The sequence below is a fragment of the Pseudophryne corroboree genome (assembly GCF_028390025.1).
Source record: "Pseudophryne corroboree isolate aPseCor3 chromosome 3 unlocalized genomic scaffold, aPseCor3.hap2 SUPER_3_unloc_8, whole genome shotgun sequence".
Classification (NCBI taxonomy): domain Eukaryota; kingdom Metazoa; phylum Chordata; class Amphibia; order Anura; family Myobatrachidae; genus Pseudophryne; species Pseudophryne corroboree.
Genome location: NW_026967574.1, coordinates 340,606 through 412,694, shown reverse-complemented (window position 1 = coordinate 412,694; position 72,089 = coordinate 340,606). Strand labels below are relative to the sequence as shown.

At 46.6% G+C, this 72,089-nt stretch overlaps 1 protein-coding gene and 1 non-coding gene across 5 annotated transcripts; both read right to left on the bottom strand.

The window, feature by feature from the left end:
* Positions 1-13,387: 13,387 nt before the first annotated feature.
* On the bottom strand, positions 13,388-67,605 carry LOC134984768 (zinc finger protein ZFP2-like). 4 transcript variants are annotated; one of them, XM_063950259.1, is made up of 7 exons: positions 67,525-67,605; positions 57,260-57,340; positions 39,186-39,377; positions 38,682-38,799; positions 38,505-38,602; positions 37,870-38,407; positions 13,388-15,369 (listed from the first exon to the last, which is right to left on the bottom strand). In XM_063950259.1, exons 1-7 carry the CDS (start codon positions 67,579-67,581, stop codon positions 14,288-14,290), a joined length of 2,166 nt encoding a protein of 721 aa, XP_063806329.1. In that variant the 5' UTR covers positions 67,582-67,605; the 3' UTR covers positions 13,388-14,287. The 4 variants fall into 4 exon arrangements, with proteins under 4 accessions (XP_063806329.1, XP_063806330.1, XP_063806331.1 ...); XM_063950260.1 differs by having other exon boundaries at positions 13,388-15,366; XM_063950261.1 differs by lacking the exon at positions 67,525-67,605 and adding an exon at positions 67,324-67,485.
* Positions 45,822-45,932, bottom strand: LOC134984788 (U5 spliceosomal RNA). Its single transcript, XR_010191778.1, has one exon. It is a non-coding gene; the product is annotated as a U5 spliceosomal RNA (small nuclear RNA).
* Positions 67,606-72,089: the final 4,484 nt, after the last annotated feature.

Sequence of the window (72,089 nt, the reverse complement as noted above, 5' to 3'; positions counted from 1 at the left end):
AAAAAATACACAATGAGTATATTCTGTGAAACACCTATATTAACCAATAACCCTGACGCACTTATCCCCCTCAGGACACAGAATATAGGGATAGCAGTATGAGTGAGATACACAGAGTAGATATCACACAGCAGCTATATGCACACACACAGTCATATGTACAATGCAGAATTTATGACATGCAATAAAACTGCACTGGACTAGCAATACAAAGTAACACTAAGTACAGCTATACAATCAAAATATATATCAATGCACAGTAAATACTGGATGTATATCACATGGTACTTGTACTAAATAACCCCGACTAACTGTTTCTTAACTAACACTGTCAGCAGACATGTAGAATACCTAAGTGTCCTGTAAAATGCACAGCACTGACATGCAGGCGGCTTTACAGAGGAGGATTTGCCCAAACAGTCCCAGGATCAGCTCAGCATGTGGAAATGGCGCCCAGACGCTGACAGGGGGTGAGGGAGAGAGAGATGCAGCTCCAGGGTGGGAACATTTAATCTAAATGGTGCCCTTGGGCTGGGGGAGGGGCTACAGGTCAAAGTCTTATCCCCCTTGCTGGACTTCCCCACCGGGTACTGCAGGCCATGTATCAAATGTTTTTTTGTAAAACCGACCTGTGCCCCTGCCCTGGTGCTCTAGTGGGGTCCCTGTACTACCACAGTGTCCACGCCAGCTCATGTGGCCCACTTCCCACCGGCCGCGCCAGATCGCGGTTTCCAGTGGGTCCCGCCTGGGGGACCCTCTTACCTCCTCCCAAAGTGCGGTCATGCGATCCTGGAGAGCTGCGGTGGGGTGTGTGACTGAAGCAAACCAGAACCTTCGCTGTAAGTACCCGGCGACCAGGGCGCGGGAGTATACAGCGCCACTGGAGGAGGTGATGGAGCTGCAGCAGGGGATGTCTGACTGACATCTAACACTCAGTGTTTCTGCTGCAGCCGTTGAAGTCTTCAAATTTCACTTAAGAAAGCTCTTGTGAGGGAGGGAGCAGCAGGAGCAGCCCCCCCCCTCCCCCCTGTTTTTATGCCTGCACTGCATGGCACCAACTACAAAACTGAGCTCCTGTGCACAGAGGCAGGGTTATAGAGGAAGCGGCGCTATGCATTCTGGGAACAGTCACAGCTTTTAGCCTGTTGGTGCCTCGGATCAAGATCCCACTCTACACCCAATGTTATTCCCTGTGGAACCCAGTGTACCCGCAGCAGAAAATAGGATTTTAATTACCTACCGGTAAATCCTTTTCTCGTAGTCCGTAGAGGATGCTGGGTGCCCGCCCAGTGCTTCGTATTCCTGCTTTGTTACTTGGTAATGTATTGTTGGTTGCTGAATCATTTCAAGTTGGTTAGTTTGGCTTTCCTTTTATTCTGTGTGAGCTGGTTTGAATCTCACCACTATCTGTGTATTTCCTTCTCTCAAAGTATGTCCGTCTCCTTGGGCACAGTTTCTAGACTGAGTCTGGTAGGAGGGGCCAGCCCAAACTCTTAAAGTGCCAGTGGCTCCTAGTGAACTCGCCTATGCCCCATGGTACTAAATGGACCCCAGCATCCTCTACAGACTACGAGAAAAGGATTTAACGGTAGGTAATTAAAATCCTATTTTTCCATACATAATGAAACGGGGAGTCCATCTCTGAAACTTTGTGTGAATACAAGGAAGAGTCTGGAGATGAAGGACATTACTGCTCAATAGATAAGGAATGTATATCATCTTATTTAATAAGAGCGCTTATAGGAGTGTATTTTTGTAAGAATCAGAAGGTCAGAGAGACGTTATGGAGCCAATGTATTATTTAATATTTGCTGCTAATTCCCCCAATACAACCGGACCTCCCAAATGTAAGTAGAAGGGACTGCAGTAGGTATCTCCCATACCTTCATACATGGACATCTCCAGGCCAGGGTCAGGTAAATTCATTTTAAATACAACAATCCTAATTCCCGTACAATTAAAAAAAAAAAAAAAAAATCAACCTTTCAACAGACATAAATAATAATAATAATTATATATATATATATATATATATATATATATATATATATATATCTCTACATACTGATAATGTCGATATTATCTTAAACCATAAAGCTATACCTTTAAATACACCTTTACCATGGAGCTGCTGCGGTCGCTAGCTCACGCTACGTACTTCGTATGCTATTTTGCGTACAGAGTCCTGTACCGTGTACGCACTCAGCGTACAAACGCCGCACTGTGGGTACAAAGCACACACAGCGTGCGCACACAATTAATACACCTTAAAACCTTATACAGTTATACAATGCAATGATACGATTACACTTTAAACCTTATGCAGCAAAGCTCTGCAATGATGTTACACCTTAAACCTTATGCAGCAAAGCTCTGCAATGATGTTACACCTTAAACCTTATGCAGCAAAGCTCTGCAATGATGTTACACCTTAAACCTTATGCAGCAAAGCTCTGCAATGATGTTACACCTTAAACCTTATGCAGCAAAGCACTGCAATGATGTTACACCTTAAACCTTATGCAGCAAAGCACTGCAATGATGTTACACCTTAAACCTTAAGCAGCAAAGCACTGCAATGATGTTACACCTTAAACCTTATGCAGCAAAGCACTGCAATGATGTTACACCTTAAACCTTATGCAGCAAAGCACTGCAATGATGTTACACCTTAAACCTTATGCAGCAAAGCTCTGCAATGATGTTACACCTTAAACCTTATGCAGCAAAGCACTGCAATGATGTTACACCTTAAACCTTATGCAGCAAAGCACTGCAATGATGTTACACCTTAAACCTTATGCAGCAAAGCACTGCAATGATGTTACACCTTAAACCTTATGCAGCAAAGCACTGAAATGATGTTACACCTTAAACCTTATGCAGCAAAGCTCTGCAATGATGTTACACCTTAAACCTTATGCAGCAAAGCACTGCAATGATGTTACACCTTAAACCTTATGCAGCAAAGCACTGCAATGATGTTACACCTTAAACCTTATGCAGCAAAGCACTGCAATGATGTTACACCTTAAACCTTATGCAGCAAAGCACTGAAATGATGTTACACCTTAAACCTTATGCAGCAAAGCTCTGCAATGATGTTACACCTTAAACCTTATGCAGCAAAGCACTGCAATGATGTTACACCTTAAACCTTATGCAGCAAAGCTCTGCAATGATGTTACACCTTAAACCTTATGCAGCAAAGCACTGCAATGATGTTACACCTTAAACCTTATGCAGCAAAGCACTGCAATGATGTTACACCTTAAACCTTATGCAGCAAAGCTCTGCAATGATGTTACACCTTAAACCTTATGCAGCAAAGCACTGCAATGATGTTACACCTTAAACCTTATGCAGCAAAGCACTGCAATGATGTTACACCTTAAACCTTATGCAGCAAAGCTCTGCAATGATGTTACACCTTAAACCGTATGCAGCAAAGCACTGCAATGATGTTACACCTTAAACCTTGTGCAGCAAAGCTCTGCAATGATGTTACACCTTAAACCTTATGCAGCAAAGCACTGCAATGATGTTACACCTTAAACCTTATGCAGCAAAGCACTGCAATGATGTTACACCTTAAACCTTATGCAGCAAAGCACTGCAATGATATGATTACACTTTAAACCTTATGCAGCAAAGCTCTGCAATGATGTTACACCTTAAACCTTATGCAGCAAAGCACTGCAATGATGTTACAACCTTAAACCTTATGCAGCAAAGCACTGCAATGATGTTACACCTTAAACCTTATGCAGCAAAGCACTGCAATGATGTTACACCTTAAACCTTATGCAGCAAAGCACTGCAATGATGTTACACCTTAAACCTTATGCAGCAAAGCACTGCAATGATGTTACACCTTAAACCTTATGCAGCAAAGCACTGCAATGATGTTACACCTTAAACCTTATGCAGCAAAGCACTGCAATGATGTTACACCTTAAACCTTATGCAGCAAAGCACTGAAATGATGTTACACCTTAAACCTTATGCAGCAAAGCTCTGCAATGATGTTACACCTTAAACCTTATGCAGCAAAGCACTGCAATGATGTTACACCTTAAACCTTATGCAGCAAAGCACTGCAATGATGTTACACCTTAAACCTTATGCAGCAAAGCACTGCAATGATGTTACACCTTAAACCTTATGCAGCAAAGCACTGAAATGATGTTACACCTTAAACCTTATGCAGCAAAGCTCTGCAATGATGTTACACCTTAAACCTTATGCAGCAAAGCACTGCAATGATGTTACACCTTAAACCTTATGCAGCAAAGCTCTGCAATGATGTTACACCTTAAACCTTATGCAGCAAAGCACTGCAATGATGTTACACCTTAAACCTTATGCAGCAAAGCACTGCAATGATGTTACACCTTAAACCTTATGCAGCAAAGCTCTGCAATGATGTTACACCTTAAACCTTATGCAGCAAAGCACTGCAATGATGTTACACCTTAAACCTTATGCAGCAAAGCACTGCAATGATGTTACACCTTAAACCTTATGCAGCAAAGCTCTGCAATGATGTTACACCTTAAACCGTATGCAGCAAAGCACTGCAATGATGTTACACCTTAAACCTTGTGCAGCAAAGCTCTGCAATGATGTTACACCTTAAACCTTATGCAGCAAAGCACTGCAATGATGTTACACCTTAAACCTTATGCAGCAAAGCACTGCAATGATGTTACACCTTAAACCTTATGCAGCAAAGCACTGCAATGATATGATTACACTTTAAACCTTATGCAGCAAAGCTCTGCAATGATGTTACACCTTAAACCTTATGCAGCAAAGCACTGCAATGATGTTACAACCTTAAACCTTATGCAGCAAAGCACTGCAATGATGTTACACCTTAAACCTTATGCAGCAAAGCACTGCAATGATGTTACACCTTAAACCTTATGCAGCAAAGCACTGCAATGATGTTACACCTTAAACCTTATGCAGCAAAGCACTGCAATGATGTTACACCTTAAACCTTATGCAGCAAAGCACTGAAATGATGTTACACCTTAAACCTTATGCAGCAAAGCTCTGCAATGATGTTACACCTTAAACCTTATGCAGCAAAGCACTGCAATGATGTTACACCTTAAACCTTATGCAGCAAAGCACTGCAATGATGTTACACCTTAAACCTTATGCAGCAAAGCACTGCAATGATGTTACACCTTAAACCTTATGCAGCAAAGCACTGAAATGATGTTACACCTTAAACCTTATGCAGCAAAGCTCTGCAATGATGTTACACCTTAAACCTTATGCAGCAAAGCACTGCAATGATGTTACACCTTAAACCTTATGCAGCAAAGCTCTGCAATGATGTTACACCTTAAACCTTATGCAGCAAAGCACTGCAATGATGTTACACCTTAAACCTTATGCAGCAAAGCACTGCAATGATGTTACACCTTAAACCTTATGCAGCAAAGCTCTGCAATGATGTTACACCTTAAACCTTATGCAGCAAAGCACTGCAATGATGTTACACCTTAAACCTTATGCAGCAAAGCACTGCAATGATGTTACACCTTAAACCTTATGCAGCAAAGCTCTGCAATGATGTTACACCTTAAACCGTATGCAGCAAAGCACTGCAATGATGTTACACCTTAAACCTTGTGCAGCAAAGCTCTGCAATGATGTTACACCTTAAACCTTATGCAGCAAAGCACTGCAATGATGTTACACCTTAAACCTTATGCAGCAAAGCACTGCAATGATGTTACAACCTTAAACCTTATGCAGCAAAGCACTGCAATGATGTTACACCTTAAACCTTATGCAGCAAAGCACTGCAATGATGTTACACCTTAAACCTTATGCAGCAAAGCACTGCAATGATGTTACACCTTAAACCTTATGCAGCAAAGCACTGCAATGATGTTACACCTTAAACCTTATGCAGCAAAGCACTGCAATGATGTTACACCTTAAACCTTATGCAGCAAAGCTCTGCAATGATGTTACACCTTAAACCTTATGCAGCAAAGCACTGCAATGATGTTACACCTTAAACCTTATGCAGCAAAGCACTGCAATGATGTTACACCTTAAACCTTATGCAGCAAAGCACTGCAATGATGTTACACCTTAAACCTTATGCAGCAAAGCACTGCAATGATGTTACACCTTAAACCTTGTGCAGCAAAGCTCTGCAATGATGTTACACCTTAAACCTTGTGCAGCAAAGCTCTGCAATGATGTTACACCTTAAACCTTATGCAGCAAAGCACTGCAATGATGTTACACCTTAAACCTTATGCAGCAAAGCACTGCAATGATGTTACACCTTAAACCTTGTGCAGCAAAGCACTGCAATGATGTTACACCTTAAACCTTATGCAGCAAAGCACTGCAATGATGTTACACCTTAAACCTTATGCAGCAAAGCACTGCAATGATGTTACACCTTAAACCTTGTGCAGCAAAGCTCTGCAATGATGTTACACCTTAAACCTTGTGCAGCAAAGCTCTGCAATGATGTTACACCTTAAACCTTATGCAGCAAAGCACTGCAATGATGTTACACCTTAAACCTTGTGCAGCAAAGCACTGCAATGATGTTACACCTTAAACCTTGTGCAGCAAAGCTCTGCAATGATGTTACACCTTAAACCTTGTGCAGCAAAGCTCTGCAATGATGTTACACCTTAAACCTTATGCAGCAAAGCACTGCAATGATGTTACACCTTAAACCTTATGCAGCAAAGCACTGCAATGATGTTACACCTTAAACCTTGTGCAGCAAAGCTCTGCAATGATGTTACACCTTAAACCTTGTGCAGCAAAGCTCTGCAATGATGTTACACCTTAAACCTTATGCAGCAAAGCTCTGCAATGATGTTACACCTTAAACCTTATGCAGCAAAGCTCTGCAATGATGGTACACCTTAAACCTTGTGCAGCAAAGCTCTGCAATGATGTTACACCTTAAACCTTATGCAGCAAAGCACTGCAATGATGTTACACCTTAAACCTTATGCAGCAAAGCTCTGCAATGATGTTCCACCTTAAACCTTGTGCAGCAAAGCTCTGCAATGATGGTACACCTTAAACCTTATGCAGCAAAGCTCTGCAATGATGTTACACCTTAAACCTTATGCAGCAAAGCTCTGCAATGATGTTACACGTTAAACCTTATACAGCAAAGCTCTGCAATGATGTTACACCTTAAACCTTATGCAGCAAAGCACTGCAATGATGTTACACCTTAAACCTTATGCAGCAAAGCACTGCAATGATGTTACACCTTAAACCGTATGCAGCAAAGCACTGCAATGATGTTACACCTTAAACCTTATGCAGCAAAGCACTGCAATGATGTTACACCTTAAACCTTATGCAGCAAAGCACTGCAATGATGTTACACCTTAAACCTTATGCAGCAAAGCACTGCAATGATGTTACACCTTAAACCTTATGCAGCAAAGCTCTGCAATGATGTTACACCTTAAACCTTATGCAGCAAAGCACTGCAATGATGTTACACCTTAAACCTTATGCAGCAAAGCTCTGCAATGATGTTACACCTTAAACCTTATGCAGCAAAGCTCTGCAATGATGTTACACCTTAAACCTTATGCAGCAAAGCTCTGCAATGATGTTACACCTTAAACCTTATGCAGCAAAGCACTGCAATGATGTTACACCTTAAACCTTATGCAGCAAAGCACTGCAATGATGTTACACCTTAAACCTTATGCAGCAAAGCACTGCAATGATGTTACACCTTAAACCTTATGCAGCAAAGCACTGCAATGATGTTACACCTTAAACCTTATGCAGCAAAGCACTGCAATGATGTTACACCTTAAACCTTATGCAGCAAAGCTCTGCAATGATGTTACACCTTAAACCTTATGCAGCAAAGCTCTGCAATGATGTTACACCTTAAACCTTATGCAGCAAAGCTCTGCAATGATGTTACACCTTAAACCTTATGCAGCAAAGCTCTGCAATGATGTTACACCTTAAACCTTATGCAGCAAAGCACTGCAATGATGTTACACCTTAAACCCATACTTGCCTACTTTTGGAAAAGCATTTCAGGGAGATTGTGAAAGTAACACCTATCAGTGCAGGCGAGTACTACTACATCAGGGAGGCGTGTCATGAAAATGACTTACATCCAAATGTAAATGAGCCCCAAAGTTACAAAGATCTATTTGTTGAAGAAAAGACACGGATATTTTGCAGGATTTGTTTATGTATTGTGTATTACAAGAGGTTCAATATACTGTAAGTGGCCATAGGGATCCATTGTGCCTTATAACCAATGCAGGGAAATGGCACTAAGGATCCTATTTGAATGTATGTATCTCTGATTTATTTTTCCCCCAAGAATGAGGGAGATTGATGGACTTTTCAGGGAGTGAGGGAGATTGCTGCTATTTCAGGGAGTCTCCTGCAGAATGAGGGAGGGTAGGCAACTATGCTTAAACCTTATGCAGCAAAGCACTGCAATGATGTTACACCTTAAACCTTATGCAGCAAAGCTCTGCAATGATGTTACACCTTAAACCTTATGCAGCAAAGCTCTGCAATGATGTTACACCTTAAACCTTGTGCAGCAAAGCACTGCAATGATGTTACACCTTATACCTTGTGCAGCAAAGCACTGCAATGATGTTACACCTTAAACCTTGTGTAGCAAAGCACTGCAATGATGTTACACCTTAAACCTTATGCAGCAAAGCTCTGCAATGATGTTACACCTTAAACCTTATGCAGCAAAGCACTGCAATGATGTTACACCTTAAACCTTATGCAGCAAAGCTCTGCAATGATGTTACACCTTAAACCTTATGCAGCAAAGCACTGCAATGATGTTACACCTTAAACCTTATGCAGCAAAGCACTGCAATTATGTTACACCTTAAACCTTATGCAGCAAAGCACTGCAATGATGTTACACCTTAAACCTTATGCAGCAAAGCTCTGCAATGATGTTACACCTTAAACCTTATGCAGCAAAGCTCTGCAATGATGTTACACCTTAAACCTTATGCAGCAAAGCTCTGCAATGATGTTACACCTTAAACCTTATGCAGCAAAGCTCTGCAATGATGTTACACCTTAAACCTTATGCAGCAAAGCACTGCAATGATGTTACACCTTAAACCCATACTTGCCTACTTTTGGAAAAGCATTTCAGGGAGATTGTGAAAGTAACACCTATCAGTGCAGGCGAGTACTACTACATCAGGGAGGCGTGTCATGAAAATGACTTACATCCAAATGTAAATGAGCCCCAAAGTTACAAAGATCTATTTGTTGAAGAAAAGACACGGATATTTTGCAGGATTTGTTTATGTATTGTGTATTACAAGAGGTTCAATATACTGTAAGTGGCCATAGGGATCCATTGTGCCTTATAACCAATGCAGGGAAATGGCACTAAGGATCCTATTTGAATGTATGTATCTCTGATTTATTTTTCCCCCAAGAATGAGGGAGATTGATGGACTTTTCAGGGAGTGAGGGAGATTGCTGCTATTTCAGGGAGTCTCCTGCAGAATGAGGGAGGGTAGGCAACTATGCTTAAACCTTATGCAGCAAAGCACTGCAATGATGTTACACCTTAAACCTTATGCAGCAAAGCTCTGCAATGATGTTACACCTTAAACCTTATGCAGCAAAGCTCTGCAATGATGTTACACCTTAAACCTTGTGCAGCAAAGCACTGCAATGATGTTACACCTTATACCTTGTGCAGCAAAGCACTGCAATGATGTTACACCTTAAACCTTGTGTAGCAAAGCACTGCAATGATGTTACACCTTAAACCTTATGCAGCAAAGCTCTGCAATGATGTTACACCTTAAACCTTATGCAGCAAAGCACTGCAATGATGTTACACCTTAAACCTTATGCAGCAAAGCTCTGCAATGATGTTACACCTTAAACCTTATGCAGCAAAGCACTGCAATGATGTTACACCTTAAACCTTATGCAGCAAAGCACTGCAATTATGTTACACCTTAAACCTTATGCAGCAAAGCACTGCAATGATGTTACACCTTAAACCTTATGCAGCAAAGCACTGCAATGATGTTACACCTTAAACCTTATGCAGCAAAGCACTGCAATGATGTTACACCTTAAACCTTATGCAGCAAAGCACTGCAATGATGTTACACCTTAAACCTTATGCAGCAAAGCTCTGCAATGATGTTACACCTTAAACCTTATGCAGCAAAGCTCTGCAATGATGTTACACCTTAAACCTTATGCAGCAAAGCTCTGCACTGATGTTACACCTTAAACCTTATGCAGCAAAGCACTGCAATGATGTTACACCTTAAACCTTATGCAGCAAAGCACTGCAATGATGTTACACCTTAAACCTCATGCAGCAAAGCACTGCAATGATGTTACACCTTAAACCTTATGCAGCAAAGCACTGCAATGATGTTACACCTTAAACCTCATGCAGCAAAGCACTGCAATGATGTTACACCTTAAACCTTATGCAGCAAAGCACTGCAATGATGTTACACCTTAAACCTTATGCAGCAAAGCACTGCAATGATGTTACACCTTAAACCTTATGCAGCAAAGCACTGCAATGATGTTACACCTTAAACCTTATGCAGCAAAGCACTGCAATGATGTTACACCTTAAACCTTATGCAGCAAAGCACTGCAATGATGTTACACCTTAAACCTTATGCAGCAAAGCACTGCAATGATGTTACAACCTTAAACCTTATGCAGCAAAGCACTGCAATGATGTTACACCTTAAACCTTATGCAGCAAAGCACTGCAATGATGTTACACCTTAAACCTTATGCAGCAAAGCACTGCAATGATGTTACACCTCAAACCTTATGCAGCAAAGCACTGCAATGATGTTACACCTTAAACCTTATGCAGCAAAGCACTGCAACGATGTTACACCTTTAAACCTTAAGTAGCGCTGGCGATACAAAGTACCCGCAGTGCGTACACCTTATCAATGCCTATACACCTTATACAGATAAATACACTTTAAACTCCTTGCAGGAAATTGAAGACACCACACTGATTTGTAGTTGCAACCACAGGGTTCTAAGGCCTCAGTGGATTAATTCCAAAAGGTAAAACAATACAAATCATACACTACAGGCTAACAAGTAAATCTAAACAGAATAATGGCTACAGAGAATGTACATACGTGAGAATGTTCGCAAGCGCAACCCGAGCCGGTCCTCCGCTGGTCATACAGATAGCGTTCAGAGTCTTGTGTGTCCAAGCCTGCTGCAAGCTCTCTTTATTCACTTCATCCAAAACAATACAATAGTCACTTTAATCCCTTTGTCTATTGGACACAGAGATGTACCTTTTCATTACGGGAGAGGTCATAGGTTGATTTGAAAAGGTGGGCGATGTCTTTCTCAACTGCTCTTGTGGGTGGTCTCCTCTGGATTCCCCCCGCATACATAATATACAGTAAATACAGTTTAAACCTATATTCTGATTCTGCATCTAACTATCCTCAGGAACATGCGATTTTCCTCAAACCAACACCAGAATGTTTCCCTACAGCTGGATACCAAACACCACCTTGTAACCTTGTTCTGTCCCCTCCTAACCTGTAAAGGTGAATCCCTTTGTTCTGTTATCATTTTAAACAGCTATTTCTTTCTGATGTGGTGCAGGGGGCTATGTGTACAATGTGCACTATTTGGGTTAAATATGTAATGTACTAATAACCCTCTACTCGCTCACAAACTCCGCCGTAAATACCCATATCACGCGCATGATCGCCGGAGCGATCATACGCAAATTGCAGATATGTGCACGAACGGAGGACTGAGTGCACGAGCAGCGGGCATGTGCATGGGGTTAGTACAAGGCATATGTATTACAATATTTTTCGACTTTGACAATACATACATACATATACACACACAGCAGAAGGGAATTTGGAAACCAGAGGAAGTCACATGATGTAATTGCAGCTTCCTGCCAGGCCACTGCCCCCACTCCACATTAATGCACTGATATAAAATGTCTGCCACTATTAGTTACACAGAGAGACCTCCCCCTGTAATGTCACCCACTATTCACATGAGCTGTCACAATCACACATAGCCACAATCACAAGTACATACAGTCACTATTGGTGGTTCTGGGCTCCGGACAGTTCAAGGGAAATCGCACAGTCACAATGGCAGCGTGTGTACCCACCTTTACACACCAGACGGGTATTTATACACAGCAACACTGATACTATGTGGACACAAAAGTAACAACACAAATGACACATTAACAGGAAATTGTTTCTGTCACCATAGCGACAATTATCCTGAAATTAGATAATACACAGACACATAAAAAGACTCAACGGAAATCTTTTGTTTTTAAACAACTTTATTACATATCTTTAATACACAGATTTTTGTCTATAGTTTAAACATCAAAAATACTTTAGTAGTCTGCACAACAGCCTATGGGGGTCATTCAGACCCAGCCGCAATAGCGGCACGCAGCAGTTTGCTGGTGTTGGAAAAATACACATGAGCATCGGCCGCACAGACACACACATTGTGGCCGCATCTCTGAGGGGCGAACGCGGGCGGGCCGGTACAATTTTCTGGGGGGCTGCGTGATGTCACATCTGCGATCATCTCTGATTAACCCCCTATAAGCTTCCAGAGTGCACCTCATATCTCATCTTTTCCAAGTTATTACAAATGATATGAGATCGGTAGCAGCACTACTTTCAGGATTATTACACAGAACACACATAAAGGCTGACACAGCAAATAACAGTAACACATACAAGGGATTAATTAGAAATAAGGAAGCATAATCATCATTAAGTCTGATTATCAACTGATTCTGTGCGGAACCCATACACCTCTTTACTGCCTCCAGCAGCCCCTGGTACTGCACTTTGACCATCCGCCCTGACCCCCCCCCCCCACTACTGCCACCCACCCAGTCTCTCCCAACTACTGCCACCCGCCCTGTCTCCCCCCACTGCCACCCACCCTGTCTACCCCACTACTGCCACCTGCCCTGTCCCCCCCCCACCCAGTCTCCCCCCACTACTGCCACCACCCTGTCTCCCTCTACTGCCTCCCACTCTGTCTCTCCCCACTACTGCCACCTGCCCTGTCTCCCCCCTACTGCTACCCACCCTGTCTTTCCCCACTACTGCCTCCACCCTGTCTCCCACTACTGCCATCGCTGTCTCCTCCACTACTGCTACCCACCATCTCCCCCACACTACTGCCAACTGCCCTGCATCCCTCCACTACTGCCACCGCCCTGTCTCCCCCCACTAATGCCATTTGCCCTGCCTCCCCCACACTAATACTACCCACCCTCCCCCCAGTACTGCCACCACCGTCTTCCCCCACTACTGCTACCTGCCCTGTCTCCTTCCACTACTGCCCCTCACCCTGTCTGCCCCCACTACTGCCACCACCGTCTCTCCCCACTACTGCAACCCTCCCTGTCTCAGCCCACTACTGCCACTGCCCTGTCTTCTTCCGCTTCTGCCACCACCTTGTCTCCTCCTCTGACACCTTAACTCTGCTTGAGGACAAGAGTCTCACAGACACTGCCTCCTGCAGTCCCCACTACTGCCAGCCACCCTGAGTACCCCCTCAGCTCTGCTTGGGGATATTACCCAGACAGTGCCACTGATACAGCAATAGTGCCACCCACCCTGTCTACCCCTGACATCTCAGCACTGCTTGGGGTTTCTTGGTACTGCTGGTAACAGACCTTCATCTGCAGATGGAAGTAAGAAAGCAGGGCAGTAAGGAGTTAGAAGCTGCTTCTGGTACCTGTGACCCTGGTCATGTAGGGCTGGGAGAGTCAGTAAGATTATGTAATAGTTACCATCTTACAGGCAGCCGGTGAAGGGAACAGAGAATGGGTGTTATGTGGTAAGTCTGATTGGTAACAAAGCTGAGCTGTAGACCTGCCCTTTGTTGGTGAGCTTCTATCATAAGGACCTGTTTCACCAGGACTGAGTCACAGCCAACTGGCATCACCCACACCTGGAGCTCAGCTAGACAACCATTTAGGATTGGTACTGGGTTCTCAGTACCCGGAGCAAGAGACAGGTCATCTGTATAGCAGTGGTAGATGAGGGCATGACATATGATTATTTCACCCAGTGGTAACATGTATATTGCAAAAAGCATAGGAGATAGGATAAGAACCTTGAAGAACAACGTATGGCAATAATAAGTATACTCCAGAAGACTAAAATGGTTCCTCACCTGATGAAGTCTAATATGTACAACAAGAGATGATTTATTTCTCAGAGCATGGAAATGGCCTCTCATCTGTGTGACTTCTCTGATATGTAACAAGTTGTGATTTCTGTGTAAAACATTTCCCACATTCAGAGCAAGAAAATGGCTTCTCACCTGTGTGACTTCTCTCATGGTTTCTAAGATCTGATTTGTGTGCAGAACATTTCCCACACTCAGAACATGGAAATGTATTCTCACCTGTGCGAGTTCTCCGATGTCTAACAAGTTGTGATTTCCGTGTAAAACATTTCCCACACTCAGAGCAAGAAAATGGCTTCTCACCTGTGTGACTTCGCTGATGTGTAACAAGTGGTGATTTCTGGGAAAAACATTTACCGCACTCAGAGCAAGAAAATGGCTTCTCACCTGTGTGACTTCTCTGATGTATAACAAGATGTGATTTATTTAAACAATGTTTCCCACACTCAGAGCAAGAAAATGGCTTCTCACCTGTGTGACTTCTGTGATGTGTAACAAGTTGTGATTTCCATCTAAAACATTTCCCACACTCAGAGCAAGAAAATGGCTTCTCACGTGTGTGAGTTCTCTGATGTGTAACAAGTTGTGATTTCTGGGAAAAACATTTCCCACACTCAGAACAAGAAAACGGCTTCTCACCTGTGTGACTTCGCTGATGTGTAACAAGTTGTGATTTCCATATAAAACATTTCCCACACTCAGAGCAAGAAAATGGCTTCTCACCTGTGTGACTTCTCTGATGTATAACAAGATTTGATTTCCGTGCAAAACATTTCCCACACTCAGAACATGGAAATGGCCTCTCACCTTCCTTAGCTGGCTGATGGGTAATACGTTTTGTGTTCTGTGTAAAACATTTGGCATCTATAGAACAGGGAAACACTGTATCTACTCTCAGAGCTGTAACAGATGCACCAATATCAGAGTTATCAGCAGAACATTTCCCAGGATCAGAGGGATCAGCTGACAGAGCTGGATGTATAATTGGGGTAATGGGATTAGCTCCTGGAGAATCCTGTCTACTGTCATTATCTTTTATGTCACAATCCGAGGATAACATTAGATGTCCTTCTGAGATGTTCCTGCTTGTGTGTCCATCTGCTGGAAATAAAATACATTATGGAAATGTGACATTTTCTGTAACAATATTAATCTTGTAAACAATAGAAGACGACTCTCTGGGACACTTAATTGTAAATGTGTGTGTATAATAAAACATAATTTTTAATGAAGGCTTTATAATATTGTGTCTCAGACTATCATTATGTCCACCCTCCTGAGAACACTCACAATAACAAATGTAATATTATAATAAGACTTAGATATATCTCTCTCTTGTACTGGTAACTAACCATGAAGTATAAATGGAGATGTAGTCACTCGCCAAGTCCTATGTCAGCACCAATGTAAAACAATGGATGGGGAACATATCGTATGAATTGGAGATTCTAGATGAACAATAACATCAGTCATATGAGCTGATGGATCAGAGAAATGTCTTCTAACGTTACTCCTGGAAGCATTGGTAAGGTAGTATTCCTTTATGTGTGTGCTCATACGCTGGTAAGCCTGTACATGTGTTACTCCCCCTCATATAAGGTATATTGCTACAGTAGAGTAGGTGTGGAACAATGTATTTTACATGCAATACACCATATTATACACAGCAATCATCATCATCATCTGCTGGGTTATAATCCACTCTTACACCCCCATCATCAGTGTCTTACCTCTATATTCACAATAGTAATAAGGATGATGGTGTGCACAGTAAGTATGATATAGAGAATGACATATCAGAATCTATACAGCTGCCGCCATACTTCTGCTTCTCATACGTGTGCTACTGGCAGCAGTGAACATCTAAGAGTGCAGGGAAGACAGCAGAGTCTGATGAGAAAGAGACTGGATCTGCCTTTGCAGGGAGGTACCACACCTGTTACCCCTGTTAGTATATAAAATAATAAATAAGAGGAGTGTGGTCCATGCAGACCTGCTTTCTGGAGCTCTCCTCAGTAAGTGGCTTCTTATTTACCCTACCTGATAGCTCTCAGCCACCGCTGGGACCAAGACACAATCTATTTTGTCCCCCACTACCCTAAAGCCGCTTGCTCTACTCACTCCGGGCACTGTTCACTGCCGCAGCCTAGTGACGCCGCTGAAGCCATGGGCTGTATTCTGGGGCTATGTGCGCCCAGTCTTTCCTGCACGCTCTAGACACCTGACTTGGAGGTGCTTTTGGCTGCAGGGGTGGGATGGTTAGGGTTAGGCTGTGGGTAGGTGGGGGGGTTAGAGTTAGGCATCCCCAGAGAGGGATAGGGTTAGGCTGCTAGGGTGGGGGGGCTAGGCTGTGAGGGACGGAGGGTTAGGCTGCAGGGAGAAGGGTTAGGCTTAGCACCACTGGGGAGGTTTAGGGAAAGACTGTGGGGGAGGGATGGTTAGGCTGTGGGTAGGGGGGGTTAGGCTGTGCGTAGGGGGGTTAGGAATCCCATGGGGAGGGTTAGGTTGTGTGGGATAGAGGGTTAGGCATCCCCCAGGAAAGGTTACGCTGTGGGGGATGGAGGGTTAGGCTGCTAGGGTGGGAGGGTTAGGCATCCACTGGGAAGGATTAGGCTATGGGGGAGGGAGGATTAAGCTGTGGAAGAGGGAGGGTTAAGCTGTGGGGGAGGGAGGGTTAGGCTGCAGGTAGAGGGGCCTAAGGCATCCCCCGAGGAGGGTTAGGCTGCAGGTAGGGAGGGTTAGGCATCCCCCAGGAAGGGTTAGGCTGTGGGGGAGGAAAGGTTAGGGTGGGAGTATTAGGCTGCGGGTAGGGGGGGGGGGGGTTAGGCATCCTCCTGGGAGGGTTAGGTTGTCGGTAGGGGGGTTATGCATCCCCCGAGGGGGTTAACACCACTAGGGTAGGAGGGTTAGGCTGTGGGTAGGGGGGGGCTAAGGCATCCCACGTGGAGTGTTAGGTTGTGGGGGAGGGGGGGTTAGGCTGTGTGTAGGGGGGGTTAGGCTGTGGGGGAGGGAGGGTTAGGCTGTGTATAGGGGGGGGGGTAGGCATCTCCCGGGGGAATTAGCAGCACTGGGGAGGGATAGGGACAGGCTGTGGGAAAGGCTGGTTAGTGTGAGGGGAGAATCAGGTTTAGATTAGGTTTTGGGGGGAATGTGGGGATTTTCACCTCTGGAATGCTGCTGTCGGCATAATGACAGCGGGTAGCCCGGGCTTTGGGATATCATATGTATTCTGTTTTCACCATAGCGTTAGCAGCACAAATGAAAGGACCAGAGGCAGGAACAACAAAGTTCTAGAAATTGCAGCAACCATCACCATGACTGGATACATGAAGAGATGCAGCGTTACATAAGACACACACACTACCTTATTAATAACATCCAGCTCACCCACATAAGTCACCCCACCAGGCAGCCATCACGGAGCTGAGGCTGAGCTCCTGCTTCTCTATCAGTGCACAGATGATAACAGTGGGCGGTCTGAGGCAGACACCGGCCGCACTTCATTCCCTGTGGCCCACCCCTCCTTTCCTACAGCCAGCCCGGCCAGACACTGAGCCCCTGCTGGCTGGTAAGCTGCGGGGCGGACGCTGCAGCCCGGACCAGGACACAATAGAAGCGGTGGGACTGGGGATATCCGGCCTGTGAGCAGAGAGGGAGGGGGTGGTGCATTGGTGCGCCGCGCTGCACATCAGCTTTTCATTGAGCCTCTGCACATGCGCAGAAGCTGTCACCTAGCGCTGACTGATCTGAGCTCCAATCACTGCAGATGGCCCACTGTGTGAAGGAGACTGGACATCAAGGGGACAACTGGACCAGCCTAAGGGGCTCTGGCCCAGCGTCCTGGTGGACCAATCCGCCCCTGGCTGCGCAGCTCCCGCTACTGCTGGGGACAGAACGGGCTGCCCACAGTCACCGGAGCCCCGCGGTGATATTGGGAAGTGAGGTGGCTGCCATTTTGGATTGAAGCATTTGCCTGAAGGTGAAACTACCTTCTATTCATATGGTACCACTATAATCTACTTCCTCTCAGTCTACATGCAGAGCCCAGTATCAAGTATCGTCTGAGTACAGCTCATTACACTCTGATTACAACCTCACAGTATATTATTTTGTGGATTTATTCACTGAATATATTTTGCCATTTGTGTGTCTCTGTGCTGAGTACTTCACGTCTGTGGTCACGCTGACCTCTAGTGGAATTTCTCGTCATTACTGTGTTATTTAAGTTGCATTACATCAGGTTTACTTGGCTCGGATTCCCCCGTCACCCCGACTAAGAATGTCATTTTGAACGGATTCATCTTGATGTAACCTCCTGACAACGTACTACTGCTCCTTTTATTTATACATCATTTGTATTTTCCTATCTCTGAGAGGTCAGTCTCTTTGTAGCCGGCTTATCATGCCTCCAAAAAAGCTTAAAAAGGTACCAAATCGGCCCCACCTGTCCATCTCTTTGGTATCTCAAATTCAAGTGGTCCTTCTGAGACCGCTACAACATCATCTGCTTCTTCTTGTCAGATGCACAGCCCAGCTGTAATGGCTGAAGACGCCTTAAGACACTCTAGAGCAGGGCTGGCCAAACCAGTCCTCGAGATCTACCAACAGTACACATTTTCCAGACCACCTAGCTGGTGCACAGGTGTAGTCATTACTAATTAAGATGTGCTGCATTCATTCCTAACTGACAATTCTACAGATCTCCAGGAGGCCTGGAAAACATGAACTGTTGGTAGATCTCGAGGACCGGTTTGGCCAGCCCTGCTCTAGAGGATCCTGTTACTCTACGCTCTATACATTCTATGTTATTTACATTTAAGGACTGAACTAACTTCAGAACTTAACTCTAATATTCAAGCTTTGAGGTCTGATATCAGTGAGATTGGCACTCGTACAGACTGAGATGAAAGAGATTGTTGTGTCTCACAAAGATCTGATTTCAGCACATGACACCCTTCAGGAAGACATGGGGGTATATTTACTAACATTCGTAATTCTCCCGATTTGGTTGGAGATTAATTACGAATGACATCGAAAGTGTAAAACTGCAACTTTTTTAATTGATTACGACTAATTTACTAAGCTGTCGTATTCTGCATTTTCGTGTTTTCCGTTGTCGATGTCATTCGTAATTTTTTACAGTGTATTACGGGAGTGATTAGCAAAACACTGCCGACTTTAACACAATGAATCACGGACGAATCTGTGAGATCCGTGCTGGGGTTCATTGTGCACCTTTTTATATTTTATAAAGTAGTTTAAAATGTGAAAAAAAATTGCGTGGGGTCCCCCTCCTAAGCCAAACCAGCCTCGGGCTCTTTGAGCCGATCCTGGTTGCAGAAATATGGGGAAAAAATGGACAGGGGTTCCCCCATATTTAAACAACCAGCATCGGGCTCTGCGCCTGGTCCTGGTTCCAAAAATATGGGTGACAAAAAGGAGTAGGGGTCCCCCGTATTTTTGCAACCAGCACCGGGCTCCACTAGCTGGACAGATAATGCCACAGCCGGGGGTCACTTTTATACAGTGCCCTGCGGCCGTGGCATTAAATATCCAACTAGTCACCCCTGGCCGGGTTACCCTGGGGGAGTGGGGACCCCTTCAATAAAGGGGTCCCCCCCCCGGCCACCCAAGGGCCAGGGGTGAAGCCTGAGGCTGTCCCCCCCATCCAAGGGCTGCGGATGGGGGGCTGATAGCCTTTGTTAAAAGTGTTTGATATTGTTTTTAGTAGCAGTACTACAAGGCCCAGCAAGCCTCCCCCGCAAGCTGGTACTTGGAGAACCACAAGTACCAGCATGCGGCGGAAAAACGGGCCCACTGGTACCTGTAGTACTAGTACTAAAAAAATACCCCAATAAAGACATCACACACACACCTTGAAAGTATAACTTTAATACATACATGCATACCACCATATACACATACTTACCTTATGTTCACACGAGGGTCGGTCCTCTTCTCCAGTAGAATCCATGGTGTACCTGTTGATAAAATTATACTCACCAAATCCAGTGTAGAAGGCTCCTCGGCTTGTAATCCTTTTGTAATCCACGTACTTGTAAAAATAAAAAAACGGATACCCGACCACGAACTGAAAGGGGCCCCATGTTTTCACATGGGACCCCTTTCCCCGAATGCCTGGAACCAACTCTGACTTAAGTCCAAGAAGGTTCCATCAGCCAATCAGGGAGCGCCACGTTTGGCACCCTCCTGATTGGCTGTGTGCTCCTGTACTGTATGACAGGCAGCACCCGGCAGTGTTACAATGTAGCGCCTATGCGCTCCATTGTAACCAATGGTGGGAACTTTGTGGTCAGCGGTGAGGTTACTCTCGGTTACTCTGGGCATGGATCTATTTTTGGCCCATATTTATTTGCTCTTGGGTATAAAACGTGTATTTTTATCTTTATTTCCTGTGCTATATAATTGCTATATGATCTGATATTCTTTCCACTGTTACGTTTTGTTATACCTTTCTAGAATGTTTGGGTGTTCAGGCAAAGCATGACTGATTCCTCTAACATCCTGTTGCCCTTATAACGGTGTTGGTAGAACCTACATTGGATATCAGGCCATGTTCTTGGCCTTTACCTCCTTTGGTTACATTGAGATTTGGTATTTCTTTGTACAATTGTTACTATGATGACTAGATTTTGCACTCTCGTATGGCTATTTGGGGTAGTTCGCAGGTCCCCCTTTTAGGCCCGACCGCCACCTTTTTCTACCTTTCTGTCCCAGTACCCTAGTGATGGAATCTCTAGCTCCTTTATGGACGCTATTTCTGGCTCCCATTTTTTCTTTCCTTTTCTATCTGTTATTGGATAGATTGAAGTATGCACACGCCCTACAGACTCTACTGGAATTTACACAGATGATCCTAGATGTTTCATACCATGATCTGATCTCTCTCTATCACGGTGACGTTTTTAAGTCTCTTAATTCTCCTCATAGTTTGTAAGTCTCTTAATTCTCCTCATAAGAGACATCTTCCAATAACATATTTCGCTGACGAGAAGGCGGCGGTGGTAGCCATTCAGGAATCACATGTTCCATTGCACTCTCCCCCTCAGTTTACCAATAACTACCCAACATGCTCTATCTCCTGTGGTGTAGCGATCCTTTCTAATAGATCCTGCCCCTTTCACCTGGAAAGCAAGTGGGTGGATTGCAATGGTAGATATTGGATTCTAGTTGTGAAAATTCATTATAAATATGTCCCCCATACTTCTCTCTATGCCCCTCATGCCAGACAGCCCCGATTTCTTAAATCGTTTTTTCAAACGCTACAAGAAATAATTTCTCTTAGTCCGTAGAGGATGCTGGGGTCACCATTAGAACCATGGGGTATAGACCGGATCCGCAGGAGACATGGGCACTTTAAGACTTTCAAAGGATGTGAACTGGCTCCTCCCTCTATGCCCCTCCTCCAGACTCCAGTTATAGGAACTGTGCCCAGGGAGATGGACATTTCGAGGAAAGGATTTATTGTTAAACTAAGGTGAGATACATACCAGCTCATACCTCAAACAAGCCGCACAACATGGCATTCCATAGAACACAAGCCAACGGCATGAACAACGTCAGCAACATGCCGACTATAACTGTAACACAACATGTGTGTAACCACAATGAATAACTGCAGATACAGTACGCACTGGGATGGGCGCCCAGCATCCTCTACGGACTAAGAGAAAAGGATTTACCGGTAGGTATTAAAATCCTATTTTCTCATACGTCCTAGAGCAGGGGTGGGGAACCTGTGGCCCTCCAGCTGTTGTTGAAATACACATCCCAGCATGCCCTGCAACAGTTTTAGCATGGCCAAATAGCAAAATTGTAGCAAGGCATGCTTTTATGTGTAGTTCAACAACAGCTGGAGGGCCAAAGGTTCCCCACCCCTGTCCTAGAGGATGCTGGGGTCACCATTAGAACCATGGGGTTATACCAAAGCTCTAGTACCGGCGGGAGAGTGCGGATGACTCTGCAGCACTGATTGACCAAACTGGAGGTCATCATCGGCCAAGGTATCAAACTTGTAAAACTTAGCAAAAGTGTTTGACCCTGACCAAGTAGCTGCTCGGCAAAGTTGTAATGCCAAGACTCCCCGGGCAGCCGCCCAGGATGAGCCCACCTTCCTAGTCAAATGGGCTTTTACCGATTTTGGTAACGGCAATCCCGCCGTAGAATGAGCCTGCTGAATCGTATTACAGATCCAGCCTGCAATAGTCTGCCTGGAAGTAGGACACCCAATCTTGTTGGGAGAATACAGGACAAACAGAGCCTCCGTTTTCCTGATTTGAGCCGTTCTGGCGACATAAATTTTCAAAGCTCTGACCACATCCAGATACTTTGACTCATAAGGCGTCAGTAGCCACTGGCACCACAATAGCTTGGTTCATGTGGAAAGATGAAACCACTTTCGGCAGAAATTATTGACGAGTTCTCAACTCTGCTCTATCTTCATGAAAGATCAAATAAGGGCTCTTGTGAGACAAGGCCGCTCAGACACCCGCCTCGCGGATGCCAAGGCCAACAGGATGACCACTTTCCAAGTGAGGAATTTCAATTCCACCTTACGTAAAGGTTCAAAGCAATGTTATTGAAGGAACTGCAACACCACATTAAGATCCCACGGTGCCACTGGGGGCACAAATGGAGGTTGGATGTGCAACACACCCTTCACGAAGGTCTGAACTTCTGGAAGGGAGGCCAATTGTTTCTGAAAGAAAACCGATAAGGCTGAAATCGGTACCTTTACTGAGCCCAATTTTAGGCCCGCATCCACACCTGCGTGTAGAAAATGGAGAAAACATACTAGCTGAAATCCCTCTGTAGGAGCTTTCTTGGATTCACACCAAGAAACATATTTTCTCCAAATACGGTGGTAATGTTTAAACGTTACTCCTTTTCTGGCCTGAATAAGTGTGGGAATGACTTCACTGGGAATACCCTTTCGGGCTAGGATTTTGCGTTCAACCACCATGCCGTCAAACGTAGCCGCAGTAAGTCTTGATACACGCATGGCCCTTGCCGTAACAGGTCCTCGCGGAGAGGAAGAGGCCAGGGATCTTCTACGAGTAATTCCTGAAGATCTGGATACCAAGCCCTCCTTGGCCAGCCTGGGACAATGAGGATCGCTTGAATCTTTGTACTTCTTATGATCTTTAGAACTTTTGGAATGAGAGGAAGTTGAGGGAATACATATTCCAACTGAAACACCCACGGTGTCACCAGTGCATCCACTGCCATTGCTTGAGGGTCCCTCGACCTGAAACAATATCTCTGTAGCTTCTTGTTGCGACGAGACGCCATCATGTCTATTTGAGGAACTCCCCAAAGACTTGTCACTTCTGTGAAGACCTCCTGATGGAGGCTCCACTCTCCTGGATGGAGATCATGCCTGCTGAGGAAGTCTGTTTCCCAGTTGTCCACTCCTGGTATGAAGACTGCCAACAGAGCAACTGTATGTTTTTCCGCCTAGCGGAGAATCTTTGTAACTTCTGCCATTGCCGCTCTGCTCTTTGTTCCGCCCTGGCGGTATACGTATGCTACTGCTGTTATATTGTCCGACTTGATCAGTACAGGCAGATTGTGACGAAGACGTTCCGTTTGTAGAAGGCCGTTGTAAATAGCCCTTAACTCCAGAACGTTTATGTGAAGACAAGTCTCCTGACTTGACCATCTTCCTTGGAAGTTTTCCCCCTGTGTCACTGCTCCCCAGCCTCGGAGGCTTGCATCTGTGGTTACTAGGATCCAGTCCTGGATCCCGAACCTGTGCCCCTCTAGGAGGTGAGAGCTGTGCAGCCACCACAGGAAAGAGATTCTGGTCTTGGAAGACAGGATTATCCTCCGGTGCATGTGTAGGTGGGATCCGAACCACTTGTCCAACAGGTCCCACTGGGACACTCTGGCATGGAATCTGCCAAACTGAATGGCCTTGTAAGCCGCAACCATCTTCCCCAGCAAGCGAGTGCATTGATGGATTGACACTCTGGCTGGTTTCAGAATTTGTTTGACCAGACCATGAATTTCCTGAGCCTTCTCCACTGGAAGAAAAAGTCTGTAGTTCTGTGTCCAGTATCATTCCCAAAAACGTCGGCCAGGTCGTCGGAATCAACTGTGATTTTGGCAACTTTAGGAGCCAACCATGTTGTTGAAGAACTGTCAGGGAGAGTGCAATGTTTTGCACCAACTGGTCCCTGGATCTCGCCTTTATCAGAAGATCATCCAAGTACGGGATAATCGTTACTCTTTGCTTGCGAAGGAGAACTATCATTTCCGCGATTACCTTGGTAAAAATACTCGGAGCCGTGGACAGACCAAACGGCAACATCTGAAATTGGTAATGACAATCCTGAATTGCAAACCTCAGGTAAGCCTGATGCGGAGGATAAATGGGAACATGCAAGTAGGCATCCTTTATGTCCACCAACACCATAAAATCCCCTTCCTCCAGACTGGAACTCACTGCTCGGAGCGACTCCATCTTGAATTTGAACTTTTTTAGATAGAAATTGAGGGACTGCAGGTTTAGGATCGGTCTGACCGAGCCATCCGGCTTCGGGACCACGAAGTGGCTCGAATAAAAGCCTTCTCCCTGTTGTGACGGGGGGGCCGTGACAATGACCTGGTTGCGTTTTTGGAGGGTTTTTCTCTTTTTAGGAGGGATAGGGCTACCAAAAGGGGAGGTTGGATATGTCTCTTCATTAAACCATCTCTTAAACCATGCGTAATAGATACTATCTGCAAGGGGATTGGAGATAATGTGGAGTCGCTATGGGTTGAGATCACAAGTGAGGGCACTGAGGCAAAGAAACTAGTCATTGACACGTTGCAAGCAACCGGATATCAGCATACATGATGAGGAACAACTCCTACAGCAAATAGAAAAAGCAGCAGGAATGGGGGACATCCTAGTGTTAGGAGACTTTAACTATCCTGATATAAATTGGAGGAACGATTCATGTTTAAAAACTAGGAGCAACAGGTTTTTAAATACATTGAAGGATCAATTCCTGAATCAATTAGAGGTAAAACTATTCTGGACCTAGTTATTAATAATAACGTGGACATTATATCAAACATTAAAGTTGTGGAGACCTTGGGAAACAGCGATCATTATATGATCACTTTTGACATCAGTTTCAAGAAAAATAGCTATAAGGGAGCAACCAAAACATTAAACTTCAGAAAAGCTAACTTTAATATGCCGAGACGGGCACTAAACAGCATTGACTGGGATGAGTTGTTTCATGGCAAGGACACTTCGGAAATGTGGGATACTTTAAAAGGGTTGCTTGAAAGCAATAGTCACAAATTCATTCCAATGAGCAGTAAACGCAGGAGTATTAAGCACAAACAAATGTGGCTTAATAAGGAGGTCAAAGAAGCAATGGCTAATAAGAGGCGTGCTTTTAAAACATTTAAATCTAATGGTGGGGAGGAGTCATTCCAGTTTTACAAGGAATGCAATAAAATAAGCAAAAAAGTAATAAGAGCAGCTAAAATTGCTAATGAAAAGCAAATCGCTATAGAGTAAAATCAATCCTAAAAAGTTTTATAAATATATAAACAGTAAAAGGTTGAAGAAGGAGAACGTGGGCCCATTAGAGGATGAATTGGGATCCTTGACAAACGATGACAAATTAAAAGCTGAAATATTGAACAATTTTTTTTCGTCAGTATTCACCATGGAGGATGCACAGGTGACAGTATTGCTTAACGACAGTGAATGTAATGACTCTTGGCTAGATACCTGTTTAAGTGAGGAAGTAGTCCTGGAGAGAATAAGCAAAATAAAGATTAATAAATCACCAGGCCCAGACGGTTTGCATCCGAGGGTTATTATGGAGCTTAGGACACAGCTAGCTAAACCCCTATACCCGATTTTCAATAGTTCGATTAGATCAGGCATGGTACCAAAGGATTGGCGTATAGCTGAGGTAGTGCCTTTATTTAAAAAGGGAACTAAAAATAATCCTGGAAACTATAGACCAGTTAGTTTAACCTCTATAGTGGGTAAAATATTAGAAGGCATTTTGAGGGATAGCATAGAGGAGCACCTACATGCAACTAAGTTTATTACTAAAAGTCAACATGGGTTTGTAAGGAACAGGTCATGTCAAACCAACTTAATTAGCTTCATTGAGGAAGTGAGCGAGAATCTGGACCCTGGAAAAGCAGTGGACGTGGTTTACTTAGATTTTGCAAAAGCCTTCGATACAGTGCCACATAGGAGACTGGTCCACAAATTAAGGGAACTTGGCCTAGGAAATATTATTTGTACTTGAATAGGTAATTGGTTGGACAACAGGGAACAACAAGTAGTGGTCAATGGGATGTTCTCCAGCTGGGCATCAGTAGTCAGTGGAATACCACAAGGGTCTGTTCTTGGCCCACTGATGTTCATTATATTTATCAATGATCTAGGAATAGGCCTGGAAAACACAGTGTCAATCTTTGCAGACGACACAAAGCTGTGTAAGGTAATTAACTCAGAAACCAACACTTTTAGAAATCTCTCTCTCTCTGCACATGTTATATCTGACTCCCCTGCAGTGCACATGGTTTTGCCCAACTGCTAACAAAATTCCAGCTGCGATCAACTCAAAATTACCCCTAAGGTCTGAACTTCTGGCAACACTGTAAACTTCTTCTGAAAGAACATTGAGAGAGCTGAAATATGCACCTTAATGGAACCCAGACATAAGCCCTTATTCACTCCAGTCTGCAGGAAACACAAGAATTCTGCAGGTGGATACGTGCGTTCCTCATACCAAAAGATATCTCCTCCAGATATGATGATAGTGTTTTGACGTCACAGGCTTTCTGGCCTGAACCATGGTTGCAAAAATCTTTTTGGAAAAGCCTTTGTGAGCTAGGATGTTCCACTCAACCTCCATGCCGTCAAACAAAGTTGCCGTAAGATCGGGTAGATGAACGGTCCTTGTTGCAGAAGATATCTTCTCATTGGCAGAGGCCAAGAGTCTGCGACGGACATGTTCAGAAGATCTGCTTACCATGTCCTCCGAGGCCAATCCAGGGCAATCAGAATTGCCTAGACTCCTTGATTTCTGAATCGCTTTAGCACCCTCGGGAGCAATGGAATCGAGGAAACAGGTAGACCATCCAGTAAGGCCAAGGGGACGTCGGCGAATCTATTGCCCTCGCCTGAGGGTTCCTGGTTCTTGAGCAATACCAGCGAAGCTTCTTGTTGAGTCGAGAAGCCATTATGTCTATCTGTGGGCAGCCCCACAGGTCAATTATGTCACGTCTAGCAAAGTTTGAGGATCCGGCAGCTGAGATTTGCCCGAGAAGGTAGCAGGCTGTGAATGAACCAGATGAGGGGGCTGGATATAGTTTCTTCGCATGGGACACGGAGCAATGAAGAACGTAGGCGGGGTTTGAGAGTCAATGGAAAGTATTTATTATGTACAGGGCTGAGGTAAAGAACAGCGGCTGGTGCACAATGGTTAAAGACATGGCTGGGGGCGAAGAACTGTGGACTGTGATTTGAAAGACGAGACTGTAGATGATAAACTGTGGAACTGTGGATGGTGGTTGAAGCCGTGGCTGGAGACGAGGATTGTGGACTCTGGTTTGGAAAACGAGGCTGAAGGTAATGTTATGCACACCAGTGCCTGCAGGAAAGTACTGGTGTCAGAACTGTTATGCACTCCAGTGCCTGCAGGAATGTACTGGTGTTTGAACTGTTATGCAAAACAAATGGACTCACAGACAGACTGGGGAATATGACATAACGTACACAGAAGGTGATAGGGTAACAAAATACACACAAAGTGAACAGAGAAGCCCAGAGGCTAAGGAACTGGGTATCTCCCTTGTATTAGAACTGCTCAGATGGGAAAAGCAAGATGTTGTGTTTTAATACGTAGAGAACCCGAAATGCTGTTGCTAAGGGCAACAGCAAAACCCTAAAGGGTTACCAACGGGTGTGGCAGTAAACTCCTTGGTCAGAGATGGAATGATAGACACAAGGAGAGTCTCCACAATCCTAATTCTCACTTGCAGTGCACAGGTTCAGCTTACTGCCACTAAACTGACCCCTGACACCTAGCACAGTGAGACAGGATTAGACAGGCAAGTCTTAGAATACAGCCGCAAACTTGCTAAGTTCACAGAGTAGTAACAGAACCCCAGCAAGCTAAACGACTGACTCCAGTCTTACTGCTAGGTCTGGATTGGCAGAGTGTAATACCAAATCCCCAGGCCTATTTGCAGTAAGCAACAAACAAATTCAAAGCTACACAGTACTGGCTAACTTTCATGAATTGACTAACCAACAAAGATTCAGCAGCATCTGCTTACCCTGAGAAGAGGCCTTATAAAGCAGGTGCTGTCCACGCCCCACTCAGACCTCACAGACTGTGAGCACAAAAACCAGCACCGGATCCCCTGCCGTGCACAGAGCCTATAACCACTGCACAGCAAAAGACCCGAACCGGAGTATCAGCTGCGCTCAGGTTACTCCGCTAGCACTTGTCTCCCGGTTGCCATGACGACGTGGCAGCACAGGGCAGGAGACCCTAACAGGTAATCTGCAGGCTATAGTCGGTGGTACAAAGGCGTGGCTGGTGAAAGATCTGTGGAGTGTGGCTTGAAAGATGAGGCAGAAGATCCGGGCCGACTGTGCCCAAAGAGTCTTACTGGACCGGGTTTTCCAGGAGCGCTTCCACAGGCAGTAGCATGCTAGAAACGGCAGGGCTGCAGCAGCAACAGAGAACCGACCAAGCAGGATCAGGAGTAACCAGAATACAGCAGGAATCCTGGGAGCACAGGCTAAAGCACCTACAACAGGGTTGTAACTTGAAGCACTGGCGTCCCTGTCCTAAATCAGCCCCCTTTTATAGGGAGAGCTTCCCCTGGATTGGCTGGAAGAAACAGGAACTATGCTTAAAACTTGGTCTCCAACATGGCAGCCCCCAGTAATGCACACCTTTTTGCAAAGCCACATTGCTCACTGCCCCTGGTCTCCTAGCAACGGCTCAGCAAGGGCATCCCGCCGCCACGAGCGGACCCCCTCACCGCCGCTACTACTGCCCACGGATCCGGCGCAGCAGCCCACCTCCGCTGCTGCCCGCACAAGGCCAAGGAAGCCAGCCCCGCGGCCCCAGCATACCGGTAAGATTCCGGACGCTGACAAATTATCTGTTAAAACACCTGTTGATGGAATCACCCTGGGAGGGGTGGAGATCATGACGACTCATGAAGTCCGCTTCCCTGTAGTCCACCCCCAGATTGAAGATGACGGACATTGCATTTCTTTCTTCCCAGAGGAGTATCTTTGACACTTCTCGCATGCAGGCTCTGCTTTTTGTCCCTCCTTGGCGATTTATGTAAGCCACCGCCATGGCGTTGTCCGACTGAACCTGGATCGCTCGATTCCTAAGCAGAGGAGAGGCCAGAAGTAGAGAATTGTAGATCACCTGACGTTCCATAATGTTGATTAGAAGTAAAGCTTCGTGGGCTGATCACTTGCCCTGGAACTGAGCCCCTTGGGTGACAGCTCCCCATCCTCTCAGACTCATCTGTCATGAGGAGAATCCAATCCTGAGTCCCAAAACTTCAACCTTCCAGCAGGTTTGAGGACTGTAGCCACCACAAGAGGGAGATCCTGGCCTGAGGTGACAGACGTATTATCCAATGCATCTGAAGATGTGATCCGGATCACTTGCTCAGGAGATCCAATTGAAATGTTCTGGCATGGAACTTTCCGTACTGGATGGCCACAGTATCCAGAAACATTCCCAGGAATAGAAGCCACTGAGTAAGCTCCAGGTGGGACATCTGTAAATTGAGGATCCATACATGTTATAGCAGAAGCTGAATAGTGCGGTCTATATTGAGTACTAGAAGTTCCCTGGATGTCACTTTTATCAAGAGATCATCCAGGTAAGGGACAATATTGACACCCTGGATTCGGAGTGGAACATCATCTCCACCATCACCTTCGTGAAGACCCTCGGAGCTGTGGACAGGCCGAAGGGTAGTGCCTGGAACTGGTAGTGATCGTTCAGCAGGGCAAACCGCAGGTAGGCCCGATGAGGTGGCCAAATCAGGATATGGAGATAATCGACCTTTATATCCAGCAAGACCATGAACTCCCATTCTTCCAGACCAGCAATCACTGCTTGCAAGGATTCCATCTTGAACTTGAAAACCTTTAGGTAAGAGTTCAAGGATTTTAGATTCAGAATGGGCCTTACCGAACCGTCCGGTTTTGGTACCACAAACAGGATGGAGTAGTAACCCTTTCCTTGTTGTTGTAGTGGCACTGGAACAATGACTTGGGACTGGACCAACTTTAGGATGGCCTGTTGCAGCGTAACTCATGTATCCTCCAAAACTGGTAAGCTTGATTTGAAAAATTGTTGGGGAGGAGCGCTGCTGAACTCCAGCTTGTAGCCCTGAGAAATGAGGTCCTGTACCCAGGTATCCTGGTAGGAGCTTTCCCAGTTGCGGCTGAAGTGATGCAGTCGAGCTCCCACATCGAGATCCCCTCGATGTGTGTGTGTGGGGGGGCGGTGGGGGGTCATGCTGAGGCCTTCGTGGAAGCTGAACTGGTGCTTTATTCCTGAGAACATGCAGCGGCTGGTTTTCTTGCCTTACTTCTGGTGCTTCTCGCTGCAGTGCAGGCACCTCTGATTCTTGATCTAAACCTTGTTGTCCAAAAGGACTGGTTAGACGTCCCCAGAAAAGAGAAATGCGGATTTTCCTGCAGTAACCTTAGAAATCCATGTATCCAACTCCCCTAAGGAAGAGACTCCACACTGTGCTTGGAATCTGCATCCACTATCCAGTGACGCAGCCACAAAGCTCTGCGCGCTGACACTGCCATGCAGTAGTCCTAGTATTAATAGCGCCTATCTCCTTGAGAGAGTCACACAGGATGCCTGCAGTGTCTTGAATGTGTTTTATGAGAGTCACCGTAGTGACCAGGGACATATCCCCCGCAAGGCCCTCTTGAATTTGAGTTGCCCATGTATGACTGGCATGTGTCATCCAGGAACCCACAAGCACGGGTCTTTGTGATACACCAGCCGCTGTGTAAGTAGACTTTAGTGTAGTCTCTATTTTCCTATCCCCAGGATTCTATAATGTAAAGGAGCCAGATGCTGGTAGTACCACCTTTTTTAAGAAACGGGAGACTGATATGTCTACAGCTGGGGGTTCTTCCCAATTCTTCCTACCTTCAGGTGTAAATGGGGAAGTGTGCAAAAACCATTTTGTAACCTGATATTTTTTATTTTTATCAGGGTTTTTCCAGGCTTTCTTAAATATGTAATCTAGTTCCGGAGAATCAGGGAAGGTGACACTGAGCTTTTTCTGTGCTAGGAAAAACAACTGCGGTACTGCAGCATCATCCAAAGGGATTTTTAATACATTCCTGATAGCAATGAGGGGTTCAATACCATGTGCAGAAGTAGAAGCCTCAGTAGTAGGATCTAATTCCTCCCCCTCCTCCTGTACCACTTCCTCAGATTCTGAGTAACTCAGGCAGCCCACGTTTATGTGGCCCTGAATTAGGGAGGGGGGGGATGGGGGTATTTGCATCAGGTCTGTTACAGCCTGCTGCAGTTGTCTTCTGAGTATTAGCAGTAAGCTGAGATGACATGTCTGCCATCATAGTCTTTATGGCACCGAGCCAGGATGACGCCTGTCCTTCCCCCCCCCAGTCTCCTCACTAACTTGGGAAGACTGACTGCATTGTTCACATGATAGGGAACCATCTATAGAGGGAGAGAATCTGGTGTGACATACACTATATAATTGGTGTTTTACCATGTTTAGAGTAGACAACACACACACACACACACACACACACATGTTATTACATAGCAAGCCTGCCCTTACTGTATGTGAGAAGGAGACAGAGAGTGAGAGGGACAGCACTCCCAAGCCTGTCAGTCTCAGTAAGATTGCAGGCTGTGTTTATATCACGGTGAACACCGGAGTTCTTGTCCTTTTCAGGACTCTAATTGTGTAATAATAGCGGCTCTCCCCCATATTTACACCCCTGTACAGGTGTCCTGCATATCCTGCCGTGTCTGGAGGAGCTGTGTGTCCTTGCTGCTGCAGCAGTGAGCAGAGGAAGGTGCCAAAATGCTGCTGGTCCCGCTCTGGGGTAGCTCCGAACCGTGTAATGGCGCCGGAGCTGTGTAGATATTTATATTGGCAAAGTCTCCTTATAAGTGTGAAACATCACATTGAATGCTAGTTTTCACCACCCCTGCCAGTGTACACAGGGGGGCTATAGCGGGTCCCCCTAAGGGAGGGTCCCGTATGCCGCCCCTGCCATAGCGCCGCACCAAGAACCAGGGGACCCCCCCTAGCAGGGCCCCCAGTTTGTACTCACCACTCTTCTGACCTTCAGGCTACGTTAGGGGTGTGCGGCATTCTGCAATTGCGACCAACAAGGCGCAATGCCCTGCGGTACCAACAACCTCTCAGGACAGTGTCCTGCAGCGGGGAGGCAGCTCTGACGCCTGAAGAGACTGGAAAACCCCCCCCCAACTCACACGGTGCAGGTATACTGACGCCCAAACAGCATCCCGAAAATAACAAAGTTCAAAATAAAACGGAAGAAAATCCTCTGGAGCTCAGAGCGGCATCCTCTCCTGAGGGCACATGTTTCTAAACTGCCTGTATGAGGGGGCATAGAGGGGAGGAGCCAGCACACCCAGTGGAAGAAATGTAAAGTGCACTGGCTCCTTTGGACCCCATCTATACCCCATCGTACTAATTCCCCAATATCCCTTAATGGATATTAGAGAGAGTATTTTTCAGCCTTTCTGATCTGTAGGATGTAGAGAAGACTTATTCAGTTGACAACCGTGCATAGACTTTAACTCTAATCTAGGATTGATGGAGTCCTGTATAAAGACTTTTCCCTTTGAATACTGATGAAATTCAATACTTTATCCATTTCTCACTGATTTCTGATAAAGCGGCCAAATGTCTGCGTACTGTGCAGTTGTGTGGTGCTAGAAGAACACATTCGAAAGGGCTTTCTACGTAGTCTCCTGTTGTAATGTCTTACTAACCTACAGTTTCTTAGGTCTTTAAATTGCGGACGTTACAGATAATGAGAATACACAGTCATTTTCACCTGAGAATTTTAGTATCATTTCATTTTTCTCCAGAAGAAAGATCCGCTATAAATGGGAGAATAACTAGGCTTTTTTAGTGATCAACAGCTGCCCAGGGGCCTGACCGGACCGTTCTTCTAGCCAGGGGCAAAACCGGACTGTTCCTCTAGCCAAGGGCAAAACCGGACCGATACTCTAGCGCAGGGGCAATACCGGAACGATCCTCTAGCGCAGGGGCAAAACCGGACCGATCCTCTAGCCAAGGGGCGTAACCAGACCATTCTTCTATCAAGGTGTCTATCCCTCTTTACATGATCTCCACTCTGTATAACAGGGATTGTCTAGATACCTTCTCCAGGACATCTGTACAGAATATCACTCCCCATAATCAATCTGTTTGCTCATGAAGGATGAACTTTTCTATCTATGAGGTCTCTTCTTGCAGACATACTAGGAATGGAGTACCTATATTAAGGAATGAAGACCATCCTGTCACATACACTTCCCATTACTCTGCTTTAGAAAATAAGAACTATTAAGAGGTTCCAATTCTTAATTAAAGCATGGTCCACTGAATCCAGTGACCTCCTATTATGCATTACTCATCCATGTGCTGAAGAACAATTTCACGGCCTACTCGAAAAAGGAGACTGGCGTTCTAGGGCAGAGAGCTCAGTTCTCCGCTTGCCTTCTTATTGCCGAGACTCAACACCATGTTAGTTACAGAAAACAAATCCTACCTGACCTCAGTGACATGATAAGAAGACCATGGGATTAATATGGGCTGATGGCTCCTGATGTATGAGATATACCAAAGAGTGTGGGGAGGAGACTGGTCAGATATCTGGGCTAGTAACACACAGTGACATGATGTGAGGGGGAGAGCAGGAGTATAATAGAGGCTGATGGCTCCTGATGTATGAGATACACCAGAGTGTGGGGAGGAGACTGGTCAGATCTCTGGGCTGGTGACATACAGTGACATGATGTGAGGGGGAGAGCAGGAGTATAATAGGGGATGATGTATCCTGATGTATGAGATACACCAGAGAGTGTGGGGAGGAGACTGGTCAGATCTCTGGGCTGGTGACATACAGTGACATGATGTGAGGGGGGAGCAGGAGTATAATAGGGGCTGATGGCTACTGATGTATGAGATACACCAGAGAGTGTGGGGAGGAGACTGGTCAGATCTCTGGGCTGGTAACACACAGTGACATGATGTAAGGGGGAGAGCAGGAGTATAATAGGGGCTGATGGCTCCTGATGTATGAGATACACCAGAGAGTGTGGGGAGGAGACTGGTCAGATCTCTGGGCTGGTAACACACAGTGACATGATGTAAGGGGGAGAGCAGGAGTATAATAGGGGCTGATGGCTCCTGATGTATGAGATACACCAGAGAGTGTGGGGAGGAGACTGGTCAGATCTCTGGGCTGGTAACACACAGTGACATGATGTGAGGGGAGAGCAGGAGTATAATAAGGGCTGATGGCTCCTGATGTATGAGATACACCAGAGAGTGTGGGGAGGAGACTGGTCAGATCTCTGGGCTGGTAACACACAGTGACATGATGTAAGGGGGAGAGCAGGAGTATAATAGGGGCTGATGGCTCCTGATGTATGAGATACACCAGAGAGTGTGGGGAGGACCAAACAACAAAATGCTGAATCTGGCGCTCTGTCACTCCTAATCAATATGCTGCCAGCAACATAGGGCTACTCACCCCTATTAGATTAAAAATCAAACAAGCAAGAAAGAAAAGTTGCAGCGCATATAGATTAGAATTAATAAGATTCTATTTATTAAAACACATATAAGAATAAAAATATATATATTTAAACAAACTGTGCAATTTATACCACCGGCCGGTCAGTACATTTTTACAATAATTAATGCATGCATATATCAAATGTAGCATAAATTGTAACAAATTGCTTCCTCTCTGTTCAATCACTTTAAGCAATAAAATTATAATATAATCTGATATATCTGATAATTATACAGACTGGATAATGCGCTCAGAAGTTTTTCCTTTGAGATTATATATCAGTCATTTTTGGTGAAGAAGATAATGATGGTAAGATATATTTCTCACTTCAGGTGCAGGTAATTATGCTGTGAATAACTGCAACCTGTAATTGAGCCGATGCTCTCACTGAAAATGTGTCTGGCCAGACATAAATACAATGCGGTCTCACCACTCCTGTGCGTGGGTACTTTCACCTGGAATGTCCTCCCGGCTGCTGGTGCTCTCAACCTTTTATTGTGCAGTCATCTCTGGGGGATCGTATAAGCGGTGAAGAATTCCAATCGCATCTTAATGGAGTGTAGGATTTTGCTGAAAAGACCTCCGGACAGCAGTATAACAGTCTGAATGAGTGGTTACCACTCATTCAGACTGTTATACTGCTGTCCGGAGGTCTTTTCAGCAAAATCCTACACTCCATTAAGATGCGATTGGAATTCTTCACCGCTTATACGATCCCCCAGAGATGACTGCACAATAAAAGGTTGAGAGCACCAGCAGCCGGGAGGACATTCCAGGTGAAAGTACCCACGCACAGGAGTGGTGAGACCGCATTGTATTTATGTCTGGCCAGACACATTTTCAGTGAGAGCATCGGCTCAATTACAGGTTGCAGTTATTCACAGCATAATTACCTGCACCTGAAGTGAGAAATATATCTTACCATCATTATCTTCTTCACCAAAAATGACTGATATATAATCTCAAAGGAAAAACTTCTGAGCGCATTATCCAGTCTGTATAATTATCAGATATATCAGATTATATTATAATTTTATTGCTTAAAGTGATTGAACAGAGAGGAAGCAATTTGTTACAATTTATGCTACATTTGATATATGCATGCATTAATTATTGTAAAAATGTACTGACCGGCCAGTGTGGGGAGGAGACTGGTCAGATCTCTGGGCTGGTAACACACAGTGACATGATGTAAGGGGGAGAGCAGGAGTATAATAGGGGCTGATGGCTCCTGATGTATGAGATACACCAGAGAGTGTGGGGAGGAGACTGGTCAGATCTCTGGGCTGGTAACACACAGTGACATGATGAGAGAGGGAGAGCAGGAGTATAATAGGGGCTGATGGCTCCTGATGTATGAGATACACCAGAGAGTGTGGGGAGGAGACTGGTCAGATCTCTGGGCTGGTAACACAGTGACATGATGTGAAGGGGAGAGCAGGAGTATAATAGGGGTTGAAGGCTCCTGATGTATGAGATACACCAGAGAGTGTGGGGAGGAGACTGGTCAGATCTCTGGGCTGGTAACACAGTGACATGATGTGAAGGGGAGAACAGGAGTATAATAGGGGTTGAAGGCTCCTGATGTATGAGATACACCAGAGAGTGTGGGGAAGAGACTGGTCAGATCTCTGGGCTGGTAACACACAGTGACATGATGTGAGGGGAGAGCAGGAGTAGAATAGGGGTTGAAGGCTCCTGATGTATGAGATACACCAGAGAGTGTGAGGAGGAGACTGGTCAGATCTCTGGGCTGGTAACACAGTGACATGATGTGAAGGGGAGAGCAGGAGTATAATAGGGGTTGAAGGCTCCTGATGTATGAGATACACCAGAGAGTGTGGGGAGGAGACTGGTCAGATCTCTGGGCTGGTAACACAGTGACATGATGTGAAGGGGAGAACAGGAGTATAATAGGGGTTGAAGGCTCCTGATGTATGAGATACACCAGAGAGTGTGGGGAGGAGACTGGTCAGATCTCTGGGATGGTAACACACAGTGACATGATGTGAGGGGAGAGCAGGAGTAGAATAGGGGTTGAAGGCTCCTGATGTATGAGATACACCAGAGAGTGTGGGGAGGAGACTGGTCAGATCTCAGGGCTGGTAACACACAGTGACATGATGTGAAGGGGAGAGTTGGAGTATAATAGGGTCTGAAGTCTTCTGATGTATGAGATACACCATAGAGCAGTGTTTCCCAACCTCGGTCCTCAAGGCACACTAACAGTCCTGGTTTTAGTGATATCCAGGTTTGAACACAGGTGACTTAATTAGTACCTCAGTTATTTTGATTTAACCGTCTGTGCTGAAGCCTGGATATCACTAAAACCTGCACTGTTGAGGACCGTGGTTGGGAATGGCTGCCATAGAGTGTGGGGAGGAGACTGGTCATATATCTGGGCTGGTAACACACAGTGACATGATGTGAGGAGGAGAGCAGGAGTATAATAGGGGCTGATGGCTACTGATGTACAATATACCCCAGAGAGTGTGGGGAAGAGAATGGTCAGATCTCTGGGCTGGTAACACACAGTGACATGATGTGAGGGGGGAGAGCAGGAGTATAATAGAGGTGATGGCTCCTGACTCCATACTGGGAAAAAAACAAATTCCTCATTAGTTTGTACTGACAGAGGAGGGTGTAGGATAAGAGATTGCTGTAGTGACTGAGGAAGGAGAATATGTGACTCTTTTCTGTAATAAGTGTTTATTACTCACCTGTGCTGATATCTGTAGGGATCTCCTCCTCCTTACACTGCTGATCACCCCTCACATATGTCTCTTCTTCTCCCTCTATATCTTCTGCCTTTATATCAGTCACATATGTCTCTTTTTCTCCATCTATATCTTCTGCCTTCATATCAGTCACATATGTCTCTTCTTCTCCATCTATACCTTCTGCCTTTATATCAGTTACACACGTCTCTTCTTCTGCCTTCATATCAGTAATGTACGTCTCTTCTTCTCCTTCTATATCTATATCTTCTGCCTTTATATCAGTCACATACGTCTCTTCTTCTCCCGCTATATCTTCTGCCTTCATATCAGTCACATACGTCTCTTCTTCTCCCGCTATATCTTCTGCCTTCATATCAGTCACATACGTCTCTTCTTCTCCCTCTACATCTTCTGCCTTTATATCAGTCACATGCGTCTCTTCTTCTCCCTCTATATCTTCTGCCTCCTTATCAGTCACATACGTCTCTTCTTCTCCCTCTGTATCTTTGATTTTAATATTATTTAATTGGGCTTCATCCTATGTAAACAAGACAAATATAATGACACACAGCTCCTCTACACAAATATAGTGACAGTCACTTTGGTTTATTGGGGAGACCCTAGAGCCCACCTACCTGATCCTCCTGTGGGGTCCTGTGATTCTCCTCTGTACAATCCTGGGAATACAGAGGATGGGGACATCTCCCTGGGGGATCTCTGTTACTGGATCCTTCTGAAGGAGACACATAGTGACTTAGTACAGTGTATATATGTGATTATCAGATGATGTGTGTATATAGGGGGCCCCATACCTGCTCTCCCCTGTACAATACATGACAGTCTCCTCTTATCCAGAGATGTGAGGGGCCGGTGATTCTCCATCATCACGTCCTTGTACAGACCCATGTGTTCCTCTATATACTCCCCCTCCTGCATGGAGACATAGACAGTGACATCCTGACACCTTATAGGAACCTGACACAGAGTGACACAGTCATCACCAAGACACATCCCCTGGTGTTACTGTATAATGCCTCATTCCCAGCAGTCACCTCTCCAGTCATCACCCAGATAAGTCCCCTGGTGTTACTGTATAATGTACCATTCCCAGCAGTCACCTCTCCAGTCATCACCCACACACATCCCCTAGTGTTACTGTATAATGTCCCATTCCCAGCAGTCACCTCTCCAGTTATCACCCAGACACTTCCTCTGGTGTTACTGTATAATGCCCCATTCCCAGCAGCCACCTCTCCAGTCATCACCCAGACACATCACCTGGTGTTACTGTATAATGCCCCATTCCCAGCAGTCACCTCTCCAGTCAGCAGCTGAATGATCTTGTTGGTGAGCTCCAGGATCTTTTGGTCATTGGGTCTCTCATGTATTAGTGAGTCAGGTGGAGGCACTGGGATGGGGCTCTGGCTTCTACTCAGTCCTCCTGACACACGGGGATGGCTGTTGAGTATCTCACACTCATTGGATGTCTTCTTCACTACTGTGTAATCCTGAGTAATGGAGGAGATATCAAATATCAATATATACACTCCCAGACCCCCCCTCACCTCCCCAGTCATGTCCCTTTGTTATTACTATAGATATAAGTGACTTCAGTGACGCTTCTAAATCATCTCACCTCCCCAGTCATGTCCCTGTATTATGACTTTAGATATTAGTGACGTCACTGAAATGCTCTCGGATCCTCTAACCTTCTCAGTCATGTCCCTGTATTACTACTATAGATATGTGATGTCACATTGACGCTCCCAGATCCCCTCACCTCCCCAGTCATGTCCCTGTATTAATACTATTGATATAAGTGATGTCACTGTGACACTCACAGATTCCCTCACCTCCCCAGTCATATCCCTGTATTATTACTATAGATAAAAGTGACATTACTGTGACGCTCCCAGATCCCCTCACCTCCCCAGTCACGTCTCTGTATTATTACTATAGATGTGAGTGACGTCACTGTGACGCTCCTAGATCACCTTACCTCCCCAGTCATGTCCTTGTATTATAACTATAGATATGTGACATCATTGCGCCTCTACCAGATCCCCTTACCTCCCCAGTCATGTTCTCATATTATTACAATAGATATGTGATGTCACAGTGACAATCCCAGATCCCCTCAACTCCCCAGTCACGTCCCTGTATTATTACTATAGATGTGAGTCACAGTGACCCTCCCAGATCCCCTCACCTCCCCAGTCATGTCCCTGTATTACTAAAAATAAGTGATGTTACAGTTATGCTACTACACTCCCTCACATCCCCATTCATGTCCCTGTATTATTACTAGATATAAGTGATGTCACTGTGACACTCCCAGATCCCCTCACCCTCCCCAGTCATGTCCCTGTACTATTACTAAAAACAAGTGATGTTACAGTTACGCTACCATATTCCCTCACCTCCCCATTAATGTCCCTGTATTATTACTATAGATATAAGTGATGTCACAGTGATGCTCCCAGATCCCCATACCTCCCCAGTCATGTCCCTGTATTATTTCTATAGATATGAGTGACGTCACTATGAAGCTCCAAAATTCCTTCACCTCCCCAGTCATGTCCCTGTATTATGACTATAGATATTAGTGACGTCACTGTAATGCTCTCGGATCCCTTCACCTTCTTAGTCATGTCCCTGTATTACTACTATAGATAAAAGTAATGTCACTGTATAGCTCCCAGATCCCCTCACCTCCCCAGTCATGTTTCTGAATTATTACTATAGATATAAGTGATGTCACTGTGACACTCACAGATTCCCTCACCTCCCCAGTCATATCCCTCTATTATTACTATAGATAAAAGGGACATTACTGTGACACTCTCAGATCCCCTCACCCCACCCAGTCACATCTCTGTATTATTGCTACAGATATAAGTGAGGTCATTGTGACACTCCCAGATCTCCTCACCTCCCCAGTCATGTCCTTGTATTATTACTATAGATATATGACTTCACAGTGACGCTTCCAGATCCCCTCACCTCCCCAGTCGTCTCTGTATTATTACAATAGATATAAGTGACATCACTGTGCCACTCCCAGATCACCTTACCTCCCCAGTCATGTCCTTGTATTATTACTATAGATATGTGACATCATTGCCCCTCTCCAAGATCCTCTCACCTCCCCAGTCATGTCCCTGTATTATTACTATAGATATGTGACTTCACAGTGACGCTCCCAGATCCCCTCACCTCCCCAGTCATGGTCTCGTATTATTACAATAGATATAAGTGATGTCACAGTGACAATCCCAGATCCCCTCAACTCCCCAGTCATGTCCCTGTATTATTACTATAGATGTGAGTCACTGTGACACTCTCAGATCCCCTCACCTCCCCAGTCATGTCCCTGTATTATTACTATAGATATAAGTGATGTAACTGTGACACTCCCAGATCCCCTCACCTCCCCAGTCATGTCCCTGTATTATTACTATAGATATAAGTGATGTAACTGTGACACTCCCAGATCCCCTCACCCTCCCCAGTCATGTCCCTGTATTATTACTAAAAATAAGTGATGTTACAGTTACACTACCATATTCCCTCACCTCCCCATTAATGTCCCTGTATTATTACTATAGATAAAAGTTAGGTCACTGTGACGCTCCCAGATTCCCTCATCTCCCAAGTCACGTCCCTCTCTTATGATTACAGATATTAGTGATGTCACTGTGACGCTCCCAGATCCCACCTCCCCAGTCATGTCCCAGTATTATTACTATAGATAAAAGTGATGTCACTGTAGTGCTCCCAGAACCCCTCACCTCCCCAGTCATGTCCCTGTATTAGTACGATAGATGTGATGTCACAGTGACGCTCCCAGATCGCCTCACCTTCCCAGTCATGTCCCTGTGTTATTACTTTAGATATAAGTGATGTCACTGTGACAGTCACAGACACCCTCAACTCCCCAATCATGTGCCTGATTACTATAGATAAAAGTGACATCACTGTGATTCTCCCAGATCCCCTCACCTCCCTAGTCACGTCCCTGAATTTTTACTATAAATATGCTATGTCAAAGTGACGCTCCCAGATCCCCTCACCTCCCCAGTAATGTCACTGTATTATTACTATAGATAATAGGATTTTGGTACTTACCAGGTAAATCCTTTTCTTTGAATCCATAGGGGGCACTGGAGTACTCTTGGGATATGGACGGGCGTAGCCGAACAAAGGCACTGAATATTCAAATTTAGGACTCTCCCCCCCTCCATATCCCCGAGTACCTCAGTGTACTTTGTCAGTGTTTTTTACTGAGCGAACAGGATATAGAGAGGTTGACAATGGAGAATACCTATAACATAACGGACAACAACAAAGTTGACCCATAACCTTATTGTCAACTAAACAGTTGACACCATAACCATAACATAACGGACAACAACACTGTTGACCCATAACCTTACTGTCAACTAAATAGTTGACACCATAACCGATAGAACTTTATAATTTGAACCAATCTGTGAAAATGTGTTACCCTAAGCTCCTCTGAGCTTAATATCAATTAAGTAAAACTTGTTACCCTAAGCTCCCTTGAGCTTAAAACAACCCAGGTAAAACTGCTCTGGGTGGGCGTCCAGTGCCCCCTATGGATTCAAAGAAAAGGATTTACCTGGTAAGTACCAAAATCCTATTTTCTTTATCATCCACTAGGGGTCACTGGAGTACTCTTGGGACGTACCAAAGCTTCCCTCGTGGGCGGGAGAGCTGTTTGATACTTGTAACAGTAGGCAGGCCAAAGCTATATGCTGATGGCGCCACCATTCATAACGTGTAAACATGCACAAACGTGGTGCACTAAAGGCTATGTAGCCGCGTCGTAGACGCTCCACGACCCGCTGGGTCTGACATTCCCACAGAACCTGTGGAATGAGCTATTACTAACATAGGCGATTGTAACTTAGCCTTAAAGTAAGCCTGACTTGTAGTCATTATTATTATCCCACTGGATAATGTCTGCTGAGAAACTGGCTAACACCAGTTGGCAGTATTATAGAGAACAAACAACGTATTCATATCACGTACTGTAGACGTTCGGGACATATATAAACGCGTAATGCGTGTACCACATTCAAAATTATAGAATGTGTTGTCCACACAGGAACCACTATTGGTATATTGATGTGAAGAATACGAAAGCGGAATTCGTCCGAAAATCTGCTTTGTCATGAGAAAACTGAAATACGGTGGCTTGGAATACAAGGCACCCAAATATGAAAACAAAACCCTTTCCGAAGCCAAGGCTACAAGCCAAGGCTATAAGAAAAAAATGTTTTCCAAAGTGAGAAACTTAATTCCCATTTGATGAAAGGGTCCAAAATATGAAAACTGTAAGAAATCTGAACCCAACCTCAAGTCGCCTGGCGCTGTAGGTGGGATAAATTGAGTCTGAACGTTGATGACACCTTGTAGAAAGGTGTGTACAGACGCAAATGGAGGCAAACCTCTTTGAATATAAGTTTACCACACAGATACCTGCACTCTTAGTGTAGATTTACGCAGTTTTCCATCCCACCCCGTTTAACAGAATACGGGTAACTTGAAGGAAGATGTTGGAAACTTCCGAGGTTTACAACCTATGTAAGCACACGAAATTTTGTAATAATGAGCTGCCTTAAGCGGCTTACTAGTTAACCTGGTTGGTATAATACTGTAATGCTCTATTTCTTAAGAGGGCGATCTGAACCCTCACCCCGTCAACCGCAGCTGCGGTACATAGATAATAGGTACATAGGTAACTATGGGTAAAAGAACGTTTCCTGATGTAACAGGTTGAACGTATTATGAGCGGCCAAGATCGTGTGCAAGTATTCATTGGAAAATCGAGAAGCAAACTTCTCCGAAACCCCTGAGATACCACCAGTATGACTGTGACGAACTGTCTTATGATCCGTTTTGGCAACGGAGAGAACAACGGAAAATAGTGGAGCCAGCTACCCTATGCTAAAAGACCACATGAATGTGAGAGACTCCACCGCCACTGCCCTTGTGATCTGTTGTTTTGTACACATACTGAGCTTTTGTAATTGTGGCGAGATGCCATCATGTATACCTGAGGGTAACCTCCTTCTGTGGACTCACATATGAACCACCTCTGGATTTAATGTCCAGTTTTCAGGATTCAAATCCTGACGGGTGAGATCATCTGTCTAAGAGATGTCCACTCACGGAATGATCTCTTGATATTTTCACCTAATGGTGTTCTGAGCCATTGAGGATTTGAGTTACCTGCCGCATTGCCATGCGGCTTCTTGGTTCTCCCTGGTTGTTGTGTATGCAACTGCCGTTGCCTTGTCTGACTGTCCCTGGTTAGACTGAAAGCGACGCATGTATTGCATTGTAAAATGCACGTAGTTCCAGGACATTTATCGACAGCAATTTGTCGTGATTTTGGAACCTTTGTCGCTGATATTATTTAACTACAACTCCTGAACCTCTGCGACTCTAGTCCAGAGTATATACCCCCTCGGCCCTCTGTGGGACACACAAGTGAAGGGCGGCGAACTAAATCGCTTCGAAACACATCATTATTCTTAACAGGTGAATACACCAATGTACCGCTAGTGTGCGTGTTTTGCACTAATTACTAGCTGTACATTTGTTCTTGCTGGTGTAGTAGGTAAAAGTCGTTGATTTACCGTATTTATAAACTTACCTAAGAATTGACATCGTGTAGACGGAATTAGATGCGATTATTTTTGAACTTGATCTGCTACCGCAGTCTATTTTAGTAACGCAAGTTAGAGGAACTTTGTTGAGACAGTTCTTATGAGCAGATCATCTAAGATACAGAAACTCTGTTGAGACAGAGTTCTTATGTGAGATGAGCTATTATCACCAACATCACTTTGGTAAATACCCGAGGCGATAAGAAACGGTAGACCTGAAATGGTTAATGTTGTGGCGATTAGCAAACGCTAGAACCTGTGATGAACCAACCAGAATGGATATGGCTGCAATATGCAAATACTATCTGCAGAAAATCCATTTTCCCACTGCAGTAAGTGACTTGCTGACTGATATTGCGACGGAACTGTTTGGATTTGCTCAAACAGAGAGGAATAAGTCACCCTGACTCTGTTGGTGTACTACTGCCTGGTTATAAAGACAGCTGAAAAGCAGCAGAGACTAAATGGCAACATGCCAAACCGTTCGACAAAGGCAGTTTTGACCTTTAATCTGTAAATAGCTGAGACAACCATGAGTTGAAGTTTTGAAACCTCGCAAATGTAACATGTAAACACGCGGTTCCCCAATTGGAAAAGAGGTCATCAAACCACTGGCTTGCTGACTGTAACGTCTTGTTTACAAGGTGTGACTGTTTTGTACCACCGCTTATAAGGGATAAAACGCCGTTTGCATCTTGATACTGGATGCGTAATGACTGTATCAAATTTAGGAGCAAACAAGCTTTGGCCTTGTCGCGCTTAACTAGCGACGATGAAAGTAACCTGCGTTAGCAGAAGCTTTACAGATATACTCTGTAGCTTATTTTAACAGCGATCGTCATTGTTTTATACATAGATTATAGTAACCCAAATGTATCCTGGGTTTTTATAAAGTTTGACAGACACGCATTTACCAATAGCGGTCAAAAAACCCCGCACTATCTGATTGCTGGACTAATGTTCCCTTCTCACACGTAGTTATCGGTGTGAGATTTGACATAAAATCATGCATTAAATTATAAGACCAGTGAAATAAACACTCTGGTACCCCAAAGGGAATTTGGCCCTTTTGGAAAGACTGTCTTTTGTTAGAGCTGGCGGATTCACTTCCGAGACTCCGTTACCGCTCTTTTAATTGGAATTGCCAACGTAAGACTTTTAAAAATTATTTCTAGTCTGCACTAGAGCCTTACTGGCTATGTGGACCGACACCACAATAGGCAACAGACAGACACTTGTACGACTTTTTGTGTGTAATATCTATATATGTTATTGTTGAACATATTAAACTCATGGTTGTTTCTCTGTACTGAAACTTTAGTAAAAAACAAAAGATTTATTCGATGTGAAGAGAAACCAGAGTATTCTTTATGTGAAAAGCAGTTCACATGGGCATATGAAACCCGAACCAAATTCCTACTAACCCCCCTGCGCCTCTGGTGGCTTAGAGATGTAGGGCAGGAATGTTCTAGAATTATGTAGAAATACAGATTACATGGCTAACTGATGTGAAACCTGAACCAAAAATTCCCACTAACACCCCTGCGCCTCCCGGTGGAGTAGAGGTGTATGGCTGGAATGTTCTGGAATTATAAACTGGAAAAACAGCAATGATTAAAATGGCCGTCATGCCATGCTTTCACAGAAAATCACAGTACAGGTTACCTGCTGCAGTGTTAATATAGTTAATATAGGCTTAATAGCCTATTATACAGTGATAACACAGGTGTAGGCTACAGTAAAATACATATAGTTAGCCTCCATTAATATGAACACTGGCTGCAGTGAATGTTATTATCTTGCAGCCTTAACAGAAAATAACAGAAAACATGGTTAAACCTGCAATAGGTTAAGCTACTGATAGCCTATTGCCAGCCAAAGCCTCATATATATATTATATATATATATAAAATGTGCTTAAACATATAATCACAGTTCATACTGATATTATACAGTCTCCCTACCAGCAAAAAGCTTCACTATATATTATATATATAAAATGTGCAGAAACATATAATCACAGTTCATACTGATGTTATACACAGTCTCCATGCCAGCAAAAAGCTTCATTATATATATAAAATGTGCTGAAACATATAAACACAGTTCATACTGATATTATACACAGTTTCCCTGTTATAGCCCATGACACTGTTTAAAAACGCTGCCCAGCCTATTTTTAACCCATGCAGCCTTTGCTGCTGCTATGGCATTACTCCCCCTCCCCCCCCCTGCAGCTGCGCTGCATGTGAGGTAGTCTCCCCATGTTACCTGCAGCGTACGGGGAGCGGGTGCAGGGAGAGCAGGAGAGCGCTGTGTATAGCGCGAGCAGGAGAGCGGGGAGCCGTCCGGAAGAACGGGCGGCGCCTTCTTACAACAGTGTCCGGCATCAGTGGAGTGCAATGTCTCACTGGAAGAGCGGCCGGCGTCCGTGAGTGACGTGCGGCCGCTCTTTAGCACACGGAGAGTCTCGGCGGTGCCGGGCAATGAGCGCAGTGAGAGCGGCCGGCGTCTGAGTGACGTGCGGCCGCTGTGCGCGTAGCATGCCATGCTTTCACTTCAGCAGGACCCCTTCAGCGGCGTGCTCAGCGGCGGAGTATAACACTTTCACACACAGCAGGGCGGCAGCGTGAGCTGACCGCCCTGACACCCCTACCTTGTGCCGCTTTCATCCTGGCTGTGACGAGCTTCTCACTGTAAGCTCCGTTTCAGCCTCCAGCTCCTTGCAGCTGTAGATCCTTCCAGCTCTTTGTCTTATCCTGGCTGTGACGGAGCTTCTTTCTGTAAGCTCCGTTCAGTTTGCAGGAGACAGTGGCTGCCTGTGGCTGTGAGGGTGCTCTTTGTGAGGACCGACACGCCATGCGCTTGCTTATAGCGCCTGTGGCTGTGAGGGTGCTCTTTGTGAGGACCGACACGCCATCCGCTGCCTTGCAGCGACACCATCCCGGACCCATGTTTTTCCAGAAACTGGGACGGGAAGTGTAAAAATTAAAAATAAAAATAAAAAGTAATAAAATCTTCTGAAATGTGGGCCTTCCCACAAGCCGATGTTCTTCTGTGAGCACCGAATAAAACACTGACAAAGTACACTGAGGTACTCGGGGATATGGAGGGGGGGAGAGTCCTAAATTTGAATATTCAGTGCCTTTGTTCGGCTACGCCCGTCCATATCCCAAGAGTACTCCAGTGACCCCTAGTGGATGATAAAGAAATAAGTTACATCACAGTGACGCTTCCACATCCCCTCACCTCCCCAGTCATGTCCCTGTATCATCACTATAGACATATGTGACATCACAGGGACGCTCCATATCCCCTCACCTCTCCAGTCATGTTTCTGTATTATTACTATAGATATAAGTTGTTACTATGACGCTCCCAGTCAGGTCGCTGTATTATTACTATAGATATGTGATGTTACTGTGACACTCCCAGATCCCCTTACCTCCCCAGTTAGGTCCCTGTGTATTTCTATAGCTATATGTGACATCATTGTGACATTCCCAGATTCCCTCACCTCCCCATTCATGTCCCTGTATTATTACTACAGATATAAGTGATGTCAGTGTGACACTCCCAGATCCACTCACCTCCCCAGTCATGTCCCTGTATTATTATTATTATTATTATAATTATTATTATTTTCTATTACGTCCTTGAGGATGTTGGGGACACCAAAAGAACCATGGGATATAGACGGATCCGCAGGAAATATGGGCACTTTAAGACTTTCAAAGGGGCGTGACCTGGCTCCTCCCTCTATATGCCTTCCCAGACTCAGTTTAGAAAATGTGCCCTCCTAGAGTTTCTCTGAAAAGACTTAATGTTAGGTTTTTATTTTGGGGAGGTCTGCTGGCTACAGACTCCCTGCTTCGAGGGAAAGAGGCGAGAGCAGTCTAGACCCACTTCTAATGAGTTTCAGGGCTCTGCTGCTGCTGACAGGATGCCTTCAGCTCCTGAGGGGAGATGAACGCCAGGCTCTCTTGGATGCACGCTCCCACAGCTTGCCGTCCCCCCTCTTCAAGCCAGAAGACCGGTGAGTATGTGAGGAAAAGACATCTTCTCTTCAACAAAGACGGCATATAGAGGTACCGCGCAGCATGATTTGCTCAGTGCGCGCCAGGCTCCTGGACTGTACACACCGCTGGGTGCAGGGCACTGGGGGGCGCCCTGGGGAGGTAAAAAAATAAGATTTTAAACCTACCGGTAAATCTTTTTCTTGTAGTCTGTAGGGGATGCTGGGGACTCCGTAAGGACCATGGGGATAGACGGGCTCCGCAGGAGACATGGGCACTTTAAGAAAGACTTTAGGTTAGAGAAACTGTGCCATGGGGAGACAGACAGTACGAGGAAAGGATTTTTGTTAATCCAAGGGCAAGATTCATACCAGCCACACCAATCACACCATATAACTTGTGTATATACTAACCAGTTAACAGTATGAAAACAACGTAGCATCAGTCCGAGACCGATTAAACTATAACATAACCCTTTAGTAAGCAAAACCATATACAAGTCTTGCAGAAGTAGTCCACCCTTGGGACAGGCGCCCAGCATCCTCTATGGACTACGAGAAAAAGATTTACCGGTAGGTTTAAAATCTTATTATCTCTTACGTCCTAGAGGATGCTGGGACTCCGTAAGGACCATGGGGATTATACCAAAGCTCCCAAACGGGCGGGAGAGTGCGGGTGACTCTGCAGCACAGATTGAGCAAACAGGAGGTCCTCCTCAGCCATGGTATTAAACTTATAGAATTTTGCAAAGGTGTTTGAACCCGACCAAGCAGCAGCTCGGCACAGCTGTAATGCCGAGACCCCTCGGGCAGCCGCCCAAGAAGGGCCCACCTTCTTCGTGGAATGGGCCTTGACCGATTTCGGTAACGGCAATCCAGCCGTAGAATGAGTCTGCTGAATCGTGTTACAGATCCAGCGAGCAATAGTCTGCTTTGAAGCAGGAGCGCCACCCTTGTTGGCAGCATACAGGACAAACGGTGCTTCTGTTTTTCTGACTCTAGCCGTTCTGGCCACATCAAGGGACTCGGAATCCTCCAAGTCATGTGTAGCCACAGGCACCACAATAAGTTGGTTCATATGAAAAGATAGGTAAAAATTGAGGACGGGTCCGCAATATCCATATGGAAAACCAGATAGGGGCTTTTATGAGACAAAGCCACCAATTCTGACACTCGCCTAGCCGAAGCCAAGGCTAACAACATGACCACTTTCTAAGTGAGATATTTTAACTCCACCGTTTGAACTGGTTGACAAAAGTCTGTACTTCTGGGAGAGAAGCGAATTCTTTCTGAAAGAAAATGGATAAGGCCGAAATCTGAACCTTAATGGAGCCTACTTTTAGGCTCAAATTCACTCCAGTTTGTAAGAAGTGAAGGAAACGGCCCAGATAGAATTCTTCCGTAGGAGCATTCCCAGCCTCACACCAAGAAACATACTTTCGCCATATACGGTGATAATGTTTAGCTGTCACGTCCTTCCTAGCTTTTATCAGAGTAGGAATGACCTCATCCGGAATACCTTTTTCCACTAGGATCCGGCGTTCAACCGCCATGCCGTCAAACGCAGCCGCGGTAAGTCTTGGAACAGACAGGGCCCCTGTTGTAACAAGTCCTGCCTTAGAGGAAGAGGCCACGGATCTTCTGTGAGTATCTTCTGCAGATCAGGATACCAGGCCCTTCGCGGCCAATCTGGTACAATGAGAATTGTCTGCACTCCCCTTTTTTCCTTATTATTCTCAACCCTTGGGTAAGAGAGGAAGAGAAGGAAACACATAGACCGACTGGAACACCCACGGTGTCACTAGGGCATCTACAGCTACTGCCTGAGGGTCTTTTGATCTGGCGCAATACCTCTGTAGCTTTTTGTTGAGGTGGGATGTCATCATGTCTATCTGGGGCAGTCCCCCCCTGACCTGCAATCTGTACGAAGACTTCCTGATGAAGTCCCCACTCTCCTGGATGCAGGTCGTTTCTGCTGAGGAAGTCTGCTTCCCAGTTGTCCACTCTCGGAATGAACACTGCCGACAGTGCGCTTACATGATTTTCCGCACAGATCCTGGTGGCTTCCGCCATTGCCACTCTGCTCCTTGTGCCGCCTTGGCGGTTTACATGAGCCACTGCAATTATGTTATCTGACTGGATCAGAACTGGTTGGTCGCGAAGTAAGGTCTTCGTTTGATGTAGGGCGTTGTATATGGCCCTCAGTTCCAGGATATTGATGTGAAGACAAGTCTCTTGACTTGACCAAAGACCTTGGAAGTTTCTTCCCTGTGTGACTGTTCCCCAACCTCGGAGGCTCGCGTCCGTGGTCACCAGGATCCAGTCCTGAATGCCGAACCTGCGGCCTTCTAGAAGGTGAGCACTCTGTTGCCTCCACAGGAGAGATACCCTGGCTCTGGGGGACAGAGTGATCAACTGATACATTTTTAGATGTGACCCGGACCACTTGTCCAGTAGGTCCCATTGGAAAGTCCATATTGCATACTATTTGCCAATTGTGGCTGTAACTTTGCATCATCTTAGTCGACACTGGAGTCAGAATCTGTGTCGGCGTCAGTGTCTACTATTTTGGATAGTGGGCGCTTTTGAGCCCCCGGAGGTCCCTGTGACATAGGGGAAAGGCAGGGTTTGACGCCTGTACATTCCCAAGACGCCGTGCAATAAATTTACATTAGCACTAAAACATTCCACATATCCAACCAGTCAAGTGTCGGCGTTGCCGACGGAGACACCACAGTCATTTACTCCACCTCCTCCCTATAAGAGCCTTCTACCTCAGACATGCCGACACACGCGTACCGACACACCACACATTTAGGGAATCCTTTTATCTGAAGACAGTTCCCCCACAAGGCCCTTTGGAGAGACAGAGAGAGTATGCCAGCACACACCCAGCGCTAATGACCCAGGGAAAAACACACAATATGTTTACCCAGATAGCGCTCTAACTTTATTTTTGCGCCAAATTATGTGCCCCCCCCCCCTTCTTTAAAACCCTAGCTGTATATGTCTACTTTTGCCAGAAAATTAGGTTATATTGCTGCCCAGGGCGCTCCCCATGCGCCCTGCACCCTTACAGTGACTGCCGTGTGTGAGGTGTGTGGGAGCAATGGCGCACAGCTTTACTGCTGTGCATTACCTCAGTGAAGATCTGAAGTCTTCTGCCGCCTCTGAAGTCTTCTTTCTTCTCATACTCACCCGGCTTCTATCTTCCGGCTCTGTGAGGAGGACGGAGGCGCGGCTCCGGGACGAACTCCAGGGTGAGACCTGTGTTCAGACTCCCTCTGGAGCTAATGGTGTCCAGTAGCCTAAGAAACAAAGCCTTGAAACTCACAGAAGTAGGGCTGCTTCTCTCCCCTCAGTCCCTCGATGCAGGGAGTCTGTTGCCAGCAGAGCTCCCTGAAAATAAAAAACCTAACAAATATACTTTCTGACAGGAAGCTCAGGAGAGCTCCCCTGTAATGCACCCAGTCTCCTCTGGGCACAGTATCAAACTGGGGTCTGGAGGAGGGGCATAGAGGGAGGAGCCAGTGCACACCCAGATCTAAAGTCTTTCTTACAGTGCCCATGTCTTCTGCGGAGCCCGTCTATCCCCATGGTCCTTACGGAGTCCCCAGCATCCTCTAGGACGTAAGAGAAATACCTCATAAATAAGGCTGGCAAATCTGTACAGTGCCCTGGCACTGCCCGCAAACCCCTGCCAGGATAAACATGTAAAAATAAGCGGGAAGAAGCGCTCCATGTTGGGGGCTGGGCTTCTTCCTCCAGGCTCACTCGGCACCATTTCCTCCTCCAAGCAGCAGCGCTGGTCCTTCCTCACAGCAGACAAGTACCAGGGGCTATAAAAATGAGGGGGCAGATTATTTCTATACAGATATATAGCGTTGCAGCTCTGTGACACTTGAGGGTGTTTTCAGACCTGCACTTTGGCGCTGGGGTGTGAGCTGGCTCCTTTCCTTTTGTTCCCTCACAGGCTTTTCTTTGGGTGCTGTTAGGGAGACAACATGTCTGAGGCCGAATTTTCCTCTCAGGGGGATAATTTATTGGAGACACCAAATATTTTAGGGGTCCTGTCGACACCGCCGACGGCTGATGGATTAAATGCTTTAAATGCTAATGTTACACTGTTAAATCAAAAGTTTACTGAATCTGACTCTCAACTGCAGATTTGGAAGAGATCAGTAGATGATGCTTTATTACAAGGGTCACGGAAACGTAGTGTTGACCAATTAGATGACACAGATACCGACACGGACTCTGATACCGGTGCCGATTATGCTGATTCTAGATTAGATCCTAAATTGGCTAAGATTATTCAATATATGATTGTGGCTGTCAAAGACATGTTACGTATTGACGAGGACCCCTTTACACCAGAAACAAGGGTACTTATTTACAAAGAAAAGAGACGCTCGGTTTCTTTTCCTCCTTGTTTTGAACTAAATGACCTTTTTTATGGCATTTGGAATACACCAGATAAGAAATTTCTCATTCCTAACAGGACCACGGTGGCGTACCCCTTTCCCGCAGCAGATAGGGATAAGTGGGAAACACCACCCACAGTAGACAAAGCCCTAGCACGCTTGTCAAAACAGGTAGCGATCCCTGCAGCTCAGTCGACGACTCTTAAGGAGCCGGCTACTTTAAAAGCTATATTTACTACCACGGGGACGCAGCTTAGACCGCTTATTGCGTCAGCGTGGGTTAGTAGCGCCATTGAAAAATGGGCTGAAAGTTTATCTGCTGATTTGGATACTCTGGATAGAGATAGCATCCTAGTGACGCTTGGTTATATCAGGGACGCGGCTGCGTACTTGAAAGAGGCTGCAAGAGATGCTGCCTCCTGGGGCTAAGGCTAATGCTATGTCTATTGCGGCTAGGCGTGCGCTATGGAGTAATCAATGCAATGCTAACGCGGATTCCAAGACAAACATGGAGTCCCTTCCCTTTAAGGGTGGGGAACTGTTTGGTGATGGCCTTACTGATTTAGTATCAGCGGCCACTGCAGGTAAGTCTACTTATTTACCTAATGCTCCTGCGCAACAGAAGAAACCACACTATCAAATGCAGTGCTTTCGGCCCAACAAATATAGAAAAGGCAGAGGTAACTTCTTCCTCGCTACCAGAGGTAGAGGAAGGGGCAAGAGAACTCCCGCTTCCTCGAGTTCACAGAAGTCCTCCTCGGCTTTCGCCAAATCCACAGCATGACGCCCGGGAGCAAAAAGGGGAATGTTTTTATTCAAGCCTATTTGGAGTGCCAAAGCCGTATGGCTCGGTACGACCAATCCTCAACCTAAAATCTCTATATTTTTTCCTGAAGAAATTCAAATTCAAGATGGAGTCTCTCCGAGCGGTGTTCTCCAGCCTGGAGGAGGGGGAATTCATGGTGTCTTTGGACATAAAGGATGCCTACCTTCATGTTCCCATGTATCCCCCTCATCAGAGTTATCTCAGGTGTGCAATCCAGGATACATACTACCAATTTCAAACGTTGCCATTTGGTCTGTCCACGGCTCCGAGGATTTTCACAAAAGTCATGGTTGAAATGATGGTTCTCCTCAGAAAAAGATTACAATTATCCCGTACTTGGACGATCTCCTGATAAAGGCGAGGGCCAAGGAAAAACTGGTACAGGACATTACACTGTCTCTGTCGCTTCTACAACAGCACGGCTGGCTCTTGAACCTGCCGAAATCACAATTAGTTCCAACAACTCGGTTGTCATTTTTGGATATGTTTCTGGACACGGTCCAGCTGAGAGTGTTCCTCCCTACGGAGAAAGCACTAGAAATTCAGAGTTTGGTAAAACTCATTCTGAAACCACCAACAGTCTCTGGTGGTGGCATACGAGGCCCTCCAATTTGAGAGGTTCCATGCCAGAGTATTTCAGTGGGACCTGTTAGACAAATCGTCTGGATCCCACCTCCATATGCACCGGAGGAGAGTTCTATCCCCCAACACCAGGATCTCACTCCTGTGGTGGCTCCACAGCTCTCACCTCTTAGAAGGACGCAGATTTGGGATCCAAGACTGGATCCTAGTGACCACGGATGCAAGTCTCCGAGGTTGAGGAGAAGTCACACAAGGCGTGACCTTCCAAGGAAGATGGTCAAGTCAGGAAACTCTTCTTCACATAAACGTGCTGGAGTTGAGGGCCATTTACAACGGCCTTCTACAAGCGAAGCATCTTCTTCGAAACTGGCAGAATTGAGAACTCAGCAACAATTTCTGCCAAAGGTGGTTTCCTCTTTTCATATTAACCAACTGGCACTTTGGCTGAGGAAAAGTCTCTGGATGTCGTAAGAGCTTTGAAAATTTACGTTGCCAGAACAGCTCCAGTTAGAAAAACAGAGTCTCTGTCTGTGCTATATGCTCCCAATAAACTTGGGTATCCTGCTTCCAAGCAGACTATTGCCCGCTGGATATGTCACACGATTCAGCAGGCTCATTCCACGGCAAGTTTGTCGTTACATAAATCGGTAAAAGCCCATTCCACTAGAAAGGTGGGCTCGTCCTGGGCGGCTGCCCGGGGTGTCTCGGCATTACAACTTTGCAGAGCTACTTGGTCGGGGTCAAACATGTTTGCTAAGTTTTACAAGTTTGATACCTTGGCCGATGAAGTCCTAAAGTTTGGTCAATCTGTGCTGCAGAGTTGTCCGCACTCTCCTGCCCGTTATAGAGCTTTGGTATGATCCCATGGTTCTTTTGGTGTCCCCAACATCCTCAAGGACGTAATAAAAAATGGGATTTTAATACCTACCGGTAAATCCTTTTCTATAAGTCTATAGAGGATGTTGGGCGCCCGTCCCAGTGCATACTGTATCTGCAGTTTAGTTCTGGTTACACACATACTGTGTTATGGTTTCTTCAGCTTGTTGCTGAATTTTGTTCATGTCCGTTGAAATGTGTTCAGTTGAATGCCATGTTATTCGGCATGTTTATGGCGTGAGCTGGTATGATGCTCACCTTGTTTGTTAAGTCCTTTCCTCAAAATGTCCATTTCACCGCGCACAGTTCCAAACTGAGTCTGGGGAGGGATATAGAGGGAGGACCCAGGTCACGCCCCTTTAAAAGTCTTAAAGTGCCCATGTCTCCTGCGGATCCGTCTATATCCCACGTTTCTTTTGGTGTCCCCAACATCCTCTATGGACTTATAGAAAAGGATTTACCGGTAGGTATTAAAATCCTGTTATTATAGATATAAGTGAAGTCACTGTGATGCTCCCAGATCCCCTCACCTCCCCAGTCATGTCCATGTATTATTACTATAGCTATAAGTGATGTCACTGTGACACTCCCAGATACCCTCACCTCCCCAGTCATGTCCCTGAATTATTACTATAGATAAAAGTGACATCACTGTGACGCTCCCAGATCCCCACACCTCCCCAGTCATGTCCCTGAATTATTACTATAGATATATGTGACATCACAGTGACGCTTCCATATCCACTCACCTCCCCAGTCATGTCCCCTTATTATTATAGATATAAGTTAGGTTACTGTGACGCTCCCAGATTCCATCACTTCCCCAGGACTTCCCTGTATTGCTACTATAGATATAAGTTAGATCACTGTGACGCTCCCAGATTCCCTCACCTCCCATGTCATGTCCCTCTATTATGACTATAGATATTAGTGATGTCACTGTGACGCTCCCAGATCCCCTCACCTCCCCAGTCATGTCCCTGTATTATTACTAGAGATATATGTGATGTCACTGTGACACTTCCAGATCCCCTAACCTCCCCAGTCATGTCCCTGTATTATTGCTATAGATATAAGTGATGTCACTGTGATGCTCCCAGATTCCCTCACCTCCCCAGTAATATACCTGTATTATTACTATAGATATAAGTGATGTCACAGTGAGGCTGCCAAATCCCCTCACCTCCCAAGTCAGGTCCCTGTATTATTATTATAGATATAAGTGATGTTACTGTGACACTCCCAGATCCCTTCACCTCCCCATTCATGTCCCTGTATTGGTACGATAGATATGTGATGTCACTGTGACGCTCCCAGATCACCTCACCTCCCCAGTCATGTCCCTGCATTATTACTATAGATATAAGTGATGTCTCTGTGATGCTCCCAGATCCCCTCTCCTCCCCAGTCATGTCCCTGTATTATTACTATATATAAGTGACGTCACTGTGCCTCTCCTAGATCCCCTCACCTCCCCAGTCATGTCCTTGTATTGCTATAGATATTAGTGATGTCACTGTGACACTCCCAGATCCCCTCACCTCTCCAGTCATATACGTATTATTAATATAGAAATAAGTGATATCACAGTGATGCTCCCAGATCCTCTCACCTACCCAGTCATGTCCCGGTATTATTACTAGAAATATAAGGTCACAGTGATGCTCCCAGATCCTCTCACCTCCCTAGTCATGTCCCTGTATTATTACTATAGATATAAGTGATGTCCCTGTGACACTCCCAGATACCCTCACCTCTCCAGTCATGTCCCTGTATTATTACTATAGATATAAGTGATGTCAGTGTGACACTCCCAGATCCTCTCACCTCCCCAGTCATGTCCCTGTATTATTACTATAGATATAAGTAATGTCACTGTGACACTCCCAGATCCTCTCACCTCCCCAGTCATGTCCCTGTATTATTACTATAGATATAAGGTCACTGTGACGCTCCCAGATCCACTCACCTCCCCAGTCAGCAGGTAGATGATCTCCAGGGTGATATTTATTATCCTCTCAGTCCTGTGACTCCTGTCCTTGTCCATCCTCTGTGAATCAGAGAGAATACAGAACGTGTGATGTGTAATAAAGACTCCGTTCCTCACAGCTGGAGTTCCTTGGAATAAACATAATACATAAAACATATTGCACATGTAACATAGTAAATGTGGAATAGAGCGGCCATTAAGTCTCCTATTCCCTTATAGCTATAGAGTCCTGGTCAGTGTCTCCGAGGTTCCTGTGACCCAGCCCCATAAGGCTGTACTGTATAGTGGGCCTGATCTAGATTGTAGCACTATTGTGGGTGCAGTCACAATGAGCTGATGTTCAGTACATTGTGAAGGGACAGGGTCTCCTGAAAAAGCGGCAGAAGCCAGGCAGGGGAAAGGTTGCAGAAGAAAGGCAGTGGAAAGGCGGCAGGAGACAGGCAAGGGAATGGCGGCCGGAGACAGGCAAGGGAATGGCGGCAGGAGACAGGCAAGGGGTGAAAGGAATACATTGGGGATAAACCCCTGGTGTCCCCCAGCACACCGAGCTGTACCTGTACCAAGACATGAAATACTATATATATATACATATAATCGAAATCCAGAGGTCTTAGTTACATACAGTTTGCAAACGTATGATAAGCCACCAGGCCCCGACAAGGCTCCTCTGATGCTGGTGGTCCCTATATCTAGGTCTGGGCCCGGGGTGCAGAACCCCACAAACCGGCAAAGGCCAGCTACCCCAGGGCAGCACAACGCGAGAAGGTAAAGTGTTAGTATGTGTTAATAAAAGGAAAACAAAATCTATATACAAAAATTAATATACTAGTGAGAGTGTAATTAAAAGACCAGAAGGATTAATAATAAGATTTTACTTACCGATAAATCTATTTCTCGTAGTCCGTAGTGGATGCTGGGACTCCGTCAGGACCATGGGGATTAGTGGCTCCGCAGGAGACAGGGCACAAAAATAAAGCTTTAGGATCAGGTGGTGTGCACTGGCTCCTCCCCCTATGACCCTCCTCCAAGCCTCAGTTAGGATACTGTGCCCGGACGAGCGTACACAATAAGGAAGGATTATGAATCCCGGGTAAGACTCATACCAGCCACACCAATCACACCGTACAACTTGTGATCTGAACCCAGTTAACAGTATGATAAACGTAGGAGCCTCTGAACAGACGGCTCACAACAATAACAACCCGATTTTTTCGTAACAATAACTATGTACAAGTATTGCAGACAATCCGCACTTGGGATGGGCGCCCAGCATCCACTACGGACTACGAGAAATAGATTTATCGGTAAGTAAAATCTTATTTTCTCTGACGTCCTAGTGGATGCTGGGACTCCGTCAGGACCATGGGGATTATACCAAAGCTCCCAAACGGGCGGGAGAGTGCGGATGACTCTGCAGCACCGAATGAGAGAACTCCAGGTCCTCTTTAGCCAGGGTATCAAATTTGTAGAATTTTACAAACGTGTTCTCCCCCGACCACGTAGCTGCTCGGCAGAGTTGTAATGCCGAGACCCCTCGGGCAGCCGCCCAGGATGAGCCCACCTTCCTTGTGGAATGGGCCTTGACAGATTTAGGCTGTGGCAGGCCTGCCACAGAATGTGCAAGTTGAATTGTGTTACAAATCCAACGAGCAATCGTCTGCTTAGAAGCAGGAGCACCCAGCTTGTTGGGTGCATACAGTATAAACAGCGAGTCAGATTTTCTGACTCCAGCCGTCCTTGAAATATATATTTTCAATGCCCTGACAACGTCCAGCAACTTGGAATCCTCCAAATCGCTAGTAGCCGCAGGCACCACAATAGGCTGGTTCAGGTGAAACGCTGACACCACCTTAGGCAGAGACTGAGGACGCGTCCGCAGTTCTGCCCTGTCCGAATGGAAAATCAGATATGGGCTTTTATACGATAAAGCCGCCAATTCTGATACTCTCCTGGCTGAAGCCAGGGCCAGTAGCATGGTTACTTTCCACGTAAGATATTTCAAATCCACGGATTTGAGTGGCTCAAACCAATGGGATTTGAGAAAATCCAAAACTACATTAAGGTCCCACGGAGCCACTGGGGGCACAACCGGGGGCTGTATATACCCTTTTACAAAAGTCTGGACTTCAGGAACTGAAGCCAATTCTTTCTGGAAGAAAATCGACAGGGCCGAAATTTGAACCTTAATGGACCCCAATTTTAGGCCCATAGACAATCCTGTTTGCAGGAAATGTAGGAATCGACCCAGTTGAAATTCCTCCGTGGGGGCCTTCCTGGCCTCACACCACGCAACATATTTTCTCCAAATGCGGTGATAATGTTGTGCAGTCACCTCCTTCCTGGCTTTTACCAGTGTAGGAATGACCTCTTCCGGAATGCCTTTTTCCCTTAGAATTCGGCGTTCAACCGCCATGCCGTCAAACGCAGCCGCGGTAAGTCTTGGAATAGACACGGTCCCTGCTGAAGCAGGTCCCATCTTAGAGGTAGAGGCCACGGATCTTCCGTGAGCATCTCCTGAAGTTCCGGGTACCAAGTTCTTCTTGGCCAATCCGGAGCCACGAGTATCGTTCTTACTCCCCTTTGCCGTATAATTCTCAGCACTTTTGGTATGAGAGGCAGAGGAGGGAACACATACACTGATTGGAACACCCACAGTGTTACCAGAGCGTCCACAGCTATTGCCTGAGGGTCTCTTGACCTGGCGCAATACCTGTCCAGTTTTTTGTTGAGGCGAGACGCCATCATATCCACCTTTGGTTTTTCCCAACAGTTCACAATCATGTGGAAGACTTCTGGATGAAGTCCCCACTCTCCCGGGTGTAGATCGTGTCTGCTGAGGAAGTCTGCTTCCCAGTTGTCCACTCCCGGAATGAACACTGCTGACAGTGCTATCACATGATCTTCCGCCCAGCGAAGAATCCTTGCAGCTTCTGCCATTGCTCTCCTGCTTCCTGTGCCGCCCTGTCTGTTTACGTGGGCGACTGCCGTGATGTTGTCCGACTGGATCAACACCGGCTGACCCTGAAGCAGGGGTGTTGCCAGACTTAGAGCATTGTAAATCGCTCTTAGCTCCAGTATATTTATGTGAAGGGACATCTCCAGGCTTGACCATACTCCCTGGAAGTTTCTTCCCTGTGTGACCGCTCCCCAGCCTCTCAGACTGGCATCCGTGGTCACCAGGACCCAGTCCTGTATGCCGAATCTGCGGCCCTCTAACAGATGAGCACTCTGCAACCACCACAGAAGAGACACCCTTGCCCGTGGCGATAAGGTTATCCGCTGATGCATCTGCAGATGCGATCCGGACCATTTGTCCAGCAGATCCCACTGAAAAGTTCGTGCGTGGAATCTGCCGAATGGAATCGCTTCGTAAGAAGCCACCATTTTTCCCAGGACTCTTGTGCAATGATGCACAGACACTTTGCCTGGTTTTAGGAGGTTCCTGACAAGTTCGGATAACTCCCTGGCTTTCTCCTCCGGAAGAAACACCTTTTTATGAACCGTGTCCACAATCATTCCCAGAAACAGCAGACGAGTCGTTGGGTTCAATTGAGATTTTGGAAAATTCAGAATCCACCCGTGCTGTTGCAGCACTACTTGAGTTAGTGCTACTACGTCCTCCAGCTGTTCTCTGGACCTCGCCCTTATCAGGAGATCGTCCAAGTAAGGGATAATTAATACGCCTTTTCTTCGCAGAAGAAACATCATTTCGGCCATTACCTTGGTAAAGACCCGAGGTGCCGTGGACAATCCAAACGGCAGCGTCTGAAACTGATAATGACAGTTTTGCACCACGAACCTGAGGTACCCTTGGTGTGAAGGGCAAATTGGGGCATGCAGGTAAGCATCCTTGATGTCCAGGGACACCATAAAGTCCCCTTCTTCCAGATTCGCTATCACTGCTCTGAGTGACTCCATCTTGAACTTGAATTTTTTTATGTACAGGTTCAAAGATTTCAGATTTAGAATAGGTCTTACCGAGCCGTCCGGCTTCGGTACCACAAATAGAGTGGAATAATACCCCTTTCCCTGTTGTAGGAGGGGTACCTTGACTATCACCTGCTGAGAATACAGCTTGTGAATGGCTTCCAATACCGTCGCCCTGTCTGAGGGAGACGTTGGCAGAGCAGACTCTAGGAACCGGCGAGGGGGAGACTTCTCGAATTCCAACCTGTAACCCTGAGATACTATCTGCAGGATCCAGGGGTCCACCTGTGAGTGAGCCCACTGTGCGCTGAAATTCTTGAGTCGACCCCCCACCGCCCCTGAGTCCGCTTGTAAAGCCCCAACGTCATGCTGAGGGCTTTGCAGAAGCCGGGGAGGGCTTCTGCTCCTGGGAAGAAGTTGCTTGGTGCACTCTCTTACCCTTTCCTTTGCCTCGGGGCAGATAAGACTGTCCTTTCGCCCGCTTGTTCCTAAAGGAACGAAAGGACTGCGGCTGAAAAGACGGTGTCTTTTTCTGTTGGGAGGGGACCTTAGGTAAAAAGGTGGATTTCCCGGCTGTTGCCGTGGCCACCAAATCCGATAGACCGACCCCAAATAATTCCTCCCCCTTATACGGCAATACTTCCATATGCCGTTTGGAATCCGCATCACCTGACCATTGACGCGTCCATAAACTTCTTCTGGCAGATATGGACATCGCACTTACTCTCGATGCCAGAGTGCAAATATCCCTCTGAGCATCTCGCATATAAAGAAAAGCATCCTTTAATTGCTCTAAAGTCAATAAAATACTGTCCCTATCCAGGGTATCAATATTTTCAGTCAGGGAATCCAACCAAACCACCCCAGCACTGCACATCCATGCAGAGGCGATGGCTGGTCGCAGTATAACACCAGTATGAGTGTATATACTTTTCAGGGTAGTTTCCAGCCTCCTATCCGCTGGATCCTTGAGGGCGGCCGTATCTGGAGACGGTAACGGCACTTGTTTTGATAAGCGTGTGAGCGCCTTATCCACCCTAGGGGGTGTTTCCCAGCGCGCCCTAACCTCTGGCGGGAAAGGATATAATGCTAATAACTTCTTTGAAATTAGCAGTTTTCTATCGGGGTTAACCCACGCTTCATCACACACTTCATTCAATTCGTCTGATTCAGGAAAAACTACTGGTAGTTTTTTCAGACCCCACATAATACCCCTTTTTGTGGTACATGCAGTATCAGAGATATGCAAAGCCTCCTTCATTGCCGTGATCATATAACGTGTGGCCCTACTGGAAAATACGTTTGTTTCTTCACCGTCGACACTAGATTCAGTGTCCGTGTCTGGGTCTGTGCCGACCGACTGAGGTAAAGGGCGTTTTACAGCCCCTGATGGTGTCTGAGACGCCTGTACAGGTACTAACTGGTTTGCCGGCCGTCTCATGTCGTCAACTGATTTTTGTAATGTGCTGACATTATCACGTAATTCCATAAACAGCGCCATCCATTCCGGTGTCGACTCCCTAGGGGGTGACATCACCATTACAGGCAATTGCTCCGCCTCCACACCGACATCGTCCTCATACATGTCGACACACACGTACCGACACACAGCAGACACACAGGGAATGCTCTTATCGAAGACAGGACCCCACTAGCCCTTTGGGGAGACAGAGGGAGAGTTTGCCAGCACACACCCAAGCGCTATAAATATATAGGAACAACCCTATAGAAGTGTTGTCTCCTTTATAGCAGCTTATATATATATATAAATCGCCATAAAAGTGCCCCCCCCTCTCTGTTTTACCCTGTTTCTGTAGTGCAGTGCAGTGGAGAGTCCTGGGAGCCTTCCTCGCAGCGGAGCTGAGCAGGAAAATGGCGCCGTGTGCTGAGGAGATAGGCTCCGCCCCCTATTTCGGCGGGCTCTTCTCCGGTGTTTGTGAGACATGGCAGGGGTTAAATACATCCATATAGCCCCAGGGGCTATATGTGATGTATTTTTTAGCCAGAACGAGGTATTATCACTGCTGCCCAGGGCGCCCCCCCAGCGCCCTGCACCCTCCGTGACCGCCGGTGTGAAGTGTGTGACAACAATGGCGCACAGCTGCAGTGCTGTGCGCTACCTCATGAAGACTGAAAAGTCTTCTGCCGCCGGTTTCTGGACCTCTTCACTTTTCGGCATCTGCAAGGGGGTCGGCGGCGCGGCTCCGGGACCGGACTCCATGGCTGGGCCTGTGTTCGATCCCTCTGGAGCTAATGGTGTCCAGTAGCCTAAGAAGCCAATCCATCCTGCACGCAGGTGAGTTCACTTCTCTCCCCTAAGTCCCTCGATGCAGTGAGCCTGTTGCCAGCAGGACTCACTGAAAATAAAAAAACCTAATAACTTTTTTTAAGCAGCTCTATAGGAGAGCCACCTAGATTGCACCCTGCTCGGACGGGCACAAAAACCTAACTGAGGCTTGGAGGAGGGTCATAGGGGGAGGAGCCAGTGCACACCACCTGATCCTAAAGCTTTATTTTTGTGCCCTGTCTCCTGCGGAGCCGCTAATCCCCATGGTCCTGACGGAGTCCCAGCATCCACTAGGACGTCAGAGAAAAATGTGTTACAGGGGTGCTAAATAAGATCTCGCAGTGTGCTACCCCAGAGCAGCCCAGCCCCACCAATCCAGGGGGAACCGCACCCCAGACCCAAACTGTATGTAACTAAGACCTCTGGATTTCTATTATATATATATATATATATATATATATATATATATATATATATATATATATATATATATATAGTCTTTCATGTCTTGGTACAGGTACAGCTCGGTGTGCTGGGGGACACCAGGGGTTTATCCCCAATGTATTTCTAGCCAGACTACCCCCTCCCTTTCATGCACCTGAATTGTACTTCCTAATTGATTTGAGCAACTTACATTTTGTTCTGTTAGTATAAGGGGTGGCAGGAGACAGACAGGGAAAGGCAGCAGGAGACAGGCAGGGGAAAGGCGTCAGGAGACAGGCAGGGGAAAGGCGGCAGGAGACAGGCAGGGGAAAGGTGGCAGGAGCTAGGCAGGGGGAAGGCAGTAGGAGACAGGCAGGGGAAAGCGGCAGGAGACAGGCAGGGGAAAGGCGGCAGGAGCCAGGCAGGGGGAAGGCGGCTGGAGACAGGCAGGGGGGCGGCAGGGTGGGGGTGGCAGGAGACATGCAGGGGAAAGGCGACAGGAGACAGAGAGGAGAAAGGCTGACAGGAGACAGAGAGGGGAAAGGCTGCAGGAGACAGGCAGGGGAAAGGTGGTAGGAGACAGGCAGGTGAAAGGCGGCAGGAGACAGGCAGGGGAAAGGCGACCGGAGACAGGCAGGGGAAAGGCGGCCGGTGACAGGCAGGGGAAAGGTGGCCGGAGACAGGCAGGGGAAAGGAGGCAAGAGACAGGCAGGGGAAAGGAGGCAAGAGACAGGCAGGGGAAAGGAGGCAAGAGACAGGCAGGGGAAAGGAGGCAAGAGACAGGCAGGGGAAAGGAGGCAAGAGACAGGCAGGGGAAAGGAGGCAAGAGACAGGCAGGGGAAAGGAGGCAGGAGACAGGCAGGGGAAAAGAGGCAGGAGACAGGCAGGGGAAAAGAGGCAGGAGACAGGCAGGGGAAAGGAGGCAGGAGACAGGCATGGGAAAGGAGGCAGGAGACAGGCAAGGGAAAGGAGGCAGGAGACAGGCAAGGGAAAGGAGGCAGGAGACAGGCAAGGGAAAGGAGGCAGGATACAGACAGGGGAAAAGAGGCAGGAGACAGGCAGGGGAAAGGCGGCAGGAGACAGGCAGGGGAAAGGCGGCAGGAGACAGGCAGGGGAAAGGCGGCAGGAGACAGGCAGGGGAAAGGCGGCAGGAGACAGGCAGGGGAAAGGCGGCTGGAGACAGGCAGGGGAAAGGCGGCTGGAGACAGGCAGGGGAAAGGCAGCAGGAGACAGGCAGGGGAAAGGCAGCAGGAGACAGGTAGGGGAAAGGCAGCAGGAGACAGGCAGGGGAAAGGCGGCAGGAGACAGACAGGGGAAAGGCGGCAGGTCAGACAGGGGAAAGGCGGCAAAAGACAGGCAGGGGTAAGGCGGCCAGAGACAGGCAGCCAGAGACAGACAGGGAAAGGCGACAGGAGACAGGCAGGGGAAAGGCGGTAGGAGACAAGCAGGGGAAGGCAGTAGGAGACAGGCAGGGGAAAGGCAGCCGGACACAGGCAGTGGAAAGGCAGCCGGAGACAGACAGGGGAAAGGCGGCAGGAGACAGACAGGGGAAAGGCGGCAGGAGACAGAGCAGGGGAAAGGCGGCAGGAGACAGGCAGGGGAAAGGCGACAGGAGACAGGCAGGGGAAAGGCGGCAGGAGACAGACAGGGGAAAGGCGGCAGGAGACAGACAGGGGAAAGGCGGCAGGAGACAGACAGGGGAAAGGCGGCAAAAGAAAGGCAGGGGTAAGGCGGCCAGAGACAGGCAGCCAGAGACAGACAGGAGACAGGCAGGGGAAAGGCGGTAGGGGAAGGCAGGGGAAAGGCGGTAGGAGACAGGCAGGGGAAAGGAGGCAGGAGACAGGCAAGGGAAAGGAGGCAGGATACAGACAGGGGAAAAGAGGCAGGAGACAGGCAGGGGAAAGGCGGCAGGAGACAGGCAGGGGAATGGCAGCCGGAGACAGACAGGGGAATGGCAGCCGGAGACAGACAGGGGAAAGGCGGCAGGAGACAGGCAGGGGAAAGGCAGCCAGAGACAGGCAGGGGAAAGGCAGCTGGAGACAGACAGGGAAAGGCGGCTGGAGACAGACAGGGGAAAGGCGGCAGGAGACAGGCAGGGGAAAGGCGGCAGGAGACAGACAGGGGAAAGGCGGCAAAAGACAGGCAGGGGTAAGGCGGCCAGAGACAGGCAGCCAGAGACAGACAGGAGACAGGCAGGGGAAAGGCGGTAGGGGAAGGCAGGGGAAAGGCGGTAGGAGACAGGCAGGGGAAAGGAGGCAGGAGACAGGCAAGGGAAAGGAGGCAGGATACAGACAGGGGAAAAGAGGCAGGAGACAGGCAGGGGAATGGCAGCCGGAGACAGACAGGGGAAAGGCGGCAGGAGACAGGCAGGGGAAAGGCGGCAGGAGACAGGCAGGGGAAATGCAGCCAGAGACAGGCAGGGGAAAGGCAGCTGGAGACAGACAGGGAAAGGCGGCTGGAGACAGACAGGGGAAAGGCGGCAGGAGACAGGCAGGGGAAAGGCGGCAGGACACAGGCAGGGGAGCAGCCGCATGGAGTAACATGAGATGGGGCTCGGACGGGGTCAGCAGCAACAGCCACGAGTGGGGTACAGTGCCAGCTGCCTGCAGGCTATAACCCGGCCCTCCCATACCAGAGGCTCCTGACATGCTACACCCGCAGCCCCCTGCCTCCTACCCACACCCTCTGCAGCCTAGGAAGGATGAGCTGCTGGGAGCCCCCTGAGGCGGATGAGCGAGGAAGCCCCCTGTAGGAGTAAGTGCCGCTCTCTCTGTGCCTGCTTCTAGATGCTGCCCTCCCCTACTTGCTGCATGGGTGCAGATGTTGGCAGCGCACACAGCATGAAAACACAAGGTTTGTTGGCGCTGGGCAGGTCTGTGATGGTATACACCTTAGGATTAGCAGCCACCTGGAGAGGGGTAGCCGGCCTCCTCAAACAGAGACAAATGTGGGGAATACCAGGTAAGCGCTCTATCCAAATGATGCAACCAAGAAAATAAAAACAATATAAACCATAATATAGACCAAAACATATACTAATGGGTGTTACGCTGAGGTGTATGATATCTCAGGTATAAATGATAATGAGTATAAATAAATGTATCAGTCTCTTCTGATACTGGCATTATATAATACAACCCGGTGTCTCTACAGCAGATGGCCGTCGTTATATGTGTGGCGCCCTCCTAGCGGGCATTTCACATGTTACACCATTATAGTGACGTGACTGCTGGGAGGACGGAAATGAGGGGGCTGTCACACTGCCAGTGGTGTAGTAATGCTCTGCAGCTGTCACACTGCCAGTGGTGTAGTAATGCTCTGCAGCTGTCACACTGCCTGTGGTGTAGTAATGCTCTGCAGCTGTCATAATAATAATAATAACAACAGGACACCACAGGTTGCTCACCCTGTATAATAATAACATGAAACCACAGACTGCTACCCCTGTATAATAATAATAATAATAATAATAATAATAATAACAGGGCACCACAGGCTGCTCCCCCTGTATAATAATAATAACAGGGCACCACAGGCTGCTCCCCCTGTATAATAATAATAACAGGACACCACAGGCTGCTCCCCCTGTATAGTAAGACGCCATTACCTGATCTCCACGGACACTGGGAGGCTGCAGCTGTCGGTGAAAACTCACTTCCTGCATGTGGAACGCACAGTCCGGAAGTAAGGTGGAACGCACAGGCCGGAATAAAGAGTGATTGGCACAAACTGATTCCTAGTGACTGGTGCCTCCCCTCCTACACCCGCCCTCTGTAATGACTATTAACATACATGTCCTCAGTGCAGGAGGCCGGCGGCCATTTTCTTGCAGATCAGTCCGGCAGCAGCAATAGGTTCCCTGGCCGTGTAGTGACGTCAGGAGCGGCGGCCATTTTCCCCTGGTCTGAGCTCCGCCTTCCTTCTATCATTCCCACAAGGCAGCAGCAGGAGCAGAGAGCAGCCATTGCTGTGTCTGGCAGCAGGTAATGATATTATTATTATTATTCTATAGGCTGAGCAGCTCTGGTGTCAGGTTCTGTACTACAGGGGGAGCAGCCTCTGGTGCCTTGTTATAGTGCAGCTGGAGCAGCCTCTGGTGCTGCATTATCCCTGTACAGGTGGCTGACACTCTAGTGTACTATTACTGTAATACAGAGGTGGTGCAGACCCCGCCGTTACCGTAATACAGGTGGCGCAGACCCCGCCGTTACCGTAATACAGGTGGCGCAGACCCCGCCGTTACCGTAATACAGGAGGAGCAGACCCCGCCGTTACCGTGATACAGGAGGCGCAGACCCCGCCGTTACCGTAATACAGGTGGCGCAGACCCTGCCGTTACCGTAATACAGGCGGTGCAGACCCCGTCGTTACCGTAACATAGGTGGCGCAGACCCCGCCGTTACCATAATACATGTGGCGCAAGACCCCACCGTTACCGTAATACAGGTGGAGCAGACCCCGTCGTTACCGTAATACAGGTGGAGCAGACCCGTCGTTACCGTAATACAGGTGGCGCAGACCCCGTCGTTACCGTAATACAGGTGGCGCAGACCCTGCCGTTACCGTAATACAGGCGGAGCAGACCCCGTCGTTACCGTAACATAGGTGGCGCAGACCCCGCCGTTACCATAATACAGGTGGCGCAAGACCCCACCGTTACCGTAATACAGGTGGAGCAGACCCCGTCGTTACCGTAATACAGGTGGAGCAGACCCGTCGTTACCGTAACATAGGTGGCGCAGACCCAGCCGTAACCGTAATACAGGTGGCGCAGACCCAGCCGTAACCGTAATACAGGTGGCGCAGACCCCGCCGTTACCGTAATAGAGGTGGCACAGACTCCGCCGTCACCGTAATAGAGGTGGCGCAAGACCCCGCTGTTACCGTAATACAGGTAGCGCAGACCCAGCCGTAACGTAATACAGGTGGCGCAGACCCCGCTGTTACCATAATACAGGTGGCACAGACCCCGCTGTTACCGTAATACAGGTGGCGCAGATCCCGCCGTTACTGTAATACAGATGGCACAGACTCCGCCGTTACCGTAATACAGGTGGCGCAGACCCCGCCGTTACCGTAATACAGGTGGAGCAGACCCCGTCGTTACCGTAACATAGGTGGCGCAGACCCCGCCGTTACCGTAATAGAGGTGGCGCAAGACCCCGCTGTTACCGTTATACAGGTGGCGCAAGACCCAGCCGTTACCGTAATACAGGTGGCGCAAGACCCAGCCGTTACCGTAATACAGGTGGCGCAAGACCCAGCCGTTACCGTAATACAGGTGGAGCAGACCCCGCCGTAACCGTAATACAGGTGGCGCAGTCCCCGCCATTACCGTAATACAGGTGGCGCAGTCCCCATTGTTACCGTGATACAGGTGGCGCAGACCCCGCCGTTACTGTTATTCTATAAACGGGACATTACAGGTGTTGTGTCCTCTGGCATTGTACTATACAGGTGGAGCGGCATATGTTGTATTAATATTCAGAGAAGCTGTATTAAAATACAGGGGAGTGGCATGTGTTGTCCTACTGTACAGGGGGAGCGACCTGGGGCATCCTCCTATACAGGGGTAGTGGATTATGACATCCTACTATACAGGGGGAGCAGCCTGTGTTGCCCTTTTATACAGGGGAAGTGGCCTGTGGTGTCTTGTTACTATTATTATATAGGGCGAGCGACATGTATTGTCTTTCTATACAGAATGAGTGGCCTGTGTTGTCATATTACAGGGGTAGCATCCTGTACTGTCATAGTATACAGGGGGAGTGGCCTGTGTTGACATAATATACAAGTGGAGGGACCTGTGGTGTCTTGTTACTATTATTATATAGGGTGAGCGGAATGTATTTTCTTTCTATACAGAAGGCGTGGCCTGTGTTGTCATAATATACAGGGGCAGCGGCCTGTGTTGTCATAATATACAGGGGTAGCATCCTGTACTGTCGTAGTATACAGGGGGAGTGGCCTGTGTTGACATAATATACAAGTGGAGGGACCTGTGGTGTCTTGTTACTATTATTATATAGGGTGAGCGGAATGTATCTTCTTTCTATACAGAAGGCGTGGCCTGTGTTGTCATAATATACAGGGGCAGCGGCCTGTGTTGTCATAATATACAGGGGTAACTTCCTCTGCTATCATAGTATACAGGGGGAGCGGCATGTGTTGTCATAATGTACAGGGGTAGCTTTCTGTGCTGTCATAGTATACAGGGGGAGCGGCCTGTGTTGTATTTATTATTTATTAGCAGTTTCTTATATAGCGCAGCATATTCTGTTGAGCTTTACAATTAGAACAGCAGTAATAGAACAAAACTGGGTAAAAACAGACAGACATAGAGGTAGGAAGGCCCTGCTCGCAAACTTACAATCTATGAGAAAATAGGCATTGATACACGAGGATAGATGCTACCTGTTGCATAATGGTCCACTAGATTGCTAGGTTCTTAATGGGTTGTATGATATGATCACCCAGCAATGAGATGAGGTATAGATTGAGAACAGCAGAGGACCCCAGACTGAGCCTTGCGGTACTCCAACTGATAGAGGTAGAGAAGAAGAGGTAGAATCAGAGAAGTGACCACTGAAAGAGGGATTAGATAGGTAGGATGAGAACCAGGAGAGGGCTGTGTCCTGAAGACCTAGAGATTATAGTGTTTGAGAAGAGAGTGGTCAACAGTGTCATAAGCAGCAGAGAGATCTAGAAGAATGAGTAGTGTGTAGTGGGCTTTAGATCTAGCAGATCTTTGGTCAGTACAGTGTCTGTGAAGTGTTGGGCATGAAAGCCTGACTGAAGTGGGTCCAATAAGTTGTGGGAGTTAAGAATGTGTGTAAGGCGAGTGTAGGCAAGTCTCTCAAGTAGCTTGGAGGGATATGGTAGCTGAGAAATGGACAGTAGTTAGAGAGTGTGTTTGGGTCAGAGGTGTGTTTGTTTAGACTGGGAATAATCACTGCATGCTTATACAGAGAAGGAAAGATACCAGTAGAGAGAGAGATTACAGATTTTAGTTAAGGTTGGGATAAGCACAGGAGACAAAGTTTTACTGACATGTAAGGGTATAGGATCAAGAGGAGAGGTAGTGGAGTAGGAGGATGGAAAGACTGATGATACTTCATCTTCACTTGTGGGATCAAATGAAGAGAAAGTGCCAGAGGGTTCAGGTAGGGAATTGAGCAGGTCACTGGCTGAGGAAGAGCATACCATTTCATCTCGGATTTTATCAATGTTATCCTTGAAGTAGGAGGCAGGTTCTTGTGCACTGATACACAAAACACTATTATTTGCAGCGCCTGCATCAATTACATAAAATCAGAAAAAATCTTTAAAAAAAAATTCATTGGTGGGGACAATGCTTGGTATACGTTCACCAATATATAGGAGTTGTGTATTGCTCCTATTAGGAATAACTAGACAAAAGAAATATGATAGGGGCGCTCATATATCAAAACACTGTACCCAACAAGATAACAGCCATGAAGTCCCAATAGTTATTAAAATGACTTTATTATAAATAACAAATACTTTTGTATCTGTATATATTGCTATTAAATATTAACTATTCTTGTACAATTGTTGTCAGATTGTGTTTGGTCTGTGTCCCCGGAGGGGGCGCTAGTGGGTCAGTGGAGGTAGGAGGAAAGAGACGAGGAGGTTGTAACACGTTCTTGCGCATGAGCGCAATGGTATTTATTCAGCAGAAAGTATAACAGAAATGCAGCAGAAACAATAGCAGATGAAAAGTCAATACTTGAAATGATAACAAAAGTCTATGGCAATGGGTGATGGATGAATTGAGAAATCATATCCAGAATATAAACAACGGAATGAAAGTCAATGGAATGATTCTGGTGTGGGAACCAGAGCAGGGTTTAAAACGGAGAACTAAGGCAGATGAAAGTTATTGCAAACCTGAGCATTAGCAGGAGACCAACTCACAGTGCAGGTGATGAGGCACTGGCAGCAGCAAGCTGTGTCACAGGTGGAGGGAATGATCACACCTGGAGTTTAGTCTTCAACCGCAGGCTGAAGCACACAAGGTGGTGATGAGTGTGAAGCCCAATGCTGGTTGCTGGTATTGCTGAGCCTTGAAGTTCCACGGGAGTAGAGCAGAATCACCAAGAGTATAAGTTCTAGCAGGAACTCAGGAGAGACAGGAGCTGATCCTTTCAT

Coding starts and splice junctions, on each gene's coding strand:
- LOC134984768 (XM_063950259.1), bottom strand. CDS start 67,581: ATGCAGGAAGTGAGTTTTCACCGACAGCTGCAGCCTCCCAGTGTCCGT. Junction 39,378..57,259: donor TCTACCTGCTGACTGGGGAG/GTGAGTGGATCT, acceptor TCCATTACTCAG/GATTACACAGTAGTGAAGAA. Junction 38,603..38,681: donor TATTGTACAGGGGAGAGCAG/GTATGGGGCCCC, acceptor TGTCTCCTTCAG/AAGGATCCAGTAACAGAGAT.